Here is a 62250-nt window from a genome sequence, read left to right as displayed (position 1 = left end):
TATGACCCCTTGGAGGGACCCAGGGCCAGGGTCCTGGTGTTGGTTGCAGGTCCTCTCTGTTGCTACTCTGTCCATCCAGGAACTGCTCTCAGAGTTATCTGGGATCATGGACCCTCCCTAGAAACAGAACTAACTTTCAGTACCTTCAATCCAACTAGGTCTTCAAAATTTTGTACAAAATAAATACACTACAAGAATACATTGTACAACACAGTATTTTATAACTATAAGTAGAATATAACCTTTAAAAATTATGAATCTCTATGTTATACACCCGAAACATATAACATTGTACATCAACTATATCTCAATTAAAAAAAGACACCCATTTCACTTTTATGGCTCTGGAGCTATTTCAGGAACTGGAAACAAAAGATGCTTCATAGCTCTTATCACTTAGGAAATTCCAAAGGTTTTAGGAGTTGTGTGCCAGTAACCATGGACCAGACCAAATATATATTTATTATAAATCACAGTATCACAGGAACGTACATGGCAGAAGTTGCTCTGTCAAGAATGTTGAGAAGGAGATTCACACTGGGTGAAGACGATTACAAAGTTCTTTCCCAACACTAAGGTCCTATGCTTTAAAAAAAAAAAAAAGTGTAAATGAGAAAGGTTAGATAACTTGCTTCATAATGAAGGAATTGAACAATTGTTATAAAATACATTGAAACTATGGATGCTAGTGTCTCCTGAGAACAGTGCACCACTTCTGTGATTTCCCTGCCAAAACCGCGTAACTTGAATCTAATCATCAGGAAATAACAGACAAACCTCAATTGAGAGACATTCTACAAAATAACAAAATGCAAAATAACCATTTCAAAAATGTCAAGGTCAAAAAGCAAAATAAATACTGAGTAAATGTTCCAGTTTATAGAGACCAAAAAGACTTGACAACTAAGTGCAAATTGTGATCGTGGAAAACAGCTATAAAGACCATTATAGGAACAGTTGATGAAACTTGTATATGGACTATGGATTACAGAATAGTATTGTACAAATGTTAAATTTCTTGATATTGGTAACTGTACTGTGGTTGTGTAAGTGAATGTCCTTGTCATTAGGAAATAAATTCTGAGGTATTTAAGGGTAAAGTGTGCAAAGGGGAGCAAAATAGTTCTCCCCAAAATGTGTCACTTTAGCATGTGGGTTATTTTGAACTGAAGGCAACCAAGACCAGGCAGACTGGAGGAAACATTTTACCTCTCTTCACTGCCTGAAAGAATTTAAATAGGGCCCTGACAGAAAGAGAGCTACCACCAGAGATAACTTTTTATCTCTTTGGCAGGGCAAACATCTAATTACCAAATATCTGCTCTTCTCATCTTCCTGTGATTTGCCCTGTCCCCTTTGAAGCCCCAGGGCCATATCCCATTCCTTAGCCAGAATGGCATACAAGCCTCAATTACCTGACTGCCTTTGGATTTCATATTTTTTATGGGAATCCCACACATACAAAATTAAATTTGTTTTTCTCCTGTTACTTTGTCTTACATCAGTTTAATTTTCAGATGACCAGCCAAAGACCCTATAAGGGAGGAAGGGAAAAATTTCTGCCCCTACAGGTGTTAAATTAATTAAACAAGGAGGCCATGAGACTGAGGTGGTGCTAATACCTTGGCAGCCTATGCAAACAAGCCAAAACCTAAGTCTATACTGGCCTCAAGGTGGAGAAATCAAAACCCAAGGACTACTCATCACAAACAGCCAATGAGGCTTTTCCAAATATGACAGATGCTAAGCTACAGCCAATCAATTTCCTTGCTTTGCTTTCATCTTTTCTCTATATGTCTCTCCCCAGTTCCTCTCAGTGGAGCATTCCTAACCACTTCTGTTTGGCAACTGCCCAATTTGAGTGAGTTGATTTTTGCTCAAACTCCTAAAATTTTTTAATATGCCTCAGTTTATCGATTAACAAAGGGCATGATGTCTGCAAATTATTATCAAGTGGTTTAGAAAAAAAGAGAGAGTGATAGAGCAAGTGGGGCAAAATATAATGTCAGCAATCGATGAATGTGGATAGTGTGAATGCAGTTCGTGTGCCTGACCCACAGTGAGGCCAGACAAACCAAAACATTAGAGTTTGGAGCAGAGAAAGGTTTATTGCAGGGCCTTGCAAGTAGAATGGCTCATGTCCTAAAAAACCCCATACTCCTTGAAGAGTTTCAGCAGAGCCTTTTTAAAGGCGGGTGAAGGAAGGGGTGTTCCAGAGTATGTGATCAGCTCATGTACTGTTCTCTGATTGGTTGACGGTGAGTAACAGGGCAGTTAACCTTATCAATCCTTAGGTGCCCAGTAGGTCTGGGGGCTACATTCTCATGATCATCAAGTAGTTAATTTCTTCCATTTGGTGGTGGTTTTTAGCATCTGAAAAACTCAGGAAAATATGCATGAGATACTCTTATCTGGGTACTTTAAAGAGGAGCTACAGCAGAAAATATGGGGCAGGGTCTGTACCAGGAAGGCCCCATAGGGTCCTGCTCAGTTACAATAGGGCATGGGAGTTCCTTGGATATACATATGTTCCTGTACAGAAACTTGCAATGTTTCTCTAAGTTTAAAATTTTATCTAAATAAAAAATTATAAAAAATATGAAATGATTGAAGGAGTTTTGCTCACTTCAATAAGAGTTTGAGGGTAAAGGAACAGATAAGTTAAAATGTTAAAACCATCCTGACTACCTAATTTTGAGACCATTATCAAACTACTTTCCTTTGGATAACAAGGACTTCTGGCAGTGCCTCCATTAAATTAACTCAGGTCCAAGGCGTTCAGTAAGATCCAAACAAGGAATACCGAGAGCCATTTCCAAACCTTGAGGCCAGTGGCAAAAGATACATGCCCCACCCACCTCCCTTCAAAGGCTCACTAGTGACTACTTCAACCCATGCTCCGAAAGTAGCTTTAGAAAACTGGTCTAGAATGTTCAGAATGTATTCTAGAAAATCAGCAAAATATTTTCTTAAACAGCTGTTTATAAAAAATTTAATAGAAATTAACTTTCACTTTGTTAAACACCCTGTGAGTTGTTGGTCTTCAAATATCTGAGTAGCCAACATGCTTTGAGCACCTGCTAAGTGTCAGTGGCATCAGGAAACTGAGGAAACTGCAGAGCAGAAAGGTAAAATACTTGCCTGGGTCAAATGTTAAGGAAGTGATAGAACACGGGATTGAGCGGAAGTATCTTTCTCAAGAACTCATGTTCTATTCATCAGTCAATCTGCTTCTGAGACAGTATAGTTCATGGATCCATTCCATGATATTTTACAGAGTATCTCAATTTCATTGCCAACACGACCCTGAAAGAGTGGCATTGTCATCTTGGCTTTTATATATAAAGAAGTTGAGGCGGAGAACTGACATTACTTATTCAGATTCACAAAAGCTGGGAAATCATGGAAGCAAAATACCAACACAGTTCTGTACAACTTCAAGACCCATATCCCTTTTACCCATCAAGACAGCAGATTGCATTTTGAAGAACTGGGCACCATTAAGAAAATGGTAACTGGGTGAACATCAAGCTCTAAATTAACTAATATTAAATTTTCTCATGGGAACTTTAATAAAATAACCCTCAAGGCAAAAGATGATTTTTTTCAATGACTCTAAACATTGTCAGAAAACTTTATTTTAATCAAAACTATACACACACTCACACACCAGACCTGTGGCCTTTCCCTACCCAGATATTACTGTTGGTGTTCTCTTGCTTCCCTTCCTCTTTCCCTTCTTCTGTCTCAGTCTCTTTTCTCTCTGTCTCTCTGTCTCGCTCTTCCTCCCTCCCTCCTCCCCCCGACCTTTAAATTCCAGCTGTACAAAAAGATTACAAAGGTTCCTGCTGCCCCCTAGTGGTCTTATTTTGGAAGCGGCAGTCACATTAGGAAAATCAACAAAACCTTCACAGACAATAATAATAAAATGACAGTTAACAAGGAAGTTCCCTGGCCGTCCAGTGGTTAGGATTGGGCGCTGTCACTGCCGAGGGCCCGCGTTCAGTCCCTGGTTGGGGAACTAAGATCCGGCAAGCCACGCGGCACAAAAAAAAAAAAAAGACACTTAGAGTCCTTTAGAATTTTGGAGACAGTGGGCCAGGGAGGTAAGAGGAAACCGCCTGCGATCACTGACAAGTTATTTGCCCTCACAGAGTTTCAGCAAATACACCCATAAAGTGGAGGTTAAAACTATCTCTTCCTTATAGTTGTATTGTGGGTTGAGATAACATACCAAAAGGCCTTGAAGCACAGTACCACTCTCCAGACAAGGTAATTATTATCACATATTTATTTTTGACAACTCTACAAGGTTAAGGAAACTGAAGCTCAGCACAGCTTGCACGGTTTTTTTTTAAGTTAACTCAGCTACAACCTGTAGAACTAGACCATAATCCAAGTTTTTTGGACTCTAATTTTAGTTCTCTTCATGAAACCTCAGTCAGTCCCAAATTAACAGTGATACACAAGGAATCTTAAGAAACTATTAAAATCTTAAAGGGATATTTTCATACACTACTCATGTTTTCAGTAAAGTCCAAAACTATATACATTTCATTGATAAGTGATCACATCTCTAAATTGTGTCTTAAAATTGCAAGAAGAAAAGCACACAAAGATTTATGTCCAAAACATGTTCATAAGTCATTGTTTGTAATAGTACAAAGTTGAAAACAGGCTAAATGTAATACATTTATTCAATAAACTTTGGTACAAATAAGAATGTTTTGGTACAAATAATAATGTTTTTATTTATTAAAAAATTTCTCAGTGCCAGGTGCTGTTAAAGGGTTATAAATGTATCAAAGCATTCAGAGAGGTAAGTACTATTATTATCTCCCCTTAACAAATTGAGGAGGGACTTCCCTGGTGGTTCAGTGGCTAAGACTCCGGGCTTCCACTGCAGGGGGCCCAGGTTCGATCCCCGGTCCGGGAACTAAGATCCTGCATGCTGCACGGTGAGACCAAAAAAACAAAACAAAACAAAAAACCGTATGAGGAAACTGAGGAACAGAGAAACTAAGTACCTTACATGAGGTCAAACATCAAGTAGGAGAGCCAGGAATTGAACTGACTTGTCTTTCTCAGGAGTCCGTGTCCTATTCACCAATCTGTTTTTGTGACAGTATAGTCCATGGATCCACCCCATATTTCACTGCATGGTAGCACTGATGGTAGAATATTGTACAGCCATAAAAAAACTTGTTTTCAGTAAGTATTAAGTTACATGTGGGCATGCTTACATTAAAACATTAAGGGAAATCAATTATACTTCAATTTTTTAAAAAGGGAAACATAAGATGTAGAAGAAAAAAATAAGGGAAAAAACAGCATTCAGAATTGCACACATTATTTCAGTCCTAGAATGTGTGTGTGTGTGTGTAAAACCAAAATCTAAATCTAAATAGTACCTTTTTCCAGATGATGGGTTATGGGTAATTTTGTTTCCTCCTTTATACTTTTCTAGATATTCTGAACTTTTGTTATGAGACATAACTGCTGTGATTATCAGAAAATTTAGTTTAAAAATATTTACTGTTGCTGAAAAAAATACCAGAATTTCCAAGAACAAGATTTCATTTCCCTTCACAGTTAAATAATGAATCGGAAAGTGTAAGTGGGAAAGATTTGCAAGAAAAACAATTACCCCAAGCACTGGGAACAGAGGAAGGATGTTCAGACTAGAAAGGGAAGTGTCTAAGAGATAGTGTTTCATAGGACATTTATGCTGAATGAACACAGCACGCTGGAACCTGTTCTTGATCGATGTCACCCACTTTTGAGTGCTGTCGGCTGCTCAGAGGCTGTCTTCTGACAGTGGTCATTTGGATTCGCTACAGACTGAAACAGTGTGGATTGAGAACCTGATGCCTTTAGAAGAGAAAACATAGAAGATCTGTGATCTGAACAGGTATAATTTCTAGAATGGACGATTTCAAACGTGCAGTGGAAAAGCAACAAAGAGAGCTTTCTTTTTGGCAGTAACCCTACTGTTTGCTTCGTGGCAGTCCCTCGTGGCAGGGCCTATCAGCAGTACCAGATGAGCCCAACCATAGGCACACCCTTGAGGTGGCATCTTCCCAGGGACCTGCACGAGCCAATCATATCACTCAAAGGCTGCAGCTCAGGATAAAACCACTTGGCCCCAAACACCATACGGTGCATGCCTTTTCCTGCCGCCTTTTTTTTCTTTTATTTATTTATTTATTCATTTTTGGCTGCGTTGGGTCTTTGTTGCTGCATGTGGGTTTTCTCCAGTTGCAGAGAGCGGGGGCTACTCATTGTTGCGGTGCGCACGGGCTCTAGGCGTAGGGCTTCAGTAGTTGTGGTGCAGGGGCTTTGTTGCTCCGCGGCATGTGGGATCTTCCCTGACCAGGTCTCGAACCCGTGTCCCCTGCATTGGCAGGTGGATTCTTAATCACTGTGCCACCAAGGAAGCCCCTTCTTGCCTTCTTAAGAAAGTTAAGGCTAAGCTGGTTGATCCTGACTCTTAACAAGACTTTGGAATTCCCGGCATAGAGACTAGATCAGGATTTTTTTAAGTTGGAGGACTTAATTTGAGTTCACTACAGAATCCCTATTTGGTGCACAAGGTTGGCTATTCAACAGAGATTTCAGCTTTGCAAGTCAGTTGGAGTTGATTGCTCCCTTGGAAACTGCTAGTTGGTGGTGGTCAACAGAAGTCTCAACATAGACATAGGCGAGGAAGGTCTTGCTGAGGACTCACCCAAAAAGAAAACCCCAAAGGAGCACCCTGAGAAACTGATTTCAGGATGAAGCTGCAAGGCGAAGAAGAAGTGCTTTAAACACCAACAAATGCTGCCCTTGACCAACAGATGCAGAAAGGATTCTTCTCCCAATACTGCAGCCCCCGAGGGTGAGAATCTGGCTCCTAAGAGGGCAAACTTCCTCTCCTGCCTGCTGTGCTCAAGTCGCAGAGACCCACGGTGAGTTACCACGGAGGAGGTGATCTCTTTATGATCAGGGCTCCAATGGAGCATTCTCCTGGTGCAACCTTTAGATGACCTTTAGTCCCTTGGGATATAATTTCACTTAGACATTTAACTAACAAGTAATGCTGGCAAAGAGGGTTGAAAACGATTATTAAAAATAGTGGAGTTCTTTACAGTTTACAGATTTGGCATCACAGAAGCTAGAGGCATAGCATTTTTTTCTTGATTCTCCATAAAATTTAAGTAAAACATTGCTTCTGTAGGACAAAGCAAAATCAACCAAGTCTATTTGGCTTTATCCTGTGTCATATGGATCAACTCAAAAGAGGCATTATAAAGTTCTATATAATGAAAAATAACCTAATGTTAAGAGAAAACAGTTTCAGTGAGCCCAGACTCTTGCATCTTCCCATAAATAGAACAGCACTAAATTCCTTAATTTTAATGTCTGGTTTTCTTTAATTAACAGTAATCTTTTCATGTTCCGAGTACCTGCCCTTTGTTACAAAACTCCTATATATCCTAGCTCCCCCCTCACCTCCTCAGAGCAGTTCTCTTGGGGTTACTTGAGATGCCATCTCCCGGGCTTGAAGTCCTAAAAATTCCCACCGAATAAAACATAACTCTCAACTTTAAAAAAAAAAAAAGAAAGAAAGAAAACAGAATACCCATTTGATATCTAGTAATAGATTAAAGTTTTGGAGTTTACAAGGTTTGATAGAAGGTATTTTTTATTTTGTTTTGGCTTAAATAGATTCTGTAGAACTATTTGCAAATCTGCTATAAAGAATTATCGGTTAAAATCATTTAAGCAGTCTTAAAATTTTGTTCCAGTTTACACACAACTAGATGACTTCTCACCATAAATAACATAGTAAAAATACCAAATGGTATGCTTTGGAGTTCCAGCTACAACACTGTTGACATTCACTGGATGGAATTTTATCTCTTAATATGTTCCTTAGTAAGTACTGTTCATTAGGAAAGCATCATTTCTTTGCCAAGAAGGAAACACCTTGAAATTTACATAACTGAAAAATATGGCTCTCAATTATGAACGGATGATATGTAATGAACTTGTCTTCAAATCTCTAACTTTAATTTAATATGCACTGGGTATCAATAAGTAATATTCCATTGGCTACCCATGAGAAAATGTCTTTTTCCCACTCCTGGTTTCTAAGAAGGACTTTACCAGGAACCCCACTGACCTCTGTCCAACCCTTTCCTCACATCGCTCCCCTGGAGGTGGACAGACGTTACTTGACTGGTAACGTCAGGAAGAATAACTGGATATGCTGTGTTTGCGCTTCTTCCTCCTGAGAATTAACCCAATGGCAAAAGGCATGAGTTCTGTGTTCCTCCCACGACAAGAATCTCACCTAGATAGGCTGCAATCCAATACTGCCTGCAGCTAAGTGGGCAAGTCAGCTCATTCTGGGGTTTACCCTTAACAAGCCCACCAGCCATCAGACCTAAAGATGGGTGCTCCAACGTGTTCTCATTCACTAGTAAAAATTATATTTTAGCCTTCATATTTCAAGTCCTGAGCAGAGGAGAGGGTTGTCATTTACTGGGGGGCCCCTTGGAGAACCCAACATTACTCATCACGTAAGTCTTTTCTTAAATCAAAGCCAAAGACTTAATATAGGTTTTAGGTATTCATAAAAGAGATATTCCTTATAACACCCGTGTGAGAATGTGAAGGGGTTAGGAGAGGAAACATAGTATAATTAAACTTTGATTATTAATTTTTTTCTTCAAAATACTCAATATGCAAAAAGACTGTTTTCACTGATACAAAAAGGATCACTTCCTCCGTGGGGAGATGAGGATTTTTTGTGCTTTCAGTAATATTTGTCAAACCAAATTCAACATCTAGCATGGGTCACAGATACAGGAAGGACTGGATCAGTGTAATGGTTATGAGTGAAACTTACTTCAGCAAATACTGATTTTGAGCAGACAGCTTGGTCTTATACAGTGTAGCAAATCTTCTACCACACCATAAAAATTTAAAAAACAGAAACTTCAATTAAATAGAGTCGGGAGACCAGAAAGGGGAGCTCTCATGCCCTGCGACATAGCAGAGTCCAACAGGAAGAAGAAAAACACCTCTTCTTTCCTGGCAAGGACTGGGCGAATGTAAAGCCATGAACTCTTTGTTTACTATACCCTCCCATCTTCCTTTTCTTCTCTATGAAAGCATTCTTCTTCCCTTGCCCTGTAGGGACTTGTACATGGCGCACCGCAGTCACAGAACCTGAATTGCAACTCTCTGCTGATCCTGAATAGACCTATCTTTGCTGCAGAAATACCTGGCACTCTATTTACTTCAGGTCAACAAGATTCACCATCGGATTTGAAAAATTAAATCAAGATTTTTCTTTCCTTATAGGTCGCAGTTAAAATTGACTTTGACTTGGCACCAAGTTCCTTTGATGATCAGTACCAAGGCTGCAGCCAACAAGTCATGGAGGACCTGATTCAAGGGGATTATTTTACAAAAGAACTAGAATCTGGTAGGAATTACCACAGGGTCTGGCAACGTGCACACTTAACCTGGTTGAGACAAGGAAAAGCTCTCCCTGAGAACATGACTATTACACATGCTGTGGCCATCTTGGTTTATTCATCAAACGACAGTGTTCGTTCAGACTTCTCCAGAGCCATGGCCAGTGCTGCTGGGTCTCCCCAGCAATATAAACATTCATTCCATTTCAAATATCTACACTACTACCTGACCACGGCAATCCAGCTGCTGAGGAAAGAGATTGTCACAAGGAATGACTCTCCGTGTTATGAGGTGCACCATGAGGTGAAGGGCGTTTACTTGGAAGCCCCCATGGGTGCCACCATTCGCTTTGGCCAATTCCTCTCCACCTCTCTCCTGAGAGAAGAGGCACAGAAGTTTGGGGACCAAACTCTGTTTACCATATTGACCTGCCTGGGGGCACCTGTACAAGACTTCTCTCTCAAGAAGGAGGTCCTGGTCCCTCCCTATGAGCTGTTTGAAGTTGTAAATACGAGCTACCACCCAAGAGGAAATTGGTTGCAATTGCGGTCAGCTGGGACCCAGAGCACGTATAACTGTCAGCTGCTAAAAGGTATTGTTATTGATCCAAATTGAATCCACTTTTACCAGGATTGCAGGCCACCATTTATTTTTTAATCTTTTCAAAGAAATATTTATTTATTAATTTTAATTTTTTCTTTCTCTTTTTAAAATTTTTATTGGAGTATAGTTGATTTACAATGTTGTGTTAGTTTCAGGTGTACAGCAAAGTGAATCAGTTATACATATACATATATCCACTCTTTTTTAGATTCTTTTCCCATATAGGTCATTATAGAGTATTGAGTAGAGGTCCCTGTGCTATACAGTAGGTCCTTATTAGTTAGCTATTTTATATATAGTAGGGTGTATACATCAATCCAAATCTCCCAATTTATCCCTCCCCCCATTTTCCCTCCTGGTAACCATAAATTTATTTTCTACATCACTATTCTTTTATAAAAGTTGTTTTTCTGAGTGAGCTTGGGGGAAAAAGGCCAAAAACATGGATATTGGCCTTCAGTAATGGTGGAATTGGCAGATTAGAGAAAACTCACCTTGTTTCTTGGTTTCTCCTCTCTTCTTTCTCCTCACCTACCTGTAGGAAAATGTGCTTTGCAATGGCACGGATATACGGGGCATTCTAGACAGAGAGAGTAAGTATCTCTACTGGAAAAGGTAGTGCATAAAATATAGCATTTTACCTTCTCCCTCAAGCTCATTTTTTGTCATGGTCATTTCATGAACAAGAAGTGCTAAAAATAAAGCAGGAGGTGTGATTTATTCATCCACTCCTATCTATTAATCGTCTTCTCTGTTCCAGGAACTGGGATAGGAGGACCCAGGCGATACAAAATGAATAAAGCAAAATTACTATCCTAGGAGGATTTTTAGTCTAATGAGAAGTGGAAATATGAACAAATGTCTACACACAAGAGCACTAAGTATACACCAGATGTTTAAGCAATGGTTATGGTTGCTCGGTGAAGGAAGCTGCTCGTTCTCTCTGGGGAAAGTGAGAAGGCTTCACAATAGGAGACCACTTGAGACTTGAAGTAGGAATGGGGGTCTTCAGTGAAAAAAGAGAGAAAAAGTCATTTCAAGCAGAAAAAAGCATATATTGAATCACAGAGATTTCAAACAGCCTGGTATCTTCAGGGAAATTTTGAAATTCTGGATGGCTGGAATGTAGGGTGTGTAGGACAGAGGAAGAGGCCAAGAGTAGAAAGGAAGTAGGAGACTCATAGGGGCTGGAGAGTTCTGATGGGGCCAGATTGTTTAAAAAAAAAACTCTCGTATTCCATGCCAAGGACTTTCAAACTTCATGCTGTAAGTAGTGAGAAACCATTAGAAGTCTGTAAGGAATGGAGTATCAATCAGATGAGTATTGTAGCAAGATCCTTGGTGACATTGTGAAAAATGAACCAAAGCAGGAGAAATGAGGGTTATCACAATAAAAATATGTTAGTCTCTTTTTAGAAAAACATGTGACTGATTCCATTTTATCCTTGTATGTTGCCAGCCACAGTCGTTTGACAGAGCAAATGCTGTGCAAATTCGGTAGCAAATGCTGTACCCTGTTTGATTCCGAAAGAGGAAGACTGTCCTTATCCACATATGCATTCGTTTACACTCAAAGTCAACTGCAGCCCAGCTACAGGGTCTACCTTTGAAATATTCCCAAATCTTCCTCTACCCCATCATCACTGCTGCTGTTAATAATTCAGCCTGTCAGCATTTCTCAACACGTCAGGGCTGCAGTGTTGCAAATGTTCTCAAACTGGCATCCACACTGAGGTCAAGGTCCTGCTCACTCTGGCCTATCTGTAAGGCCAGAAACAGTCATTTCCATTAACTGATAAGTAACACTCTGCTTATTGCAACATCCTGGAGCAGTATTAGATTGATGCAAACATGAACAATGGGAGAAGGGAGACGGCATGTTTTTCTTATCTGAGAGTCCTTCACTGGGAGGGAGTAAGGTCAGTGGTCTCCCCAGCCCTGTTTTTCTAGATGGGTGCTGTTGCCCACTTGACTTCTGACCAATCACCTGGACTAACCGTTGACCTCAGCCTGGGGAATTCACAGGATCTAATTTCTCATGAAACTGGAATCCTCTCAGGAAACTGTTTCTTCTCCTTTCGATCTTTTCACCAGCAGAAGCCACAAACTATTCTATGTCCCCAAAAGTCCCTGTGAGCCAGTGACTTATGTTTCCTCCTCCAGTTCCCTTTTAATCTGACAGACGCAATATGTGAAAAGCAACATGAAGGCATTTAAAATGGGTCAACCAGGGACACTGCAGTTCTCCCAATGAAGAGACGGTAGATCAAAGAGCAGAGCTTCCCCAGTCCTTCAATGTATTTCAAAATTGCTTCCATTAAGCTGTAACTGAAGTTCTCAAGTTCAAAGAGTTCCTAGGAATCTGTGGCCTTCAAAGAGTCAAGAGGTCAAATTGGTAGCATAACACATTGATGGGAGTGAGTTGGCAAAAGAAAAATTGTTTAAGACATTCTAAACTAATAGCTTTTTCTTCTAATTCTTCTCTCACCCCTCCCATGACCTATACTTGTTACCATAGAAACATGTTTTCAGGCCCATTGGAAGACTCAAAATATGTTATGTTAGTTATTTGTCCTTAAATGTTGCTTCTTTCAGCAAAATAATCTGTGCCAAAAATCTGTAGACACTCAAATACATGCTCTGTTCTGTATCATTGGACTCACAAAGAAGAGGGGTTTATTTGCGAAAATGTTTCACATAATTAAAATTCTTAAGCATGCTTCTAGAAAAAATGTAGTCAATTGTTTGTAGTCAGTGTGGTTTTACATGCTAATCTTGCCAGTTACTAGCAGTGAGAATACAGGCAAATGGCTGAGTCTCTCTGTGCCTCAGTTTCTTTATATATAAAATGGGAACAATTTTTAAAAATAAAACTTACCTTGTAAGATTCTGGTGAAGAGAAAACGAATGAACGCATGCAAAAGCTCTTAGAACTGTATGTGACACATGTAAGTAAGTAATCAAAACTCTTTAGCTACTATTACTATTACCATTATAAGTCTTTATTTTATTAACCTACTGTTTCCTATTTTCTTTTACTCTGGGCTTCAGTTATCCCAAAGTAATTTTCCCAATTTGTGGCATCACACTTACCTTGAAGTAGCATGTCTGTCTCAGACGAATGGATGAAAGAATAAGTAATTGGATGAATCTGGAGACCACAGGGCATGATGGGTAGAGCAGAGATGGTGGAACCAGTGAGAGCTGGGCATATGTTAGTAGCTCTGTGGCCTTGTGCAAATGACAAATCTGAGCCTGTTTCTTCATTTATAATATGGGGGCAATACTTGCCTGGAGGGAATGTTGCGATAGCACTTGTTACACACCCTCTCAAACACAATTGAAAAATTCTGGGAAAGTACTTTGCACATGGAGCCGGGATAATAGTTTAATAGCACAAATGTCTACTTCAGTAATATTGACAGTTAGAATAGAAAGAAAGGAAGAGACAGAAGAAATACATTTTTTTTGGCCATGCCATGCGGCTTGCGGGATCTTAGTTCCCCCACCAGGAATCGGACCCGGGACCCCTTCAGTGGAAGCACGGAGTCTTAACCACTGGACCACCAGGGAAGTTCCATAGACAACATTCTAAAAGAATAACACTCATCACTCTAAATTTTGACAGAAAGAGGTTATAGATAACATTTACCACCAAATAAGATTAACTAGATATACTGCATGTCACTTTTACCTTTTTTTTTTTTGCTTTTTTCAAGAGATTGAATATGTATTTCTGAACAATCTAACTCACAGATTCAGACTTCATGAGATAAAAGGCATAATAATTATGCATTTCTCACCAGACTATATACCTAAGGCAGAGGTGACCAAATTCAGGTTATAATACACCAATAAAATGGTATTTGTATAGAAATTTAGTTTACAAAAGGCTTTCACACACATTATCTGTTTAATTCTTACAACCACCTGTACTTTGGGCTATTGACCCCCCATAATGATGTGAGCACTGAGGATTAGAAAGGTTAAATGGTTTTTGTAAGATTATTCAAGCAGGCTATAAATAACAAAAGTGAGACCCTTTCCCATTTTTTCTGACAAAAAGTCCAGGACAATTTTCTCTGTAGGTCACTTTCAGGAGATTTATTTTGCCATTCAAAAATGTTATTGAGGGCTTCCCTGGTGGCGCAGTGGTTGGGAGTCTGCCTGCTAATGCAGGGGACACGGGTTCAGGCCCTGCTCTGGGAGGATCCCACATGCCGCGGAGCGGCTGGGCCTGTGAGCCACAATTGCTGAGCCTGCGCGTCTGGAGCCTGTGCTCCGCAACAAGAGAGGCCGCGATAGTGAGAGGCCTGCGCACCGTGATGAAGAGTGGCCCCCACTTGCCACATCTGGAGAAAGCCCTCGCGCAGAAACGAAGACCCAACACAGCCATAAAAATAAATAAATAAATAAATAAAAATTAAAAAAAAAAAAAATGTTATTGAGAACCTACAATTGGTTTCAATCTTCTGTGACTCTGACTATTGACATTATAAACACACTTCACATTCATATAAATATACAAATAGGTTCACACAAATGTATATATAACAAGATAATAGTTGATCTTTTCACATTCATTTAACTAGTGTTTTTTATCTTAACCTATTTTATTACATTATTAAAGATTGATGGCCATGACCTACTGAATTGATGTCACAAACCATTAATGGGATCACAACCTCCAATTTGAAAAGTACTGTCCTAGGGACAGAGGGAATAAAAAGCATTGAATAGTCTAGAAGAAAAGTAAAGACAAATACAAAAGTAAAGTTAATGTGAGTTGTTCTGAAATGAGAAATTTTGTAGATTGTAATTCATTTAATTCACAGATTTTTTTCATTTATTCTCCTAAATATATTGTCTGCCTGTGTGAAAATAATAATAATAATGTGAGGTAGAAATGATAATGACCGTATGAGAGGTAGAGAAAAAGTATCAAGAGAGTTAGGAAAGAAAAGTTACTTTAACCTGAGAAAATAAAATTGAAATGAGCTATTTTTAATATCCTAGTTATTATGAAGGGAGCTTAAGAGGTGGTTTTGAAGGGTGAGTATGATTACCACATAGTAATGTCTCTATATTTGTCTCTTACTTGAACATTAGCATAATCACAGTGAAGCAAAGTGAAGAGTAGTGGTGGTGATCCTAGTATTTCCAAAAACCTGGAGGTGCTCTCATTTTACAGGTGAGAAAACTGAGGCCCAATGAAAGTAACAAAAATGATCACAGTCAAGCATCTAGGGGTAGAGCTTCAATACCAAAGCCAATTACACCCTCAAATCATAATCTTTCTGTTACATTGTTTCCTTGTCAATCAGTTGCTGACAACTCTTCAGTAGAATCTTATCCCATGAAAAAGTGAGAAAGGGTGGGGTTAGAGGTCTGTGTGATCTCTAGCCTCAATGAAGAGAAAACAAAACAGAAAATGCTTAAGAATCATTCTAAGGAGTGACCTGCTAAAGTGGTATTGATCGTTCCTAGGTCCCTGTGAGAATTCAGATAATACAATTTTAACACAAACTTTGACAAAAGCTTAGAAATAAGTATGCATTATTAATTTTTCTTATCTAAGAAAAGTGGGGTTTTGAAAATTACTGTTGGTAATTTTCCAAATAGAAATTCCAGGAAACTCAAGGGATCTTATATATTACGTGGAAGTAATGGAAAAGTATTTCCCCATCATCTGATCATCCTATCAAACAATATGGTCATCAAACAATTGAGGCAATCACAAAGTTGAATGATTTTCTACCTCAAATGTCTTTTCTATGCTAAATAATCAGCAAAGGCTGGTTGAAAAGGAGATTCCACTCTTTAGAGCATTTTTAAATTTTTATTTATTTATTTTATTTATTTTATTTTTGGCTGCATTGGGTCTTCGTTGCTGCACATGGGGCCCTCTCTAGTTGTGGCGAGCGGGGGCTACTCCTCACCGCGTGCACGGGCTTCTCATTGCAGTGGCTTCTCTTGTGGCGGAGCACAGGCTCTAGGCACGTGGGCTCAGTAGTTGTGGCTCGTGGGCTCTAGAGCGCAGGCTAAGCAGCCGTGGCCCACGGGCTTAGCTGCTCCGCGGCACGTGGGATCCTCCTGGACCAGGGCTTGAACCCGTGTCCCCTGCATTGGCAGGCCGACTCCTAACCACTGCACCACCAGGGAAGCCCTAGGGCATTTTTTAAAGGTTTACATCTTCCATCTCATTCTATATCCTTATCCCATTGTACTCCCAATTAGTAGTTATACCTGACAATAATTTTTTATATTTCAGTGTTTCTTCCATCAGCCACATCTTAGTGGCTGCTAACCTTTCCCATGAAGAGTGTGTATGTGTAGGCAGTATACACACACACACACACACACACCAAACAGGACTGTGTGAATTTTTTTTGCTCACCTTGTAATAAAAAAAATTTGATGAATGGACATGCAATATATGGAGAGATAACACAGTGGTTAAAAATACAGAGTTGAGCCAGACTGCCTAAGTTTGATGGCTGCCTACACTACTTACTAGATGCGTGATGTTTGACAAGTTTCTTCACATCTCTGTGTCACAGTTTTATCAACTAAAAAATGAGGATAATGAGGATAAATGCCTCATAGTTTTTGTGTGGATTAAATGAGTTAATTTATAGCAAGAGCTTAAAATGATCCCAGCACAGAGTAAGCCTTTAATCAATGTTCACTTTCATAATGGTGATAAAGATGGTGATAATTAAGATGGGGATGATGGTAATGGTAATAATTCTTCTGCTGATGATGATAAAGATGGGAAATCTGGAGATCTCTACCCCCAACTTGCTGGGTACCTGAGGTACACCTCTTAACCTCTTGGTACCCGTTTTATCATCTGCAAAATAAGCAAGCTGTCAGTTAGAGAACTCTAAGAGAGAATATTTTTTTTAAAGTGGCTAGCTTCACACCATTTACAATAGCCAGGTCATGAAAGCAACCTAAATGCCCATCAACAGACGAATGGATAAAGAAGATGTGGTATATATATATACAATGGAATATTACTCAGCCACAAAAAGGAACGAAATTGGGTCATTTGTAGACACGTGGATGGACCTAGAGACTGTCATACAGAGTGAAGTAAGTCAGAAAGAGAAAAACAAATATCATATATTAAAGCATATATGTGGAGTCTAGAAAAATGGTACAGATGAACTGGTTTGCAAGGCAGAAATACAGACACAGATGTAGAGAACAAACGTGGGGACACCAAGGGGGGAAAGTGGCAGGGCAGGTGGGATGAATTGGGAGACTGGGACTGACATGTATACACTAATATGTATAAAATAGATAATAAGAGCCTGCCGTATAAAAAATAAATTAATTTTTAAAAAATTGCTAGCTTCAAATATTTTTGTTAGGAATTTTCTAAGTTTAAAAAGTGAACCAAAGGAGAAATGAGGTGGTTTTTTAAAAAAAATCTCTGCTACCTAAAACATCTCTAACTCTTTTTATGTTTTTTTGTTTTCACAGCTTCCAGCAAAAAGTGCATCCCTACTCCCGTAGTTATTGCTTCTCTCTCATTTTTGACCTGTGTCATCATCTCTTCCAAAAGTAGAGCATAAAGGAAGGTTGTGGTTTTTGCCTTCCCTGTACCCTTTTGCTTTATTCCAGTCAGGGCACCCTGTATACCCGTAAAGAATCATTCTGCCCAGCTATCAGCTGATTCAGAGCTGGCTCAGTCCACTGCCTATGGGTAGACCTGTAGGTATATTTCTTCTTCATGGATACAGAGATTCATGTTGGGTAGAAAATGACTCAACCTGAGCCTGTGAGACATAATCAGGGTACTTTATTGGAATTGGGGCTGGGAGTGGGGTGGGGGCCATTTTTTTTTTTTTTTTGAGTGGAGATTAGTGAAAGCAGAATATGAGCCTAGAATCGCTAGCAGCTATCTTGCCACTGAGAAGAGAGACTCTATCTTCCTGAGAATGGGGCTAACACAATGAAAGAAGAGCTGAGAAATGAAAAGAAAGTGAATCTTGGTGAGAGTCTATGTGCCCCTAAATCCAGCTGTGCCTGAAACTGGATACCATGGGCTTTTTCATGACATAAATCAATAAATTATATCTTTGCTTCAATAATTTGAATTAAATTTTCTATCTTAAACAATTGAAGGAGTGTTATGATGAATACAATGATTTTCCCTTATTTTTTATTTAATGATCCTAAATATTAGGAACAAATCAGAGACTCTTGAGTTAGAAAGCAAAGGACAAATTCATCAAATGAGAAAGCGTTGAGCCCCAGAGGCATACTTAAGGTGTGAAATTTCTTTAGAGATTTTTTTTTCCCTGATGTCAAGCAATTTTATTATTTTTAAATTTTTCTTAGAGATTTTTATCATCATTCAAGACCAAACCAATGTAGTCTCAGATGGGAGGAAACATGGAAACCCAAGAAACAAAAGGGAAAGTTAATGAAAGATGTTAGTGGAATCTCATTGACTGCCAGTAATGGGGAGTTGCACACAGGTTTCTTCTAAAGTATTACAAAAGTTAAAATTTAAACTCATATGTTAAGTCACAGAGGACTTTATGGCAAATTAGATTTTAAGCCTTCATCACAAATTTAAGCACATTTGTTAGGAAAACAAGTGTATGTATGTGGAGATAAAGGAGAAAAAAAATCTAATTACCAAGGAAATATCAAAGATATATTAAGTCCCCATTATGTGCAAACAGTTAAAAAGAAGTATAAATCATCGAACTTCACAGCTGGGAATATTCTCCGACTCTTCTTTCAGGTAGTAGACAAGATAAGTGGGGTGATGGGGGATTGCTAGGTCTCTAAAGACCCTACTAATTGGGCTAAATGGGGTGAAGGTGAGAGCTAGTTCCATACCTTTGAATTCTGAAAGGCCAGGCTACTTAGCTCCTCTGAGATTTAGATAAGAAGCAAGCATTTTTTTAAAGAGAAAATAGGATTTAAAATTTTAAACAAGAAAATGTTTAAATGAGGAAAAATCTTAGGTATTCTCAGAAAGGAAAATTCCAATAGAGAACTAGAGTTAACTGCTTTTAAAGTAGTAAATTCCATACTTCTTAAAAAGAAAAAAAACAAACTACAGCTATTAATTGCCTTTCTTGTTCGTAACAAAGTTCCTATTAGGTATCATGTGAAATATGGCAATCTTTTTGTTTAACTGGAGTATAATCACTTTACAATGTTGTGTTAGTTTCTGCTGTACAATGAAGTGAATCAGCTATATGTATACATATATCCCTTCCCTCTTGGACCTCCCTCCCCACCCCATCCCACCCATCTAGGTCATCACAGAGCACCGAGCTGAGCTCCCTGTACTATACAGCAGCTTCCCACTAGCTATCTATTTTACACATGGTAGTGTATATATGTCAATCCTAATCTCCCAATTCATCCCACCCTTCCCTTCCCTCCTGTGTCCACCCATCTGTTCTCTACGTCTGTGTCTCTATTCCTGCCCTGCAAATAGGTTCATTTGTACCATTTTCTAGATTCCACATATATGCGTTAATGATACGATACTTGTTTTTCTGTGACTTACTGCACTCTGTATGACAGACTCTAGGTCCATCACATCTCTACAAATGACCCAATTTCGTTCCTTTTGATGGCTGAGTAATATTCCACTGTATATATGTACCACATCTTCTTTATCCAGTCATCTGTTGATGGACACTTAGGTTGTTTCCACATCCTGGCTATTGTAAATAGTGCTGCAATGAACATTGGGGTACATGTGTCTTTTTGAATTATGGTTTTCTCAGGGTATATGCCCAGTAGTGGGATTGCTGGGTCAGATGGTAGTTTTAATTTTAGTTTTTTAAGGAACCTCCATACTGTTCTGCACAGTGGCTGTATCAATTTACATTCCCATTAACAGTGTAAGAGGGTTCCTTTTTCTCCACACCCTCTCCAGCATTTATTGTTTGTAGGTTTTTTATGATGGCCATTCTGACCAGTGTGACGTGATACCTCATTGTAGTTCTGATTTGCACTTCTCTAATAATTAGTGATGTTGAGCAACTTTTCATGTGCCTCTTGGCCATCTGTATGTCTTCCTTGGAGAAATGTCTATTTAGGTCTTCCGCCCATTTTTTGATTGGGTTGTTTGTTTTTGAAATATGGCAATCTTGAGAGCATACACTCATTTGCAATTCATGAGAGCTCAAGACTTTTTGGTAGGCAAATTGATTTGTCTAACTTTTTTCCCCAATACAAGCACATCTCAGAAATCCTACTTCTATTACAGTCAAGTAACAAGCACTAGGTCTTTTTTTGTGTAAAATGTTAGAGCATTTCCATTTTTCAACCTCTATTATCTCCTAATCATAAGACTTCGGTAGGAGACAAAGAATAACTCATCTGCTCTGGTCCTATTCACATAGGCAAGAAAATGCTATTACTCCTCATTCATTATTCTTATTTACTTCTGGATAAATCATATCAAAAGTATTTAGTGATGGTTTATGATAGGCAAGCCACTGAAGTGTACAGAAATTGGTATATGAGCAACAAAAATGCAAAAGTTTTGTTTCCTAGGCCTGAACCAGATTATTTAGTGATAGTGTACACATTTACCTGGAATTCGCACTGTAGGAACTAGAAATAGAATTACTAAGTGGGAATTAGTTGAGGGTTATTTCAATTATGCTTTAAGATGAAATACAATGTTTAGAAACATCCTCAAATATAATACCATACTTGATTTTTTTGAACAATATATTCTTTTCAGTAACTGCCATTTCAAGCAGGGTTTCTTTGACTATTTATTTTTATTTGAATAAAGCAAAACTTGAGGTAAACACTTTGCCAGGTGACTACTCTTCAAACTCATGTCCCAACAGACCACATGTCTGGCATCCAAGGTCTTAGAAAGTCCTATAAAAACTCGCAGGATTTGAATTGGTTTTCTGACAGAAATGAGCACTACTGTTGCACTCCTACTAGTCCTTGGCTTTCTTAAACACAGAAAACTTGGTTTCCATAGTTTTTGTGGCTTTTTGGAGGATCTCTAAGATTGCTCCCATAGTTTTGACAATTTGCTCCATCTGCTCTGCAGCTGACTCGATGGTATCCTTGGCATTCTCAGTGTTTAGTGCATCCTGCAACTTTTTCAAGGTGTCTATTGTAGTGGCTTTGGATGGACCAGGACTTGGGCTTTTCTCAGATGTGGTATCATCTGATTGCTCTTTGGTGTCTTTTCTATAGAAGTCACTTAACTGAAGATTCATGATGGGATATTTCATCAAGAGTGAAAGAGAAGATTCCAAACTCTCAAGGATGTTACCATTATTCAACACAGAGGCAATGACCGGTGTATGGACATTTTTGAACATTTCTTTGGCTGACTGTTGCAACTCCTTTACACTGCTACTCTTCTCAAGCATAGAGCACATAGCTGTTGCAATCTTGGAACATAAAGGTTCACTTTGCATTTTGTCCTGCTGTGCCACCACTGCAGATTGCATCTCCTTAAAAGTTCTGAGCATCTATTCAAAGACATCCTTAACATTACCATCTTCTTTCACAGCCGTCAAGAAGATCTGAGTGTTCATACTGCTGTTAAACAATTCAGTGAGTGCATTTGTGAAGGAAGCAAGATCTTGCATGTGAAAGAAGAAGGTTTTGGCAGCTTGAACGAGCCTCTCTTTATCCTTTTCTGACCCTGAAGACATTTCTTCAGCAGAAATGTTTCAGCACTGTAAAACAAGTAGTAATCCAAATGAAAACTAAAAGTATATTTGTCAACCATAAAGAGACTGAAAGTATAATCTGAACATGAGAAAAACTCTTATCAAAGGTTGGAAAGCTATACAAGCTTTAAAACAGAAATGATCTTGTGCTTTAATAAAAAATAATAAAAATAATTAGAGTAGAATTGGGGGGTTTCGTTAAATTTAAACTACATATCAAATATTGCATGCTATATCCTGAATTGGATATGCTGACATATGGAGTGACAGTATTCACAGGTATAACCCTCAATACCCATCCAATCTAGTGAAAAAGATTGGATAAAACATTAAAAATTACATAGAGGTGCTCTGGTTTCAATTAAGATAGAGCAAGCACACTCCATCCAATCTTTCCTACTGATGACAACTAAAAATCACGGACAGAATATATAAACTATCAAGTAACTCTGAAAGGTGGATAACAGCAGACTGAGGGGGTAGAGAATGGAATATTCCAAAGAAGATCAAGGCCATCTAATACAAACTCCCAATGTCTGTCCTGTCCTTTCTGTACTTTCATTACAACTCGTCTTCTTCTGCAGTAGAGAAAAATGTTAATGTTTCTAACCAATGTTCACAATCCTCTTTTGGTATTTCCTCTAGAATTCTGCTCTATCAATCATCTCCCCTTTTCTCTTGTGCTGTGAACTGAAGTCCTCCCAAAATTCATGTGTTGACACCCTGATTTCCAGTATGACTGTAATTGGAGACAGGTCCTTTAGGAGGTAATTAAGGTTAATGAAGTAATAAGGGCAGGGCCCTGGTACGATAGGATTAGTGTTCTTGTAAGAGGAGACACCAGAGAGCTCCCTTCCTCACTCTCTCCACCTTGTGAGGATGCAGCAAGAAGGTGACTGCCTGCAAATCAGGAAGAGAGCCCTCACCAAAAACTGAATGGGCTGGTACTTTGATCTTATATTTCCCAGGCTCCAGAGCTGTGAGAAAATAAAACTTCTGTTGTCCAAGCCCCCAGTCTATGGTATTTCGTTATGGCAGCCCAAGCTGACTAATACATCTTGCATCCTCCATCACTCCCTCTTTATTTTTCCTTCTCCTTTAACTACGTACATACTCAGTTCCCTACTCATTTGGTTAGGATTCCAGGCTTTCACTGCTGTGGCCTGTGTTCAATCCCTGGTCAGGGAATTGAGATCCTGCAAGCCACATGGTGCAGCAAAAAAACAAAAACAAAAACAAAAAAAACTGCCCTATTCAGTTTAAAAAAAAAGTTTGACTCTGATTTCTCTTCAAGTAATGATTCCATCTCACTCCTTCCTTTAATTCTCAAATTTCTCAAGAGAGAGATTCTTTGTAATTTATTCTATCCCTCACTATTTTCCTGTAGGGCACCAATAACTTCTAACTATCAAATCTCTTGGCCTATTTCCAGGCCTTAACCATCTTGAGTTCTCTGCATTATTAAAATTGCTGAATACTTCTTCCTACTTCAAGATTTTTTCCTCTTGAGGGCTCCATGATGCTGTATAACTCTGGTCCTTCTATATCCTCTCTAAGCATTGATTTATTTTATAGGTTTCTCTTCCTTATACCACCAATGCCTCTCCAGTCTCCTAAGTGCCGCAAGGCTGTGTTTTTGGCCCCCATTATATGGTACACTTTCTCCCTTCAAGATCTCATAACTACAAATGCCATCTGTATGCAGATGACTCCTAAACCTCATGGCGTAGGCTCAGCAATTCTCCCGATCTCCAGATCTACATTTCCACCTACCTACTGGTCATCTCCACATGGTGACTGCACCAGTATATGCCATACAATTATCCAAAACTGCTCTCATCTCCTCAGAAAACACTTTCTCCTCTTAATCCTTGCCTCATCATTGAGGCTCAAATCCCTTTTCCTTTTCTCTTCCCCATATTAAATCAGTCCCTAAAATTTGTCAACTCCCTTTGAACTTATTTCAATCCATCCCCTCCCTTCCATTCCCATAACTACTACTCCAGTTAACTCTCATCTAGACAACTTTAATGGTCTCACATTTGATCTCAATATTTTTGTCAAGGGGTCACAAACTGGCAATCCACAGGCAAAATCTAACCAGCAGATATGCTTTGTTTGACCTACCACAGTGTATTTTCAAAATGTTTATCAGTTGCAAATTTAAAAATTGAAACATAGAAATCTGGATTTCTACTGATTATTGAAAAAATGAAATTAACTGGTAGCATTAAGTCCTTTTTCTGAGTTGGAGAAATTTCCTAGAGCTGAGGTTGTCCCCTTTAGACTAGACATTCACCCTCTATACCCTATTGTCTTACACTAAGTGTTTCAATTACTTACATATCTTGTCCAGTTACTTTAGGCATTGGAGTTGGTAACCCATGCTTTATTGTCCATACCCACTAATCCAGTTTGTATAAACTGACTTTCCTGAAATCCAAACCTCCTAATATTATCCCATAACCAAAAACCTTCAATGGTTCAGTATTGCCTAGAGAATAAAATAAAATTTCCTAGCATGGCATCTAAGGCCATCAACAAACTGCTCTCAGTTTTCCACTACTTGCCTTCCCTTCACTGCTCCCACATATACTCTGTACCACCAGCATAGTGGATTAATTTTGTTCCCTGAAAATGCTCCACAGTTTTTTGTTCACAGTTTTCCCTTCACCTGCATCATCTCCTTCATACCCCACCTCCTTACACATCTATTGAAATCCTACTTATCCATCCATACATACTTTGGCTACACTGGCCACAAATACATTTTTCCCGTTTTTCCCATGTTCCTACATGGTGGGGCCCTAGGCTATGTCAAATGCAAAATGACCCAGAGGGACAAAAGTAAAATAATACCCCACTTGGTCCTTCTTTAGAACTATAGGGCAGCACCTTTAGATTTTACAGTACAAGTCTCCTAGCTGGCATCTTGGTTCCGAATCCTCTACCCACTCAATAACAACAGGAATTTTTGTTGTTAACATAAGAATAGCTATCATTTAGTAAGTTTTTGCCATAAAACAGGCACTGTGCCCAGTGTTTTACATTTATTATCTCATAGTCCTTTTATGCCAATCCATAAATTACAAACTAGTACTCACATGACATCTATAAAAAAAAGTAGAGAGATTAAATTACTTTCCCAGGGTTACATGGCTCGTAAGTGGTACTCTGGGTACACAAAATAGGGACTGTACAATTCTAAAGCCCATGGTCTTTCCAGTAAGTAATACTGAGGCTGAGTGATTTTCTTGCTTCTGATGTGTCTTTGCTGTAGAGGAATCAGTGGAGATTAGGACAGAATCTAGAGAAAGAAGCATGGGAGACTCTGATCTAAGCATTAAGGGAAAGGAGTCAAGTTGATCTTTAAGGTTTTTATATTGTCAAGACAATTAACCAAGATAACAAGAGAGATAGTGATAAAGAGCAGAACTTCCAGCCAGGAAAGAAGAGCACACACACAAAAAACACATTTGGCTGAAAATATCTGTACCTATATCTCTTGAGAACTTAGACCAATCAGCAACAGGTACAAAATGCAACAGAAGCTAAAGAAAGTTTAATATCTGGAAAAGTTGACATGATGGGAACCCAAAATCTGACAGCTTCAATCAAAGAGGCATCTTGTCTACTGAATTGAATTAGTTCAGTTGGATAGCACTTTTCAACAACAAAGAAGTCCATTAAAGAACAAAAATTTTAATGTTTTACCATTGCACTACTAATTACTTATAATTATTATTATAATTATTATAATTATTACTTATAATTAATATTACTTAATATATACCAAGTTTATATTAATATAGAAAATAAAAGAATTCTGAGAACTAAACCATGCAAAAACAGTCGATGAACCAGACAGGCAGAGGGACCCAGCAGAGACTAGCAAAGCCTGTAAGTCATCACATTCCATTAGAAACATCTAGTTGAAACCAGATGAAAAAGCACTGCAACAATACTCCCCAACAACTGCTGGGACCACTGAACTCAGAAACACGGCAAGGTAAGTAATATGGGTATTTCTATCAGTATTGATATTATACTCTGTTTCTCCATATTAAAGTGTGTTTGCAGTAACAGGTCAGACTTGAATCCTAGTCATAACTATAATAAAGCAACAAAACAACTTTTTTTAAGCGGATCCCATGACATGTTCCTGGTGATCATTTATGTCTCTGAAGACACCAAGAAAGAAGAAAATTAACAGCTTATATAATTAAGTCAGAGGGGATGATAAAGTCATAAAGACATCAATTTTAGAAAAGAATAAGGATGAAATGACCCCTGTGTGAATGTGTGTTGTTTACATGGAATGTAACATTTCCTTTTATGCCTTTAACATTAATTTAAGCATTCAGTATCTGTGAAAATATGAATGTGTGATCTAATTCTAGTTAATGTATAGTGCTATGCTCCTTCATAAGTTATATTACATTTAAATATCACTGGGCCTTTGCTGTGTGTCTCCAAATAGACTGTTATCTTCTTGAGGGCAAGGAACATTGTCTACTCAAGGCATATGGCAGAGGTTTCTCAAGTGAACATTTGATAAATGCTGGTGAATGACCTCGATATTCTGCTTTCTGGTCAGAAATATTCTTTTAAAGACTTTATATCAGAGTGTCATCACACCATGATCAACCTGTTTTTTTTTAATGAAAGGCCATGGTTTTGATTTAAATTAAAGAAGGAAGCTCAGAACTAGTTAGTAGCTGTTATTTTCTCCTGAAAAGCTTCTGACTTTACCCATACCCTATACCCACACTCCCAGATAAGTGAACCTTGCAGGATAGCTGGACCCAATATGGGTAGTGAGGACAAGAGACACATTGGAGAAAGGTAAAACCTTAGAGAGCACTAATGACCAAACATCAGAAGCTTGGACAGGGTCATGGTTTTTCTTTTTTTCTTTCTTTCTTTCTGTTTTTGTTATTATGGGAAAACTTCAAACATACACAGAAGTAAAGACAATAATATAATAAACTCCCACACCCCCATAACCCAGCTTCAAAAATTATCAAAACAAGTTTGATCTTATTACCTCTATGAAGCTACTCCAATCTACCTTCTAGATTATTTGGAAGCAAACCTCAGTATCATTTCATCATTAACTTTTTCAGGATGTATTTCCACAAAGGCAAGAACTCTTCAAAATTTGACCTTATGCTCCTCAAACCAATAATATTTAACAGAATTGTCTTTGACTTTGAAACACACCCAGTGTCCTGTTGTAAAAATTTATTTTTGATGTCAGTGTAAAAGTTTTTGGAATGCATTTGCAATACATATCAAAAGTAATATAAATTTTTATTCCTATTGATTATATAAATTGTATATTTATATAATCTGAATTTCCTCTGGAAATTTATCCTGAGGAAATAATCCAGACCATTGAAGAGGGAAAAAAGAACTATGTGTATTAAAATACTTACATTAAGACAGTGAAACAATTAAGAATTTATTAAATTATGGTAAAGATATATGAAATACTTTATAAAATATAAATATAAATATGTATATTTTATATAACCAATAAAATAATTATAAAACTAGAAATAGGGGAAGTGTTTAAGTAAATTAATATAAGATGACATTTTATTTCTTATTATTACAACCTGTTAAAAATACTTATGCATTTAAATAAACTTTGGAAAGTAATAATAAAAGAAAAACAAGATGGTAGGTTTATAGGTGTTTTTCCTCCTACATATTAAAGTGTTTATATATCATTGCTATAAACTTTTTATTTTAAAATACTTTGTTTTATCAAATCTCTTAATTTTGTCATGTTATAATTCTACCGTCTATCAATGCACAATCACCTGTCACTTTCTCCATGAATCTTCCTCTAATGACCTCCATATTAAATTTTCTCTTTAAATTTCTATACCACTTGACAGTCAATGCAGTACTGTTATTCACAAAAGTATCCTGAGAAAATTTTACTTACATATCTGATAATCAATACATTTTTATTTTGCAAGGTGGTTCCTTTCCTGAAAAACGAAAAGAACTGTATAGTATCACTAAATAAACTTTAACTTTTAGATACAATCGTCAGTGTATTTCTCCTATTTCTTATATGCTCTTTAATCATGAGTGTTTACTTCTTATTTCAACAAAATTGATGAGTTAGGTCCAATAAGAATCCATCTGAAGCTAGTCTTTGTTTCCAAGTTCCTAAGATGAGCAGATCAAGTATCAGTGCTTCCAGATTTGTTTACTTCCTTTTTTTAAATAAAATAACAAGCCAAAATACGTGTGATTTCCGAACTTTGTTTTAGCAAAAGAACTCTCTCATCACACAAACTTTTCCCACCCACAGCCCAAATAGAGCAGCAAAGAAAGCATAGCTGCTTCAGCAAAGGGTGGGGTGAAACTGGCGTGCCAGAGACCGAGCGCTCCACCTGCTGGCTGGCAATTCCCCATCAGGCTGCCCCAGGGCTCTTTAGAACTTATTTCATGAACCACTACAATAAAATGCTCAAATAGCAGCACAAACTCCGCTGTACAGAAGTGGATGGGAACTGCCCATCACTATCAGGTTATAACAAATAGTGTAAGAGTTCACATCTGCCATACAAAAGATGCAGGTGATCAGAGCTGGATTAAGTACACCACTTAGCTACCTGCTGATGCCCATCTTAAAAGTCATTTTTTAAAATGACTTTAAAATGATTTTAAAAGATTGAACATTAAAGTCAATATTTAAAAGATCAGCCCTGAAAATGCAATAAGATAGAGGACAGTATATGGCCCAGAACTCCTCTCAGGTACAAGTACTATATATCACTGGTGAGACATCACTTGAGGCATGCCTAAGTAACAACTGTGATCTTTAAGAAGGGTGACTCCAACTAATTGCAGACCTGTTTTGTTTTGTTGAGACAAGTAAGCAATCCAAGCATCAGAACTAAATTGTCATGGGCAATAGTTGAAATGCTGCACATTGCCAACTAAGATTTTTCATGTGGTGTATAACCTCTCCTCTAAGTATCAAGCACATATTTAAGAGTATCAGTTGGAAAGGTTACAAATTGTTAACCCTCCCTAGATGACGGACTGTCTCCACATGGCCCCAGTGTAAATATTATTAAAGTATGAGTTCTTTTGTTTTGTTTTTCGTTTTCTTAATTTTTATTGGAGTCTAGTTGATTTACGATGTTGTGTTAGTCTCTGCTGTACAGCAAAGTGAATCGGTTATATGTATACATATATCCAGTCTTTTTTAGATTCTTTATCCATATAGGTTATTATAGAGTACTGAGCAGAGTTCCCTGTACTATACAGTAGATGCTTATTAGTTACCTACTTTATATATAGTAGTGTATATATGTCCATCCCAATCTCCCAGTTTATCCCTCCCCCCTTCCCCCGCTTTCCCCTGGTAACCATAAGATTGTTTTCTACATCTGTGGCTCTACTTCTGTTTTGTAAATAAGTTCATTTGTACCATTTTTTTAGATTCCACATATAAGTGATATCATACGATATTTGTCTTTCTCTGTCTTACTTCAAAGTGTGAGTTCTTTAAAATTTGAATTTGCACAAGGCAAGCACCACCTCTATCTATAATTTTGTACGACGTAGTGCCTTCAACTTGACGTTGTAGTTTTAAATCTGTCTTAACTTCCTAACTAGATTAGAAATTTCACGAAAGCAGGGACCATGTCTCTTTCATTTCTTTATGCTCTACAGAGCCTAGCATACTACCTTATAACAGCAAAGTACTACTCTCCATTAGGTAAATTGCTACTGAATTATTAAATTACTTCCTTCATCGGGCTCTTCAAATTTCACTTGTCCCAAACATAATTAATTGGTTTCACCTTCAAACCCCACCTCTCCTCCACCTAATTCTCTAGCATTTATCTCACTGTTGGGATGGAAGTAATTTTAAACTGTATTCAGTACTGGGGCAGGTATGGTGGCAGGGCTGCCGAAGATCTCTTTGCATAAGGAACCCTCAGTCCCCTTCCCCAAGGAAGAAATAAAGAAGGTAAGCCTGACTCAGAAAGATTAGTCTTTTTTCATTAGATGTGAAAAATAATTCTGAGCACATCATGGTATCTCTTACTCAGACTTGTTATTGGCACAAAATTATGGATATCTGCAATCTAGGAAGAAGGGTATAAAAGAGCATGTGCAAGGGCTTGAGTATGTAAAGGAAAGAAAATACTACTTTTGTAGTTGAAAAAGTACTGTATCTGATTTCTGGTAAGACTGAAACTTTTCATCAATTAATTACTACTATTTCTTCTTTTACTGTCTGTTCAGAGTTATCTGCATGTTTACCTATTAGATTATGACTGTTTTCTGTATTGATAACAAGACTAGTTAGAAACCAATACTTTTTAATATTTCCTGCATTTTAACCAGTTTGCTTTCAGTCCTTCTTACGTGGTCATCTTTGTTAGTCAAATTTTTGTGACTTTTTCCCATTGGTTTTAAGCTTATAAAGCCCTCCATATACATTTGAAAATTATGTTTTCTTCTAGCTATTTTATCATTTGATCTTTTTTACATATGTTACACTGATATTTTTAAATTAATGTTTAATACCCCACAAGCTAGCCCATTATGCCAGGATCATTTATGGAATACTAATTTCTATTGATTTGAGATTCTACATTTATTATATGTTAAGTCAAATATATAGAAGGGTCTTCTTTGGGGACTATTTTGTTCCATGATTCCACCTACTCTTGCACCTATACGATACTTGTTAATATTGTGTTTTTATACTGTTTTAATGTTTGAGGAGGAAAAAAGTCCCAACATTACTTTTCCTGAAAAAAGTAAGTAGTCTCACCTATTTAGTCTTTCAGATGTATTTTATGATTAATTTGTCAAGTTGTGTTAAAACAATGAATTAATTGGGAAGGAACTGACCACTTGGAAGCATTCAACCTCCCGTCAAGCGGAAAGGTTCATCTCTCCATGTGTTTATCCTGAGGTAAATAGAACCACACATCTTTTGTAAAAGCTATGCCTTCAGATAATGGCATATGACAGCTTTTAGAGAAATTTCCCACTTTTTCAGGGTAAGAAAGACTCCTCTCACCTAAATATCTGAACGGGGATGTAGTTGGTGATCTTCTAAATTCAAAGTCAGAAACTGGAGTTTTCACTGCATGATAAGATCTGAAAACTAGAAACCAAAAAAGAAAACAGTTTAACGTAAAATTTCTAGGAGAAAAAAGCAAAAATCAGAGTCCCAATGTGTGGTTATCAAATTGCAGTTTGCAACCCAATGGTGAGTTTGAGAAATATTTAATAGCCCTTTAACAAACAATTTCTTTAAACGGAATTGAGATATATTCTAATTTGTGGACATTTGTATCTGTCGTGTGTGTGTGTTTGTGTGTGTGTGTGTGTGTGTGTGTGTGTGTGTACTGTATCTAAATCAAAGATAAAAATGAATTTCTGACCATGATACAATTTATTCCACCAGGGGTACTAGTGCATTTTCCTAAAATTAAGAGCAAAAATTATTATGTTCCTAATCCATTTTCAAAAATTTTCCCCTTTCCATTTCCAAACTGTATCTTTATAACTTGGAGGATAGGTTATGTTCATGTTTACCTTCTTGAGAGAAAACATCTTCATTCCTTCCCCCCATGCTTCTGAGGTTCCCAATATCTAGGCTAAGAACAATGGTCCTAGAAAGATAGGGCCCAGATTAATTAGGATGTTGTTTACACAAAGAGAGGATGTGCCAGATCCCACACAGGTATAAAGGACTCCATTTTCTCCTTCTTTTCTCCCAAGAATTCAAATGAAATATCCACGTGTCAGGCGCATCGTCAGGCTACTCCAGCTATGCATACTCAGGGACATCATTCTCACTAGCTTCAAACTTTCACCCAAATTCACTCAGAAGGGTGTTGCTTATTCCTTCTTTCTCTGAGCCCAAAGTACAGACACAAGCAGGCTACAAACACCAGGCTTATTTTATTCATTCTGTGATGTACCCTTGCTACTTATTCCCTAATACCTTTGTGAAATGACATTATCTTCTTTCTGAGGCTAACTCTAGCGTATCTGAATAATGGTCAAGTGTAATATAGACAATTCTAAATAATTTAATTTATAAGCTTTGCCAATGGAGAACCAGAGAGATAGTCAGAACTGCCCTGTCCCTTCCATGATGCCCACTGTCTCTCCAAGTGAGATTGTAATCTAAGGAATCTTGAAAATAAACTGTTATCACGAGGATTTTTTTGGTAAACATTCTAATGTTATATGTGTTGCCTTTGGATGCCTCTTAGGTTTGGAGAGCAAATAATTGACCTGTAAAGACATAAAGAGTGTTTTGAATATTGTAAATTAAGATAACAGAGTATACAAACAAAATTAGCAATTATTGCCCTGTAAACTCAGAGATCTTAATATTCTTCTGACTCTACTAATTTAATTCTAAATATTAGAAAAATCAATCTGGTTGGTCTATTCAATGTGGTGACTAGAGGTTGAGGAAATTAAGGAGCACTGGTAATCAAGAGCTAACCATTTCAAATATGTTATTAAATATTACTTGGAAATAATCATTTATTAATAATCAGATGCTAGATAAACACAAATCTTTCCTATCTAGGATCTTCCCCCCCTCTGCAGGATCTAATGCCATAATTAATGCATCAAGAAGTTGTATTATGTTATCCATATTTTCATACACTGACTCCAAGTTTCAAAAAATTGTTTTGAAGAACTTGTTGAGTTTTCTGAGAAATTCCTTAGATAGCATACTACATTGCTATTCATAAAGTAAAAGATTTCCTGGTCAAATCTATACATCCAGCAGATATTTTTCAAGATTTCTAGTAAAGATTTATTATTGTATTTTTCAGAGATCATATTTGAAATATGGCTCAAAGTGACTTCCTCTACCCAGAGAACCCAAAAAGGCGGCAAGAAGTAAATCGTCTTCACCAGGAGCTCCTTGACTGCTTATCTGACAGCTTCCATGCCACCAATAAGCTGATTGGCGTTTTAAATACGCACTTAGGGTGCAGGCTGGCCTCCATTGAAATGAAAAGAGATGCGACCATCAAAGAAAACTGTGATATCATCATCCAAGCCATGATGAAGATCCAAAAAGAATTGCAAAAGGTTGATGAAGCACTAAAAGATAAACTAGAGCCAACCCTTTATAGAAAACTTCAGGATATTAAGGAAAAAGAAACCGAGAAAATTGCAATAGTACAAAAGGTTATTTCAGTCATCCTGGGAGAAGCTACTTCTGCTGCCAGTGCAGTGGCTGTTAAACTCGTGGGCTCAAACATCACAACTGGCATAATTAACAAGTTGGTCACTGTGTTAGCTCAAATTGGTGCTTCTCTCCTCGGTAGCATAGGAGTTGCTGTTCTTGGCCTTGGCATAGATATGATCTTCCGTGCCATCCTGGGAGCAGTGGAGAAAACACAGCTTCAAGAAGCCATCAAAAGTTATGAGAAGCATCTGGTGGAATTCAAGTCAGCCTCAGAAAAATATCATCATGCCATTATTGAGGTCACCAACACAGTGAAACACCAAATGAAATAAACAGTTACTTTATCTGCCTCTGGAATATTTTTCTGCTTCTTTCTCAATAATAGTGTTTCGCTACTTTGATTAGGCTCATTTTCCATAAGCTTCCAAATAGACATAAATACCATAAACAACTCAGAAAGAGGACTCAAAAGATGCTAAAACTAGATGACTCTAGAGAGTCTTCTATCAACGATGAATGCCTGGATCAGTTGGTGCTAGACCCTGTGAGTAAAAGGTTACATCCTGGTATGTCTTCTCACTGTGCTCTACAGATCAACATTAGGGTGAATGTTATTGTAGAGCAGCAGGTGTAGGGGTTACCTTTTTCTTTTCTAATTCCCAGTCAAAATCCTTCAAATCTGCATTGAATGCACAGACTTTCACTTCTACCACTAGCTCCGACATCATTTAGTTCTAAGAGACATACTTAGTAACTTCTGCCCACATGCAAACACTGAGCCTTCCAATGGAATAGAAATACTACCGTAATTCTGACCATCAGTTTAAATCCAATTTTCTGTAAGTTGGAAGAGACTGAAATATGGTTTGTAACAATTTACATCAACGATGAAAGGAGGCAATCGTTCTGTAAACTTCTACTAATTACACACTGTAATCTGGATGGACCTGTAAGAGAGAAAAGTTAAAACTATAAAAGATAAAAGTTGTTTCTATAGTTGCAATCAACCCTGACCAACTGTGGTGTGATGATTAAATATCCCTCAAGTGAATGTCTGAACATTTTGGAACATTTTAAAAACAAGCAAACAAGCAAATCCCAGGTATATAAGTGAATTTAGTATGCAGGAGAAGAAACTGCTACTTATTCTTTTAAGAATTGTCATTTAAAGGAAAGTTGTAATTTATTACTTTATGAGTTTTTAAAAAAAGTGAAATTTTACTTTCAATACTAGCAGAAAGGAGGAAGCTTCCCTTGCTATATAAAACTTTAGGTGATCCATTTCATTAATTATCTAATTTCAGGAAAATCCCAAGGCTACGGACGCCTAATGGTTCAGTTGAATTTCTGAAGATGCCAAGTGTTTGTTTTTCTAAATCCTTCACCAACCAATTACTCCCCATTGAGACTCCTATGTTCTACTTACAAAATTATTTTAAAAGTCATTCATGCAAGAATGTTCATTACAGTTGATTCTTGCATCCAAGTACAAGAAATGTCTTTAAATTTTAAAAGCTCAACATATCTTAAAAAATAAAAAGCTACATGAAATACTATAGTTTTTCAAATGTAGTCTTTTCTTTACCTTCTGTCATTGCTTTTATAAATTAGTTGCAAAACGTCACAATTTAGTTCATCTTCAAAATTAAATTTTATTTTGTATTTATTACCTGATTCATAAACTTACATCTTGTTACTGCTCTTGTGGACTCAGAATTCAGTCTAAAACCAAATCAAGAATTTTCTCAAACAAAGGTTAGTTTAGGTAAGGGATCAATCTTATAGGTTAAGCCCACATTTAAATATTTTCTAAAAATTAATACGTATCTCCCTCAAGATATTGGAATATTTATAACCGATAGTAAGAATTGGCCTATATCTAACATTTTCCTATAAGTGATAGTACTGATATTTTTTTAATGTTTAAACTCACCTTTAAGGGGAAAAGATATGGGAGGAGTCTTAAAGTGCAGATGAAAGATAAGGAAAGGACGAAGATTAGAGCTAAGGGAATAATCTCCTTTGTATGGTGACATCATAAAGGATTTTTGGTGGGTGAAAAGACCAGAAAGTAAAAGAGCCAATATAAACCAACCTCCACACTCGTAAATTTAAAACTGATTGTACAAATATCCCCATATTTCCTCTTCAAAAACACGAATCCTGTAGATTAGCACTCTGGGGTTCTAATACGGGCACTGAGTTGCTTAGGTCTACAAATATTCTTTGTGTAAAAACAACTACTTAACTTCCAGGCGCACGGCACGCTAACGAAGTGCGTCATTCGGGGATTCGTTTTCAAATGGAAACTCCCGAAAGATCGCACGCGCTTACGTCATGAAGGGGAAAAAAACCCTACAAAACACAATTCAAGGTAACGGACACAGCGCTAAACATCTCCCTATCAGATATCCGCAGGCCTCGAGCGTCTCAATAAATAGAGCTCCCGGAAATTAGGTCAGAATACCTGCGGCGAGGTAGGACAGTGGTCCCATCAGCCAATCATATATCCGACCCGCTTCATTTTCATATTCTTATTGGGCTAGATAAGTGTCAATCAACATGAAGCTCTTGTACTGCGTAGTGAAGGCGGGCTTTTAGCCTATAACCAACCAATTCGGTACTGTATTGTAGCGGAAGAGACTCTGGTCCTGGAGTTCTTGGTTACTCTCTATGGTTCCAGGGCGAAGAAACGCCGAGATCTTCGGCCCGTAGGGACAGGAAGTGACGTAAGGATGGCGGAGGGGCGCGAGGTTTCAAGATGGCGGTGTGTGGGGGGCTGACTGAGAGGCAGAGGTGAAGGCCCCTACGAAGTCAAAGAGGCCGAAAATCGTCCCCTCCCCGCTTCTCACAGTCCCAGGAGCCCAGCAGAAGTGTGAGTGTGCGGGACCGTTCCACTCCGTTTTTTCATCTTTCCCGTCTCTTCCCGGGGCCCGCGCGGTTGCCTCGGGGGCACCAGGCCCTTCCGCCCTGCTCTTGCTCTCAGCATTTGGGGTCTCCGCGATCGCGGACTAGGGGATCCCCTGGGGCGGCGCGGCGTCCAGCGGTCAAGCGGCTGACTTCGCCCGGGTCGGTCAGCGCCACCTTCTGACGTTGCCCGGTTGGTTGCCTTAGGCTTGATGTCCTGTACCTCGAGTCAGGGTCAGCCGTCGCTGTGGTTTTGGCAGTTGCTAATGCTGTTGGCTCCGATGGTGGACCTGGGCTCCGTCCCTTTGTAGCCTCTTTGACTGTTGAGAGTTCCCCTGAACAGCCCCGTGACCCGATTTCCCTGTCGCCTCTGCTTTGAGACAGAAAAGTAGTCTGTGCAGACTAAGGCTCCAGTGTCTTCTGTAAAAATTTTCTGTACTTCGTATCTATTCTAGGTTTCAGGTGTGGGAGAGGAGGGTTAAAAGCACGGGCCTGAGGGTAATTGAAAGAGGGAGGCAGAAAAGATCCAGGCTATCAAAGATGTAAGAGCTTCTATTTGTGCTAATTTTGCTTGATTCCGCTTCCTTCTCCCCCACTCCCGGTTTTTCTGAGAAGGAAACCCTTGACAGGGCAAATCAGTTGCCACTGGAACAGCTTGGAAGCTTTTAGCAGAAAGCAAGGCAGTTGAACAGTTGCTGAAAGAGGCATTAACCAATAAACTTGCCTGACAAAATCTTCATGAAGGAAAGGTGTAATTCTGTGGTCTGCTAAAAAATCTACCTCATGATCTTACCTTTCCCACCCTTGAAAAGTGTCTGCTTTCAAAAGGAAGGAAATTTATCACCCTTTATTACTGGAAAGAGCAAGTATCAAAAAGCTAAACCTCATTCATTTGGAATAACAGGAAGAAGGGATATAATAGTGTCTTCGGTTAATTAAAATGTTGATTTATAAAATAGTTTCCCTCAAACACAGTTATCCCTTTCGGTTACCTTAAAAAATACAAATCAGAGTCAAGTAGGCATTATTAATAAAATATCTTAATGTTGATGCTTTTAGAAGATCTCTCATATATCAATACTTTATTTTGAATATTTGTGTTTTTAGTTATGGTTTAAGCTTCTGCTTGAGAGTCAGGAATTGCATTTGAATTAGAACTACATCTGAATTAAATAGGCTTAAATTAATGAGTTTTTACTGTCTTAGAGATGATGGGAATACATGCCAAGAAACCATGGAGAGAGGCAAGGGTGAGCTATTTGTTGTTGAGCCCAGATCATTACCCTGTTTCCTTTTTATTCCTTTTTCACCCTACATGTAAATAAAGGGAGGATATAGGAAAAGAACTAATGGCTTCTCATCTACATGGTTTATGTCATATTGTCGAAGCATTTTTTGATTGATTTTTTTCAATTGACGAGTAAATGCTGTGATCCATAGAAGAAAGTTAATTGACGACTTAATGATATTCATAGTGGTCTTCAGACCCATTACCGTTATAAATAATAATAGGAATCTAATTTTTTGTGGTTAGAGAAGTTGAGGCTGTCTTTCCTGCACACTAAAGTCAAAATTAGGGAAAGAACAAGGTCTTAATAATCAAAGTTTCTTTTCAGAGATTGGTAGGAAGAAAATTTTATAAATATAAAAAGGAAGAAATTCTGTAAATCTAGGAAAAATAAGCTATTTTTTTGTCTTTGCAGGTTTTTAGGTTTTGTTTTTGTTTTGTTTTTTAAACAAGCAAGTAAACCACACAAATTGTCAACATGGGACGGAGATCTACATCATCCACCAAGAGTGGAAAATTTATGAACCCCACAGACCAAGCCAGTAAGTGTCCATTAATGTGGAATGATGAAGAAGAGGGGTGGTAAAAATTGTAAGCTTTAGGGAGTCTATTTTATTATTTCTTAATTATAAGATCAGCAGTGTTAGGAGGTGTCAGTTGTATCAAGTTATCTAGTGTTCTAGTGGGCACATGATTAAAACTTTTAAGCATGAAAAAAAAATTAGTACCCGTGTTTCTAATTTGATTGATTTGCAAAGTAGAATTGGCAATTCTCTTTGTATTTGGAATTTTGAACAAATTGTTTTGCAAATTCTTATTTAGTATTTTATGGCATCTTTTCAGATTCATAGTTATTTTTTAAGGAACTTTAAAATGTCTTGAGACATTTTTGGTTGACATAATTGGAAGGGTGCTATTGGCATCTAGTGGGTGGAGGCAGGAATGCTGCTAAATATCCTACAGTGCACGGGGCAACCTCCGACAGTAATCTGTATTAAATTGGAGAAAATGCTGACGTTCAGGATTTTTAAGTTTTATATTCTTTCTCTCTCCCTCTCTTAAGGAAAAGAAGCTCGGAAGAGAGAATTAAAGAAGGTACGATTTCAGAAGCATCCTATTAGATATAAATGCAGTTTGACACATCTTGTTATTTGAGATGAGTGGATTTAGAAAACATTTCCAATTATTTGCCAGAAAAGATATTTTATGCTTCTCATAACAAACCGTAAGATTTACTAAGCCAAAATACTATACTTAGAACCTGAACTGAAATAATTTTGTGGATGAGCTCATGATGGTTACTGTAACATGGTTTATTTGATTACCCTTCCCAGTGACTTAAATAAATACTTCAAAAGATAATTCTCTTTTGCTACTTATTATAACATACTGCTTTGTTAGAAGCCACTGAGTTAGTGAATGGAAGTAAATGTGATGATAAATAGCTTTGTACATCCGTTTTCTTGATTATGTAGTTGTTGAGTTTGTGGCAGAAAGCTTCCCCAGAATAAGAAAGGGTTTACTTTTTAGTATCATACCTTAACACATTGAGAGAACCTAGTTTTTTAATAGTTTTCAACTGTTTATTCTTGTTTCATTGCTGACATTAAATTTCTGCAAAATTTTTCTCTAATGTAAAATTTTAGAATTTAGCTACAAACTTTGTTTTAAGAAAAAAAACCCTTAAAATACTTAAGCAACTGCTAAAAGTCTCACAAGGTTAAAAAGAAATACTTGCCTAAGAAAACACTTCTAATAAATAACATTTATCTTTTTGTCTGAAGTTGAAACATTTTGGGGAGTAAGGAATTAATTACATAACTCTGTTTCTGGTGGTTGAAACAAGTGATCAGAAACCAAGGAGAAGTTCAGCTTCAGTTTAAATGGATTGTTGAAACAAATTGAAACGAAAACTCAGAAGTGTTCAGCTTCTTTAAATTCTGCTCTTTTTTCATTTTTCTAAGAACAAAAAACAGCGCATGATGGTACGAGCTGCAGTTTTAAAGATGAAGGATCCCAAACAAATTATCCGGGACATGGAAAAATTGGATGAAATGGGTAAGAATTTATAAAAGGCTGGATTTTACAAGAGGGATAATAGTCTGATACATAGAGGCAGGCAGGTAATGAGTGAAACAGCACAGACACAAGAAATATAGAAAAGCTTATGGCATGTGATGCTTAGATTTAGTTTTAGTGTTAGAAGAACAATGGGGTGAGGGGCTATTACAAACTGGAAAGCTCATCTAGCATAAGAGGGAAGCCAATATTTAGCTTTAGCTAATTGTTTTTTATAAGTTAACAAAAGCCCAGTTTGGCCTGCTCATTTTTTTAAGAGAATACTAAGTCTGGATTTTGAAATCACCTTGGGGTTTTTTGTTTTGTATTTTAATATTGGCAACTACCATGTAAATCTAAATATTGGGCCACCGTGAATATAAGTCAATTTCCCATCTTTTCCAATGAGAAGATGCAAAGATAATTGACCACTTAGTAAGGATATAGAAGAAATCAAATACTTAAAATCAAATTTTAAAAACTATCATATTAGGATTTCTTCCTTTTTCACACTTTACAGCATGATTTTATCCAGTCTCATCATGTGCATCTTCAATATCAGTGATTTGTCATAACTGGAATCACATGAAATAACTGCATGTTGTCTTTTCTTGTATATGAGTTGCTTGAGAATCATCTGTGATGCTGCCATTGGAAGTTTAATCCTAACTCACAAAAAACTTTCTTTAGTTTAACCAAAACCTCTTCAAAATAGAATGCAGTTTTACCAAGTTCCAAAGATCCTATAACATATTTAATTAACCTTTACTTCCTTATTTATATAATTTATACTTGCAGGTATGTGAGGAAAAAAATCCTAGAAAGTATTTTTAACAGAACATTATACAATTAAGTAAAAGTAGGAGTCAGAATGGTGCAAAGTGGCTTTAGGTAGTTTTAATTAATACAGAGGACGAGTCACAAAATGGATTCCATATTCAGCCCATTCTCTTAACTTTAGAACATGGAGTTTTTCATTTTCCTTTTTTTTTAGTAGCTTTCAAACATCCAAAAATGAAATAGTCTAGTTAACTCCATGCTTTTCAGCTGTCAAATTTTTGCTAATTCTGTCTTCTGCCCCCTGCCTTTTTTTTTTTTTTAATTGCATGTTAAAGTGATCTTTACAAGTTTTGTTTACAAAGGTTTCCAAACAAGTTTGGTGGTTTGCCTAAAAAACAGAGATAGTGAGTAAAAGAGATACAGTGGAACTTCTCAATGATGCATTAAATGGGGTTCAAAAAAATCCAGTTATATGGGGTTATGGTATTACAAGCTTTCTGAAATAATGTGGCAGAGGCTCTGCAGCCAGCCTGGGCAAGAGTTCTGGGTCAGGCTGTATCATCTCACATCTTTCCCAGTTGAGCTATAACTGATTCCACTTGTTGCCTGTTCTAAATATTGGTAGGGACAATTCCTAGCCCTAGGATGTCAGGATATTACCTATTGAATGACCCCAAATCGTATAGTAATAACTGAGGTTTATTGAGCTCTTACCTTGCTACATACCAGGCTTTTTCCCCACGTTTTCATTTAATCTTCATGACAACTGTTTTGGGTAGGTGTATTGTCCCTATTTTACAAATGAGGAAACTCAGGCACAGGGATGTTATGTACCTTTCTCAAGGTTACACTGTTAGGAAGTGGCAGAGCTGGGATTTAAAGTCAAGCATTTAGCACTTTCATTAATCACACTAGGAATAGTGTGGTTTGAGGCCATACTTCTGGTTTTGAATAAGTCATCAAGGTTAATAGTTAATAGGATTTAAGAAAGACGATAATTAAGCTTGTGATTCTTTCAAGAAAAAGGAGGAAGGAACACTATTCATCAGAGCTCTAATTACAATTTATAAAATTCAGTACAAACTAAGCAGAAAAAAGTATACCTTGACTCCCATAATTGGGAAATCCTGGAGGGAAGCTTGTCTCAAAAACCCAGATATCATTAGCAAGACTGTCCATCTGTCTGACCACTCTGTCAGCATACTGCTAGTGAATTTCTTGGTATAGAAGGTGGAGTCTGTGTGTGGAATTAATGGTGGTTGAGAGATGAGGCCATAGACTGCTCTAGTTTTACTTCATTCCTGCTTGTGATAGCTTCTCTCTCCCATATTTAAAATCTCAGAGGAGGATCTGGTCCCAGTTTGGATCGTATGCCGATTAATCTCTGAGTCAGTTACTGGCAGTGGGGATGGAGGGAGGCAGGTATGGTTGACTAGGCAGGCCTGAGAGTCCTGTGCTAATCTCTCTTAGTCCCTTTTGGGGACCTGAAATTAAGCCCCATGTTGAACACATGGGAGAGAAAGGCTTATATGGTAGCTAGACAAGGAACACTAACCCATATAAAAGTAATAGTTGAGTGGTAAGCCAGACACCACTGGATATTTTATTTGTGGTCTCATTTGATCATCAGAGCTTGATTGTGAAGTAGTGGATGTCTCCATTTTCCAGATGAAGAACCTGAAGATCAGAGAATTCAAGTAAAATGCCAGAGATCTCAGAATTAAATGACAGAGCCAGTGTAGTATGTAAACCCAGGTGTGTCTGACTGAAGCTTCACTATATCAGGTTGTTAGCATAGAGAAGTGAAAACTGATTTTTATTACAATGATGATAAAGTCATTTAGCTGACATTTCTTAGAAAAGAAAGTAAAATTAATGGCCTTCTTAAAGTGGTGGAATTTTCATAAATAGTGCATTTCCTTTGACAAGAATATATCTGATGTCTACATCCATTTGAAAAGTTTTAACATATAAGGAGATTTTTATTAAATGATATAGCCTATTGATACCTAGACACAGTGACTTTTTTGTATTTAATTTCATAATCTGCTCTTTTCTCTCAGAGTTTAACCCAGTGCAACAGCCACAGTTAAATGAGAAAGTGCTGAAAGACAAGCGTAAAAAGCTACGTGAAACCTTTGAACGTATTTTACGACTCTATGAGAAAGAGAATCCAGATATTTACAAAGAATTGAGAAAGCTAGAAGTAGAATATGAACAGAAGAGGGCTCAACTTAGCCAATATTTTGATGCTGTCAAGGTAATCAAGTTTCTTTTCAGAGCTAAACTAAAATTTTATGTTTAGATCTGCTCTTAAAGTTGTTCATGGGAGACCTGATCGTGTTGAACCTCCTCCTCTTGGCAGTTTCTTGTCAACTAAACATACACCTACCCCATTAGCCAGCAAATATAAATCTGTGTATTTATACAAGAGAAATTGATCTACCTGCCAATACAGTAATAGCTGAAGAGTGGAAACAGCCCAGATGTCCATTAAGAAGATAATGGATAAACTGTTATATATTCATAAAATTGAATACTACTCAATGGTAAAAAGGAATGATCAACTGATACTCAAAACAACATGAGATTTAAACAAATTTTTTTAATGGATAAATCTCAAAAACATGCGATCCTTTCTTCATGGTTATGATTCCATTTGTATGAACACCAGGCAAAACTAATTTATGGAGGAAAGATTTTGTATCAGTGGTTGCCTTGGGACAGTGTTAGGGATTGATTGGGAGGGAGTATGAGGTATATGCATTTGTCAAAACTCATTGGATTTGTACATTTCATTGTAAATTTTGCCTCAAGATAAAAATGTAAAAAAAAAAAAAAAAATGGTATAATTTTGGTAAAGTAGGTAGTATGGGTCCCATTTTACAGATAAGGAAGCTAAGGTAACTTGCTGAAGTCATACAGCTCATATGTGACAGAAATTCAGCAACGGCAGACTAATTTTAGAGCCCACGCTCTACCACTGAATATATATTATTCCGAAGTTTCAGTTGATTGGCAGTCTTTAGAAATGTTGACTTGCAGCTTTGTATTCTTGTTTTCCATGATATTTATGTTAGGTGGAAAGCAAATCCAGGTTATGAAACAGCTGATGTTGAATTTTTAGTGTTGAGTTTGGGGATTACTCTTATCTATTGAAAGATTCTCTCTGTTTCAGAATGCTCAGCATGTGGAAGTGGAGAGTATTCCTTTGCCAGATATGCCGCATGCTCCTTCCAACATCTTGATCCAGGACATTCCACTTCCTGGCGCCCAGCCACCCTCCATCCTTAAGAAGACCTCAGCCTATGGGTAAGGAAGTGGTAACAGAGTCAAATAGCGTATAGTAAAAGCGTCTCTTGACTGTCCTGTGCCAAAATTAATGCAGTGGGAAATAAAGGACAGTGGGGATGTAAGCAGTTCCTCATTTGATTGGATATGAAATGAGAAATCCTTTGAAAATTGTTTAGAAGAGGAAGTAGATACCTCATGACTGTTAATGTGATTACTGTAAATTTTCTTTACAGACCTCCAACTCGGGCAGTTTCTATACTTCCTCTTCTTGGACATGGTGTTCCACGTCTGCCCCCTGGCAGGAAACCTCCTGGTCCTCCCCCTGGTCCACCTCCTCCTCAAGTCTTGCAAATGTATGGCCGTAAAGTGGGCTTTGCCCTGGATCTTCCCCCTCGTAGGCGAGATGAAGACATGTTATATAGTCCCGAACTTGGTGAGGAGTTCCTTTTGCTCTTAGAACGTTTCCACTGTCATTTTCCATGTTGGCTGTTTAACCATCTTGTTCAGCACCCTCAGAGCTTGGGGAATAAATGAGGACGGCATGTACGCACCAACAGATGCATAAATCATAGCAGCTACCCAAGTAAAAGCAGCGTGCACAAGGAAGGATGGAAGTGTTTGTTGTGTTTTAAATTAGGCTTCTTGAAGATGTCGCTCTCTTACCATCAGTTCCTTAAGACTTGGATAACTTGGATACCCGTTTCCCTTTTAGCTTTATCATTATCAGACTAGAGCATCATTGTATACACTCACAATGATTGTGTTTGTGCATGTCTGTATATAACCTTCTAAGTAGAATTTGTTTTCAAATTTGAACCTTTTAAAGAAAAATCTTACGTTATCAAAAAGAATTTAAAACGATTGTCAAGTGAAAATATTGTCAGACTATATGAATAGGTGAGATCATACATAGAAATTTTTAAAGCAAATTATTTTGAGTTAAATAGCCTGATTTTCTGTATTTTGGGGTACCATGTAGTGGAGGATCCACATATATAACTTGTTCCCGGTTTCCTCCTCCCTTTTCAGCTCAACGGGGTCATGATGATGATATTTCCAGCACCAGTGAAGATGACGGCTATCCTGAAGACATGGATCAAGATAAGCATGACGACAGTACTGATGACAGTGACACTGACAGATCAGATGGAGAAAGTGAAGGGGATGAATTTGTGCACCGTGATGATAATGAGAGAGAAAACAATGAAGAAAAGAAGTCAGGTATGTGCAGGTGAAAATTCCATGGTATTGATCAATAAGAAGCACACAAGCTGAAGGTCCTGATTTAATAATGGATCTGTGAAGGTAATTGTGAGGTCCTTGAAAGGAGGGATCAATGCTTTATTCATCTTTATATTTCTAAAATCTCAAAGTTGTTGACACATAGTAAGTACTAGAGGGATAATTATGAGGGGAAAAAAAAATCTAAACAGTATATGTAATAAAAAAAAAAAAGCCTATGTGGTAAAGTCCACTTTTGGGGAAAAGATAGCTATTCTTAGCTATTCAACAGCATAAAGATGTCCTGTCATGGATATGTATAGGAAAGAGAGGAGAATAACCACATAATTATATCAAGAAAACCACGTGGTTGTTTTTAATGAGTCTGTTTAAATATCTGCATTCAAAGCCCTTTAAATTTTCTGTGCTCGTGGTATCTTACGTGAATGAGAACCATAGTTAACATAAAGGTACACCTGTGAGTGGAGTCATGATTTAATGGAAACATGTCATACTTATAATGTGTGTTATGTGTTTGTTTGATTATGATAAATTCAGACTGAGTTACATATACTTTTAGAAAGTAGCTATGGCATTCATCAAGAAAATTTACAAAATGTATAGTTTGTCACATTTCAGTAGTCTTGGAGCTTCTTTGGTAATTGTTTTTGCAGGCTGCAGCACAGTATATATTAGTAATACTACTGATATTAGTATTGATAATGATGATAAATTTTTCACCTGATATTTCTTAAGAATCATGATTGCAAACCAGAAAGCTAGAGCAAAGGGGTGAATAGAGAGAGCTGGTAATGAAAAATGATAGAGGACACTTTAGGTAGGACCTAGTACTTTAAAATATCAATAGAAAGTTGCTAGAGCCACAGCAGTTCTTTTTTTCTCTAGACTGTGATCATTTGCCTCATTTTCCTTTTTTTCAGCCAACTAGTTAGTTTTTTTTGTTTTTTTTTTTACTAGTTAGTTTTTCTTATATATATTCATCAGTGCACATGTGCTGGAAATGGTTATCCTAACTATAATTTGACATTCAGCTAATAATTGAGTTTCTACTATATGCAAGGCATTTTTCTAGACACTAAGTATGCAGAGTAAATAATACTGAAGCCCTGCCCACGTGGAACTTCTATCCTGCTGTAAATGTTTACCATCTAAGAATAAGAATGCTCCTAATACTGCACCATTTAACATGTTTAGGTGTCTAGTGGAGAGCCCTTGTCAGGTTAAGAAGTTTCCTTCTAGTCTAAGTTTGCTAAGAGTTTTTATTATAAATACTTCTTAAGTATCTGTTGGGATGTTATTATTTTTCTTTCAGTTGTTTATTGTAATGAATTACATTCATGGCTTTTCTAATGTTAAACCATTTTGCATTTCTGGGACCAATGCTGCATGTTTATGATGTATTTTTCTTTTAAAACACTATTGAATTCAATTTGCTTGTATTTTATGTTGGCCAGCAGGTTAGTTTTGGTATTAGGGTTATGCTAGCTTCAAGTTGTGGGTAGCATTCCATCTTTTCCTGTGCCCTTTTACAGTAAATTTCTGTAACTTAACGTTTGGCTGAATTTTCTTGTAAGATTATTTGGGCCAGGTGCCTTGAGGGCTTGATCTTTGACTACCATTTTAAGTTTTTATGTTCTGGTCTTATCACTTCTTGACCAATTGTAAGTAATTTATATTTTTCTAGAAAATTATCTATTATTTTAATCTGGGTGTTGATTTTATTGGCATAAAGATGTTAATAGTATTCTTTAAATTTTTTAAATTTGTAACTTTGAAATCACTGTAGCATATATTTACCACCAGTTGGCATTTGATTTACTATCTTTAATATGGCTATGTCTCTCTGCCAAGTAGTGGGAAGCAATTATATCTAGTACTTTATAGCGTTTGTCTTATAGTAAGCATATACTGAATTTTGTTGATCCCAATCCACTCCACTCTCCCTTCTCTGACCCTTTAGGTCTGAGTGTACGATTTGCAGATATGCCTGGGAAATCAAGGAAGAAGAAGAAGAAGAACATGAAGGAGCTGACTCCTCTTCAAGCCATGATGCTTCGAATGGCAGGTAAGGCAGGGAAAGAACAGTGAATCACCTTTTGGTATTTCCTCCTGCCAGTTGCTTTACATATATTTTCCTATTTAATATGTCAGCAATCAAGTAATAAATCCTTGTTTTTCAAAAGTCAAGGTTTGGAGACATTAAGGTCAGCTGCCCAAAGTTACATGACTAGTAAGTAGTTGGACTGGCATTTAAGTCCAGGTCTGTCTTGTTCTAAAACTTGGGCTCATTCCACTCTGCTACACTAGCATGGATAAGTAGAATACGATTTTATTCTTGCGTTATCTAAGTATTTTACTGAAGAAGACTTGATTGTTAATTTTAAGAAAGCATTTATTGAGCATGTGTTTCAGGCATCGCTGTTTTACAGGCTGTAAGAAATGAATCAACTCCATGTGCCTGGTTTCAAATTTCTTTCAGGTCAGGAAATCCCTGAGGAGGGACGAGAAGTAGAGGAATTTTCAGAAGACGATGATGAAGATTCTGATGATTCTGAAGCAGAAAAGCAGTCACAGAAACAGCATAAGGAGGAATCTCTTTCTGATGGCACATCTGCTTCTTCCCAGCAGCAGGGGCCTCCGCAGTCTGTTCCTCCCTCTCAGATACAAGCACCTCCCATGCCAGGACCACCTCCTCTTGGACCACCACCTGCTCCACCTTTACGGCCACCTGGACCACCTACAGGCCTTCCTCCTGGACCACCTCCAGGTAAGCACTTACACGTTGTAAATAAATAAGTCTAAATGTGGTTAAAATGAAGTTATTTCAAAAAATATGCATCATTAGTGTGGATGATTTCTTGTTTCCTCCTAGTGTAATTCCCTAAGAAATCAAGATTCTCAAAGGATAAGCACAACTTGCTCATTCCTACAACATTGTTTGCAAGTCATAGTACTTCTGACAGCCATCTTTTTCTCCAAAGCTCTTCCTTTTTCAGGGTTAGTTCTGATTTTAGTTGGCAGAAACCTAGAGTATGTAACTGGGGGTTTCTTTAGTATTACTTTTTAATATGACAAGTTGACCCAGTTGTGAGTTGGTAGCAAGCAAGACCAGAGCACAGTAAATACTGTTGCGTATCCTTCTTTGGTTGGGAGTTTTTGGATGTCAGTGTAATCATTAGAGACAGAGTCATCAGTGTTAATCAAGTCGTTGGCTTAAAAGTATAAAAAAGTTTATTTACAATTTGAAACAACATGTAAAACTTGTTGGCTAATTATGATTTTAGTCCTTCATCCTGTAGTCAGCCAATTAAATCTTCAGTTGAGTTCATCGTCTTCTGATTGGTGCAAAGCAAAATTACCTTTCTTATGACATTCTCAGTGGTCTTTGTCTGTATATCTTAATGAGTTTCAGGGGATCCTTAAAGCACCCTGCTCTGTATTCCATTTTCAGCTTATATTGGAACCATTTAAGAAGTCTCATCCTCATATATTTCCAGCCCAGCAGAGCTGTGATTGAGAATGCATTTTGTCGGTGCTGGGAAATAAAGAGAAATAGTCCATAATAAATGTTGAAGTTACCTGATTTCAGGTTAAAGTGATAAGTTAAACTAAATCTCAGTCACCTTATACCACAGTTACTACTTCGAATATATTTGTTTGACATTAACTAATCACTTTTCTCTTTTTAGGAGCTCCTCCATTCCTGAGACCACCCGGAATGCCAGGACTCCGAGGGCCTTTACCCCGACTTTTACCTCCAGGACCACCACCAGGTCGACCCCCTGGCCCTCCCCCCGGTCCACCTCCAGGTCTGCCTCCTGGCCCTCCTCCTCGGGGACCCCCACCCAGGCTACCTCCCCCTGCACCTCCAGGTGAGGCATTGATTTCTATGACAAAAACTTGTCTACTATATATCTCATTTGCTCTAAGACATTTTCACGTTTCAATATCCTGAAATCAAGGGGTATCTTAAAATGGTGTTTTTTATTTGCTTTTGGCTTAGATTGAAGTTGAGTTCTTCCAGATGGTATTTGCCTTTGATTCTACCTATCACATGAGGGACTTTTTCCAGCCAGAGAACACTTTGGATTCAATTCTTCATTTAAGACTTTTATTTTTAGGACTACACTTAGAATTGTGAAGTCATGCCATACATCTGCATGAGTGTCAACTTAGTTTACAATCACAAGGGAGATTTTTTTTTCCATTCTCTTTACCCAGTATCAAGGTTAGATATGCAAATTTCCTTGTGATCTTCTTAGATGTGACAGGTATGTATGGTGTACTACACTGACTGTCTCAGTTTAATGTGAAGGTCTCCTTTTAAGCTCCTCAGCTTGGACTTGGACTTTTTTTTTCTCTCTCAGTGGTATTTGGAATAATTATGAGTCTGTATAAGCAATAGCATCTTAGGTTTGATGAAATTTGGTACTTGTATACTCACAATCTTAAAAGAGGCATTTGGAGAAATTAAATCTGCACTTCCTGGTAAATAATTATGGTATGTCTGAGCCAACAATAAGACGTGAATTCTTTTCCAGTAATGGTGACATTTTGTGATTAGATTTTCTCACCCCAGGGTTAAAATTATATTTCCTATCCATTGAGTTACCTTTTGAGGGGGAGGAGTGTTGTGCAAATCAGTAAATAACGGATGGGAATCAAATCCCCAACCTTCGTTCTGATAGCATCTGCGGTCTACAGGTAGAATAGAATCTTGGGCTGTCAAATTTCAGATTTGACAATTTGAGATCATATTTGAAACCAGTTGATATTGTTAATTTTACTTTATAGTTTAAAGGAGTACCTTATTGAGAGAAGAAAAAACATAAGTACAGGGATACAAACAGAAGGTGAATACTGTTTTAAAAAAGATATTCTTTACTATCAGAATATATTCCTGAGTTTCAAATAGCAAACAACATGATTTATTTTCTATAAATTGTCCATTTAAAAAAATTGTCAACCTATGATTTTAACACCCTTAATAGTAGTTAAATTTTATTCTTGTGGTATTCATCTGCCCGTTTTCTCCTTCATTTAGGTATCCCTCCACCTCGTCCTGGCATGATGCGCCCACCTTTGGTGCCTCCACTTGGACCTGCCCCACCTGGGCTTTTCCCACCAGCTCCTTTGCCGAACCCAGGGGTTTTAAGTGCTCCACCCAACTTGATTCAGCGACCCAAGGCGGATGATACAAGCGCAGCCACCATTGAGAAGAAAGCCACAGCTACCATCAGTGCCAAGCCACAGATCACTAATCCCAAGGCGGAGATTACTCGATTTGTGCCCACCGCACTGAGGGTACGTCGGGAGAATAAAGGGGCTACTGCTACTCCCCAGAGAAAGTCAGAGGATGATTCTGCTGTGCCTCTCGCCAAAGCAGCCCCCAAATCTGGTCCATCTGTTCCCGTGTCAGTACAAACTAAGGATGATGTTTATGAAGCGTTCATGAAAGAGATGGAAGGGCTGCTGTGACAGCTTTTGATGCTAAAACAGGCTTCTCTTCATGTCAGTGGTTCATGGAGAGAGAGGCTCTTATTCAACTTAGGTGAAAGAGCCACTTTCACTGTCAGGGTATTTTTAATTTCAGTTCAAGGAATATCCTAAAGTTTAGCCTTGTTCAGAATTTACTGCATATAAAAGAGGGTATTTCATTCAAAATAGATTGGTTATTGAAGCAGTGCTGCTAACATCCATCCCCTTTCATACCACCATTTTCATCCCACTTCTTCCCCTACTCCAATTCCTCGGAAACTTGTCATCAAGGGGATCTTTGTTACTTATCTCTTTTGATTCTCTTCTTGTGTGCTGTGGGCACTGGAGTAGAGATTTCTAAAACACCAGTTTATTTCACCCCATCTTGCCTTTCATGTTTGAGTTATTTTTAATATTTTCTTGTAAATATTTTGTAATATTGTAGTGAAATGGATCACAATGTCATTTCCTAATACAAAGCAAGATATGTGGGAAGAAAATGTACAATTCTTTGATTAAAATTATTTCCCACTGACCTAAACTTTAAGTGTTTCATGGAATAAATAAATAAATGTTCTACACCAAGATATCCTCTGTGTCACTGATAATGTATAAACATAATATCTGTTTTATGGGCAGAAAAGAAGCAAGTATTTAAAACTTGGGTTTAAGGAACTACCATTTCTGGTATGGAATGAGAATTTTATTGAAAATGTGGTTAACACGTTAAGTTTTAAATTTTAAAGGATGAAGAAGAGATAATTATTTTCCTTTAGGTTTATTATATATTGGCTTTGGAGAAATTGAGAGGGTTTATATATTGTTAAAAAGATGAGTCTTCTTCTCAAAGATTACTTTCTTCTCCAGAGCTCTGTGAACTGATACTAGTGAATGGCAAAAGGTTCTTTTAAATCATTTCTAAACTATCAGATAGCCAGAAAAGGCTGCTACTTTTTCTTTTTTGAATTTGTCTTTTATATGAGCCTTTATTATTAGAAGCATAGAAAATGAATGAGAATGCTTAACACTTTTAATTTGCATTGATACTTTCTTTACAAAGTGTTGTAATAACTAATACCTATCCAGTAATCCTGGGGAGGTATTTTCCCCATTTTACAGAGGAAGGTATTGGAACTAAAGGGCTCGTGTGATTTATCCAGGCACCATAGTGTGTATTTCATACACAAAGACACACACCATATGTATACACACAGTGAGACAATCTGTGCATTGCGTTTAGGCTAGACATACCTGGTCTTACTTTCGCATTGTATCTTTTTTTCTTTTTTTTTTGTCCAGTTAGTATCCACCCCAGTTTTTTGCTTTTATTGATTTTAGCTTCTAATATATAGTGTCAATTCTTTTGTTTATTTTTTTTTAACATCATTATTGGAGTATAATTGCTTCACAATGTTGTGCTAGTTTCTGCTTTATAACAAAGTGAATCAGTTATACACATACAATATGTTCCCATATCTCTTCCCTCTTGCATCTCCCTCCCTCCCACCCTCCCTATCCCACCCCTCTAGGTGGTCACAAAGCACCGAGCTGATCTCCCTGTGCTATGCAGCTGCTTCCCACTAGCGATCTGTTTTACATTTGGTAGTGTGTATATGTCAATGCTACTCTCACTTCGTCCCAGCTTACCCTTCCCACGCCCCATGTCCTCAACTCCATTCTCTACGTCTGCATCTTTTCTCCTGTTTTGCCCCTAGGTTCATGAGAACCTTTTGTGGTTTTTTTTAGATTCCATATATATGTGTTAGCATACGGTATTTGTTTTTCTCTTTCTGACTTACTTCACTCTGTATGACAGACTAGGTCCATCCACCTCCCTACAAGTGACTCAATTTCGTTTCTTTTTATGGCTGAATAATATTCCACTGTATATATGTGCCACATCTTTATCCATTCATCTGTTGATGGACACAGGTTGCTTCCATGTCCTGGCTATTGTAAATAGTGCTGCAATGAACATTGTGGTACATGACTCTTTGAATTATGGTTTTCTCATGGAATATGCCCAGTAGTGGGATTGCTGGGTCATATGGTAGTTCTATTTTTAGTTTTTTAAGGAATCTCCATATGTTCTCCATAGTGGCTGTATTAATTTACATTCCCACCAACAGTGCAAGAGGTTTCCCTTTTCTCCACACCCTCTCCAGCATTAAGTGTAGATTTTTTGGTGATGGGTATTCTGACCAGTGTGAGGTGATACCTCACTGTGGTTTTGATTTGCATTTCTCTAATGATTAGTGATGTTGAGCATCCTTTCATGTGTTTGTTGGCAATCTGTATGTCTTCTTTGGAGAAATGTCTATGTAGGTCTTCTGCCCATTTTTGGATTGGGTTGTTTGTTTTTTTGATATTGAGCTGCATGAGCTGCTTGTATATTTTGGAGATTAATCCTTTGTCAGTTGCTTCATCTGCAAATATTTTCTCCCATTCTGAGGGTTGTCTTTTCATCGTGTTTATGGTTTCCTTTGTTGTGTAAAAGCTTTTAAGTTTTAGGTCCCATATGCTTACTTTTGTTTTTATTTCCATTTCTCTAGGAGGTGGGTCAAAAAAGATCTTGCTGCGATTTATGTCAAAGTGTGTTCTGCCTATGTTTTCCACTAAGAGTTTTATAGTGTCTGGCCTTACATTTAGGTCTTTAATCCATTTTGAATTTATTTTTGTGTGCGGTGTTAGGAAGTGTTCTAATTCCATTCTTTTACATGTAGCTGTCCAGTTTTCCCAGCACCACTTACTGAAGAGGATCTCTTTTCTCCATTGTATACTCTTGCCTCTTTGATCAAAGATAAGGTGACCATATGTGCATGGGTTTATCTCTGGGCTTTCTATCCCGTTCCATTGATCTATATTTCTGTTTTTGTGCCAGTACCATACTGTTTTGATTACTGTAGCTTTGTAGTATAGTCTGAAGTCAGGGAGCCTGATTCCTCCAGCTCCATTTTTCTTTCTCAAGATTGCTTTGGCTATTCAGGGTCTTTTGTGTTTCCATACAAATGGTGAAATTTTTTGTTCTAGTTCTGTGAAAAATGCCATTGGTAGTTTGATAGAAATTTCACTGAATCTATAGATTGCTTGGGTAGTATAGTCATTTTCACAATGTTGATTCTTCCAATCCAAGAACCTAGTATATCTCTCCATCTGTTTGTATCATCTTTAATTTCTTTCATCAGTGTCTTATACTTTTCTGCATACAGGTTTTTTGTCTCCTTAGGTTTATTCCTAGGTATTTTATTCTTTTTGTTGCAGTGATAAATGGGAGTGTTTGCTTAATTTCTCTTTCAGATTTTTCATCATTAGTGTATAGGAATGCAAGAGATTTCTGTACATTAATTTTGTATCCTGCTACTCTACCAAATTCATTGATTAGCTCTAGTAGTTTTCTGGTAGCATCTTTAGGATTCTCTATGTATAGTATCATGTCATCTGCAAACAGTGACAGTTGTACTTCTTTTCCGATTTGGATTCCTTTTATTTCTTTTCCTTCTCTGATTGCTGTGGCTACAACTTCCAAAACTATGTTGAATAACAGTGGTGAGAGTGGGCAACCTTGTCTTGTTCCTGATTTTAGAGGAAATGGTTTCAGTTTATCACCATTGAGAATCATGTTGGCTGTGGGTTTGTCATATATGGCCTTTATTATGTTGAGGTAGGTTCCTCTATGCCTACTTTCTGGAGAGTTTTCATCATAAATGGGTGTTGAATTTTGTCAAAAGCTTTTTCTGCATCTATTGAGATGATCATATGGTTTTTATCTTTCAATTTGTTAATATGGTGTATCACATTGATTGATTTGCATATACTGAAGAATCCTTGCATTCCTGGGATAAACCCCACTTGATCATGGTGTATGATCCGTTTAATGTGCTACTGGATTCTGTTTGCTAGTATTTTGTTGAGGATTTTTGCATCTATGTTCACCAGTGATATTGGCCTGTAGTTTTCTTCTTTTGTGACATCTTTGTCTGGTTTTGGTATCAGGGTGATGGTGGCTTCGTAGAATGAGTTTGGGAGTGTTCTTCCCTCTACTATATTTTGGAAGAGTTTGATAAGGATAGGTGTTAGCTCTTCTCTAAATGTTTGATAGAATTTGCATGTGAAGCCATCTGGTCCTGGGCTTTTGTTTGTTGGAAGATTTGTAATCACAGTTTCAATTTCAGTGCTTGTGATTGGTCTGTTTATATTTTCTATTTCTTCCTGGTTTGGTCTCGGAAGGTTGTACTTTTCTAAGGATTTGTCCATTTCTTCCAGGTTGTCTATTTTATTGGCATATAGTTGCTTGTTGTAATCTCTCATGATTCTTTGTATTTCTGCAGTGTCAGTTGTTACTTCTCCTTTTTCATTTCTAATTCTATTGATTTGAGTCTTCTCCCTTTTTTTCTTGATGAGTCTGGCTAATGGTTTATCAATTTTGTTTACTTCTCAAAGAACGGACTTATAGTTTTATTGATCTTTGCTGTTGTTTCCTTCATTTCTTTTTCATTTATTTCTGATCTGATCTTTATGATTTCTTTCCTTCTGCTAATTTTGGGGGTTTTTTGTTCTTCTTTCTCTAATTGCTTTAGGTGTAAGGTTAGGTTGTTTATTTGAGATTTTTCTTGTTTCTTGAGATAGGATTGTATTGCTATAAAGTTCCCTCTTAGAACCACTTTTGCTGCATCCCATAGGTTTTGCATCATCGTGTTTTCATTGTCATTTGTTTCTAGGTATTTTTCTATTTCCTCTTTGATTTCTTCAGTGATCTCTTGGTTATTTAGTAGTGTATTGTTTAGCCTCCAGGTGTTTGTATTTTTTAGTTTTTTTCCTGTAATTGATATCTAGTCTCATAGGGTTGTGGTCAGAAAAGATACTTGATACAATTTCAATTTTCTTAAATTTACCAAGGCTTGATTTGTGACCCAAGATACGGTCTATCCTGGAGTATGTTCCATTAGCACTTGAGAAGAAAGTGTATTCTGTTGTTTTTGGATAGAATTCCTATAAATATCAATTAAGTCTATCTTGTTTAATGTGTCATTTAAAGCTTGTGTTTCCTTATTTATTTTCATTTTGGTTGATCTGTCCATTGGTGAAAGTGGGGTGTTAAAGTCCCCTATTATTGTGTTACTGTCGATTTCCCCTTTTATGGCTCTTAGCATTTGCCTTATGTATTGAGGTGCTGCTATGTTGGGTGCTTAAATATTTACAATTGTTATATCTTCTTCTTGGATTGATCCCTTGATCATTATGTAGTGTCCTTCTTTGTCTCTTGTAATAGTCTTTATTTTAAAGTCTATTTTGTCTGATATGAGAATTGCTACTCCAGGTTTCTTTTGATTTCCATTTGCGTGGAATATCTTTTTCTAACCCCTTGCTTTCAGTCTGTTTGTGTCCCTAGGTCTGAAGTAGGTCTCTTGTAGACAGCATGTATATGTGTCTTGGTTTTGTATCCATTCAGCCAATCTGTGTCTTTTGGTTAGAGCATTTAATCTGTTTACATTTAAGGTAATTATCGATATGTATGTTCCTATGACCATTTTCTTAATTGTTTTGGGTTTGTTTTTGTAGGTCCTTTTCTTCTCTTGTGTTTCCCACTTAGAGAAGTTCCTTTAACATTTGTTGTAGAGCTGGTTTGGTGGTGCTGAATTCTCTTAGCTTTTGCTTGTCTGTAAAACTTTTGATTTCTCCATCAAATCTAAATGAGATCCTTGCCGGGTAGAGTAATCTTGGTTGTAGGTTCTTCCCTTTCATCACTTTAAGTATATCATGCCACTCCCTTCTGGCTTGCAGAGTTTCTGCTGAAAGATCAGCTGTTAACCTTATAGGGATTCCCTTGTATGTTAGTTGTTGCTTTTCCCTCGCTGCTTTTAATATTCTTTCTTTGTATTTATTTTTTGATAGTTTGATTAATATGTGTCTCGGCATGTTTGTCTTTGGATTTTTCCTGTATGGGACTCTCTGCACTTCCTGGACTTGATTGACTATTTCCTTTCCCATGTTAGGGAAGTTTTCGACTATAATCTCTTCAAATATTTTCTCTGGTCCTTTCTCTCTTCTCCTTCTGGGACCCCTATAATGCAAATGTTGTTGCATTTAAGGTTGTCCCAGAGGTCTTTGAGACTGTCCTCAATTCTTTTCATTCTTTTTTCTTTATTCTGCTCCCTGGCAGTTATTTCCACCATTTTATCTTCCAGCTCACTTATCCGTTCTTCTGCCTCAGTTATTCTGCTATTGATTCCTTCTAGAGTATTTTTAATTTCAGTTATTGTGTTGTTCATCACTGTTTGTTTGCTCTTTATTTCTTCTAGAACCTTGTTAAATGTTCCTTGTATTTTCTCCATTCTGTTTCCGAGATTTTTGGATCATCTTTACTATCATTACTCTGAATTCTTTTTCAGGAAGGTTGCCTATTTCATCTTCATTTATTTGGTCTTGTAGGTTTTTACCTTGCTCCTTCGTCTGTAACATATTTTCTTGTCGTTCTTTTTTTTTTTTTTTTTTTTTTTTGATGGGTGGGGCTGTATTCCTGTCTTACTGGTTGTTTGGCCTGAGGCATCCAGCACTGGAGTTTGCAGGCTGTTGGATAGAGCCAGGTCTTGGTGCTGAGATTAGGACCTTCAGGAGGCCTCACTCCAATTAATATTCCCTGGGGTCTGAGGTTCTCTGTTAGTCCAGTGGTTTGGACTTAGAGCTCCCACCACAGGAGCTCAGGACCAACCTTCAGCCTGGGAACCAAGATCCCGCAAGCTGCATGGCGTGGCAGAAAGAAAAAAGAAAAAAAGGAGCAGTACAATATCAAAGAATAAAAAACAAAATAAAATTAGAATGATAAAAAATATATTAGGAAATATAAAAACATAATTGAAACAACTGCAATAAGGTAAAATAAAACCACAACAGAAAAAAGAAAAGGGGGGGAAAACAATTTATATAAAAATATAAAAGAACCAACAACGATGAATCAACAAGTTAAAACAGAATCCCAATCTAAAAGTGGGGGAAAAAAAAGCCTTGGCTATGGGGGCAGAGCTTAGGTGGGAGTGGAACTTAGGCAGGGGTGAGGTTTAGGGTGGGGCAGGACCTAGGTGGGTCGGGGTGGGGTGACATTTGAGCATGGGGCAGGGCCTCTGCTTAGGACCTGCATGGAAGGGGAGAGGCAGCATGTCCAAAGGGGGGGCCTCTGGCGTGTGGAGTTCCAGAGCTTGCAGGGAAGGCCCTGGGTGGGGTTGTGTGGGTGGGGTTTAGGCCCAGCGTGCTGGCAGGGGTCTCACAAGGGGTCTCCGAGTGTAGAGGTGGGGCCCTGGGTGGGGGCATAGGGGCGGAGCTTGGGTTCTGCACCCCAGGAGGGAGGCTCCGAGGGCAGAGGATTAGGCCCAGGAGCCCAACAGCCTCCCTGGTGCCTAAGTGGACAGGGAAAGCACTGCCCACGTTCCCTTCTGTTCCTCTGTGCCCCTACCCCTCCGCCTCCCCCAGGGTCTCCCCTGTCCCCACTGGACCACTAACCATGGGTGGGTCCCACTGGGTGTAGGAACTCCTCCCCTCCCCCAGCCGCCCCTCGGGGTGCTGGTCCCGGAGGTCTGGCCTTTACTTTTGCTCCCCCTTCCCTCCCTCCCACTCCCTCAGGACCCGCGTGGCTGGAGGGGGCCTCGGTGGGCAGAGGATCAGGCCCAGGATCTCAGCAGGTTCCTGGGGGCCCAAGTGGGCAGGGGAAATCTGGCCATGCTCCCTTTTGCTCCTCTGCCCTCCCAATGGTCCCCCAATATCTCCCTTTGGGCGTGGGATCCCTTCCCCTCCGCCAGCCGCCCCTCAGGGGGCCAGTCCCGTCCCACCTCCACTTCTCCTCCCCCTTCACTCTCCCCACGCCCCACGTCCTACCCAGTCACTGGGGGTTCCTGCTGTCCCCTTAGGTGTCCGTGGTTCCCCATCGGTGCCTGGTAGGTGCCCTAGTTGCGCGGAGACACGAATTCTGCGTCCTCCTGGTCCACCATCTTGACTCTGCCCTCTCCATTGTATCTTAAATGCCTTTCGTGTGAATCCCATACCATTGAAAATTGGTGATATCCTAAAAAGGTAGTACAGTAATACAATAAGCCTTTTATTTTTTTACAACTGATTTCTTTGATGGATTTTAAATTTTTATTCTGAGATCTTTTGTGTATGTGACTTTTGGAAGTTATTTATTCTTTCAGATTAAAGCAAATCCTGCCAAAGCGGTCTATAGACCACTTTGGAATTATTATTATTATTTTTTAGTATAATCAATGTGGGTCAGCAGGTGAATCGAATCTTTGTTTAGATGCAAAAGTGGAACACAATTACATCATCAAATCAATATTTTAATCTAAGCATAAACAATTACTCCTTGGTATTTGGTGTGCAACAGTGTTCTTGCTTGAAATTTGTGTTTTTTCTTGGTGAGATTTCTGTTTCTCATTAAGGAAGCTGTGTATATAATAGTTTATCATACAAGTCATTTCCTAATATTGCTAGTTTTATCTTCTGAAAATTCTTTTAGCTGGTAAAATCTGGCACATTTCATGTGTTAGCTGCATCTGCAAGAAAGGAGAATCAGTGGTTCTGATTCTAGGGAGATTCTGGGTAGGCATTTGTCATTTACATCATGGTTTTATAAAAATGTTTGTTCTGGTTAGATCACTGCTATGAAATGTAAGCCTGATATAAATCTTCAGTCAGGTATATGGATAAATATTACCATTTCTTTATCCAAGTATCACTTTATTACACATTAATTGCTCTTTAACATCATTTTGAAATTCCTTTAAGGTACTATAAAGTGTGAATTAAGGATCACCACATGGCATGGAATCAGCATAAAGCCCGAGGTGACATCTAAGGTCTAGTTGCAATTCTCATTTTGCATGTTCTAGTTTGTGCTCTTTATTAAAATATCTCCCTATTTATATTTAGCTGGGAGACATTTTTTAGTATTAAACTACTTTTTACTGCATTCAAGTCATTCTTCGGATCACAGAAGATGCCACAGTCACCACCTCATGTAGAACTGCACGTTTCTGTTTTGTCCTGAACGCAAACTGGAGCAGGTCTAATACCTGGGACTGTTCCTCAGCCAGAATCAGTTTGGAGGACAGGCCTTATGACAGGACTTCTGGAGCTCAAAGCTGTTCCTGAGCAAAGCTGTAGATAACTTTACACATCCAGGTCCTGGGTTCAGGAAGGTATACATGAGCTGTGGGGAAGCTCTTCTTTACATTCCTGGAAATAAGGACTTTTGGTAAAGGTGGGAGCTGGGACTTCTGTGAGACCAAAATAACTACCTACTCCAGTTCTTTTGTCTCTCCGAAGGCCTTATAGTTGGATGTGAAGGAAGAGTAGGGAGGACAGGGCAAGTGGCCAGGACTGGGTGAGCGGAGGGGTTTTCCTTAATTGGCCTGTTTGTTTTGCTGAGGGTCAATAGCCAGCAGAGAGAGAGGTTGGAGAATGAGAGGATAATTGATGGTATGAGGTACCTGAGGGTTTGGGGAGGCGTGAGGGAGTACAAACTATTTATTCCACAGATTGTGATTGAGCGCCTGCTGCGAGCTAGGTGCTAGGAAAGCAGTAGTAAGAAAATCAGATGAGGTCTCTACTATCATGGCTCTTATGGAAATTTCAGGAGATAAACATCAATGTCTATGTTACTTCTGTCTCATACTTTGAATACAGTATTTACCAATGCTAATTTTTTAAAAGAATTTCTTTTTTTAAACCTGCGCTAATAAACAGTCTGGAAAAAAAAATTCTGAGGTCTGCATGTGCCAAGTGCTGGCGAAGACATACCCATCAGACCTTTATAATATTTATATGTTACCTTTTTATAGTTATTTTTTAAAAATGAAAATGTTTTCTCTGAACATTTAAAAATGCTAAGTATCAACTGATTACCTTAATGATGCTGCAACCAAATAGAGAAAACATTTTCCTTAGAGAAAAAAAGTTTTCAAAGAAAAAAACCATGGCTCCCCAAATACATGTTTTTCCTTGATCTGTTATCCTATTCAGAGTATTTCCCCTTTTTAGCCGACTGAAGTCTAAAAATAAGATGTTTTCTATTGTCATTTACCATAATGAATCCATATTTAGTAAGAATTATACCACATGTGCAGGAGATAAATAACTGATATGCAGGAAAATTCACACTTTAAAAATGCTATGAAGGGCAAAAAATGTTTTCAGGACTTTTTGTAACAATATTTTGTGAGGAAAATTAGAACGCAGTAGTGTTTATATCCATTGAATCTCAAGAAAAATTAGAGTCCAAAGAAGAACACAATTAACTACATTATTCATTATCATTGCACCCAGCAACCTTGACCCCAATAAACTGGGGAGTGAGGTAAAGAAAGAAGGAAGGTGACAGCCGAAGTTCAGGCAGGGAGAGGGGAAAAAAGAACATTAGTATAGCTCTGAAATCTTGCCTGGTTTCATGAAATGTACCACCCACAAATGAAAAGGCCATATTATTTTCATGAAGGCCTGGCTTTCTTCAATGAGTTGATAAAGGTTGCCATATTTAGGGACTTATTGTAAAACGAACCCATACCTTCAAATAATGGCTGTTGGCTTTCTTGTGTGAGGAGGGAATTAAAATACAGGCAGAGTACAAATCCAACGTTTGCTCCTAAGACCATTCTTATTACAGAGTAACCCAAAGCACAGGAGGAGGTATTTCTAAATCCATATTTGTACTGAGTTTATCCATAAAAATACATGTTCATTTTAAAAACTTGAGGGTTAACATAAAGAAGTAAAGAATAAGATGAAAGTACCACTTCTATGGAGAAAAACCAAATAGAGCAACAGAAGTTGTTTTAAAAGATGCTTTGTGTTTATTACTTTTTATTTTTGTGTGTTTGCTTCCACTGATAGACCAGAACAGGGATCAGCAAACTTTCCATAGATATTTGGGGCTTTGGGAACTACAGAGTCTCTGCCACAACTACTCAACCCTGCCTCTGAAGTGTGGAACCTGCCGTACCGGCAGGTGGCCGGTCACACTCCACAGCCACGTGGGGAGGGACCCAGGAGACAGAAACTCTGGACAGGTGGGCCTGTGAGGGAGTCAGGGCACCACTGAAGGCTGGAGGCCCAGCGTGTGTGGTTTCCCCCTAGGGAGGGCCGTGGGAAGGTGGTCCCCAGGGCGAGTCAGGGCCTGAGGTCATGCAGGGAATGTGCATTCTGGGCACGTGGCTGGAGTAGAAGCCACCCGGTGTCCTCGCCCCCTCACTGCTGACCCACCACAACGGGGCAGCAGCCTGAGCCGGCAAGAGTCATCCTTCCCTCCTGCAAAGGCCCTCAGTGCCCTCTCCCCACAGAGCCTAGCATCACGCTTCTGTAAGGAAGGCAGGCCCAGAGGAACTCCAACTACTACCACAGAGCCCGTATAAAGTTGGAATTTGGAGACCAGAGGCAATACATTTATAACCGGCACACGAGAGCATAAGGAAAATTCAGTCTTTTTACTTCCACTTTCACAATCTAGTTGTAAAATTACCGGCACAAATTCCTTTAACAGAAATCTATGGAATGTTTCTCAAGCTCCTTCTGGCGGGTGGTTAGGCCGTTAGCTCATGTGTATTAGCTGATGATAAAATTTCTGCGTGTCATTTTGTTCTTAAAAAAGTCTCAAGAGAACTGCAATTGACTGGCCGACTACGTTAGGGGTTTGTTAAATAGAACAAAGCTAAGAACTAGGAAGTAAGCAAAAAATACTCAGAAACTCTGACAGAGACAGTGGTACTCACTAAAAGATTCCATGTGCTCTTTTACGTTTTCCAGCCTTCTTTGCAGTGAGATTTAAGCATGAACTAGTTCCTCCCCAAAGCAAAAAGTGGGTGTGAGTTCCCTGCACTCCTACCCCGCTGCCGCTGGAAGAGACAGGAAGTACTTTTGTATGGCTGGCAAGTGGCATATATATGAAAGCGCGGCAGAAGAATAGGCTGGAATCTATGAATTTTATAGACTTCCTTTAAGGTCTACTTTTATGGAAGCTTCAGGAACACAGGGATTCCATCTGTCCTGTTTGCTCTTGCTAGAACACTGTGTATCAAGGGTTTTTGTCAGTGGGATAACCTTTGTCGTGCTAGGAAAGGTCCGGTGACATTCCTCCCCATAGCAGTGGCTGCCTGCTCATGTTATATTTGTATAACTAAGGGTCCGCCCCTCCGGATCCCCCGTTTACACGATTCCACCCTGTTCTATGCCCCTAA

General features: G+C 38.1%; 4 protein-coding genes across 4 annotated transcripts; 3 read left to right on the top strand and 1 right to left on the bottom strand.

Annotated features, from left to right (window-relative positions):
• The first annotated feature begins 6384 nt into the window (after positions 1 to 6384).
• On the top strand, positions 6385 to 17952 carry ART4 (ADP-ribosyltransferase 4 (inactive) (Dombrock blood group)). The gene is given in 5 exon segments (XM_036865897.1): positions 6385 to 6846; positions 6848 to 6947; positions 9184 to 9206; positions 9352 to 10060; positions 17563 to 17952. Coding segments are annotated over 5 exon segments (954 nt in total). The 5' UTR covers positions 6385 to 6816; the 3' UTR covers positions 17655 to 17952.
• A 2902-nt stretch (positions 17953 to 20854) lies between these two features.
• On the bottom strand, positions 20855 to 33856 carry C10H12orf60 (chromosome 10 C12orf60 homolog). Its single transcript, XM_036867618.1, is given in 3 exon segments — positions 20855 to 21773; positions 30838 to 31435; positions 33790 to 33856. A coding segment is annotated over 1 exon segment (732 nt). The 5' UTR covers positions 21750 to 21773; positions 30838 to 31435; positions 33790 to 33856; the 3' UTR covers positions 20855 to 21017.
• On the top strand, positions 25712 to 33790 carry SMCO3 (single-pass membrane protein with coiled-coil domains 3). The gene is made up of 2 exons (XM_036867619.1): positions 25712 to 25776; positions 32624 to 33790. The coding sequence occupies exon 2, from the start codon at positions 32640 to 32642 to the stop codon at positions 33315 to 33317; it is 678 nt and encodes a 225-aa protein (XP_036723514.1). The 5' UTR covers positions 25712 to 25776; positions 32624 to 32639; the 3' UTR covers positions 33318 to 33790.
• Positions 33857 to 35699: 1843 nt separating the features above from the next.
• On the top strand, positions 35700 to 50619 carry WBP11 (WW domain binding protein 11). The gene is made up of 12 exons (XM_036866567.1): positions 35700 to 35860; positions 37596 to 37722; positions 38244 to 38275; positions 39145 to 39238; positions 42082 to 42278; positions 43197 to 43330; positions 43546 to 43745; positions 44342 to 44533; positions 46515 to 46619; positions 47034 to 47321; positions 48244 to 48426; positions 49599 to 50619. The coding sequence occupies exons 2-12, from the start codon at positions 37659 to 37661 to the stop codon at positions 50030 to 50032; spliced, it is 1923 nt and encodes a 640-aa protein (XP_036722462.1). The 5' UTR covers positions 35700 to 35860; positions 37596 to 37658; the 3' UTR covers positions 50033 to 50619.
• The last annotated feature ends 11631 nt before the right edge of the window (positions 50620 to 62250 follow it).

This window comes from Balaenoptera musculus, chromosome 10 (genome assembly GCF_009873245.2).
Source record: "Balaenoptera musculus isolate JJ_BM4_2016_0621 chromosome 10, mBalMus1.pri.v3, whole genome shotgun sequence".
Classification (NCBI taxonomy): Eukaryota; Metazoa; Chordata; class Mammalia; order Artiodactyla; family Balaenopteridae; genus Balaenoptera; species Balaenoptera musculus.
The sequence above is the reverse complement of the archived record's forward strand: the minus strand, read 5'-3'. Positions and strand labels throughout refer to the sequence as shown.

Excerpts from the sequence above, each read along its gene's own strand:
- SMCO3 (XM_036867619.1), top strand. The coding sequence starts at position 32,640 with ATGGCTCAAAGTGACTTCCTCTACCCAGAGAACCCAAAAAGGCGGCAA.
- WBP11 (XM_036866567.1), top strand. The coding sequence starts at position 37,659 with ATGGGACGGAGATCTACATCATCCACCAAGAGTGGAAAATTTATGAAC. Across the intron at positions 43,746-44,341 it reads GTTATATAGTCCCGAACTTG|CTCAACGGGGTCATGATGAT; the intron begins GTGAGGAGTTCC and ends CTCCCTTTTCAG. Across the intron at positions 44,534-46,514 it reads CAATGAAGAAAAGAAGTCAG|GTCTGAGTGTACGATTTGCA; the intron begins GTATGTGCAGGT and ends CTGACCCTTTAG.